Source organism: Podarcis cretensis (genome assembly GCF_951804945.1).
Source record: "Podarcis cretensis genome assembly, chromosome: 6".
NCBI classification, from domain to species: Eukaryota; Metazoa; Chordata; class Lepidosauria; order Squamata; family Lacertidae; genus Podarcis; species Podarcis cretensis.
In genome coordinates this window covers 17,615,361-17,687,449 of record NC_137175.1, presented here as the reverse complement: position 1 = coordinate 17,687,449, position 72,089 = coordinate 17,615,361, and the positions used below count along the sequence as shown (strand labels likewise).

Genomic DNA, 72,089 nt, shown 5'->3' with positions numbered 1-72,089 from the left:
TTTTTTAATAAAAGAGTTTGCTTTTGTTCAAAACAGATATTTTTTTATTTAAGAAGTGAGATCCAACACAGTTGTAATAACCTCTTCTCCTTTAATCTTGTTTGAAAATATTTACAAATAGAAGATTCTGTCTTGTGACATTCATCATTTCTGCTCAGCGAAAATAAATTGCTCATCTCGCAGCAGGATGCCAAATGAACAACTTTACGGAACTGCATATTCATTCCATAGAACTTAGGGGAGAATATGAGGGATCTCCAGGTGATTTCTCACCCAGACACTGAGCAGACCCAGTCCTAATCTACAGTTCCTTCAGATCATATCCTGATGCCATAAACATGTATGTGTGCTGACACACCTCACAGACATTAAGAATGGCTGTGGAGCTTCAAAACAGTCACATGTCTATGCATTGAAAAGTTCTTGTTTATCAGGTAGACTGCTCCTGCTCAAAGGGAATTGTGTGTGTGTGTTTTAACAAAAATCCTGCTGCTATTAGATCAGCAGCTGGCTATACTTCTAATCTCTGTGTCCCCCTCCTACAGCAGCTGCAGAATTCAGTGTCTGAAGGTGTTTTGTACTATGTTAGATGACAGGCACGGGGCAGGTCTCTGGCCTGCTGCCCTCACTTAGCCTCTGAGGAAGCAGCTCTGTATGCCTTTTAACTTGAAAACGTGCCTAATTATTGCATCCAAAAAGCCACATATTAGTTACATTATTCTTTCCTAAAAACGGAAGAGCACAACTGTTTCTATATTACAGGAGTCTGGGTGTTCATTTTGTGCCCTTGTCCAGGTTGCACCTGGCACAGGTGCTCTGCCGAATAGCTCTGCCTAGTTACCTTCATCTCAGGTGTGCAGCCCAGCATTTAGCTGCAGCACCTGCCTGTTTCTCTTGTGGAGACTGGCTGTTCTCTGAGTTCACCTGATCCCCTAGATTACGGCCATATGGATGATGCCTTGAGAAAAGGGAACACAAGCCTAATTGTGGGGGGGGGGGAGAGGTGTGTTGGTGTGTGTGTGGTGGGGAGGATCACAGCTTAAGCACCTGCGTGTGAGAGAGTGACATAAAATATGGGGAGCCTAACGAAAACCTTAAGGAAACTAGAAACCTGTCTGCCGAGCCAGATACAGGGACTTTGGTAAATGGCTTTTCTGTAACCTATTAAGGAACTAAGGAAGTTAGAATAGGAGGAATAGGAGAGGAAGGGAGGAAGAAACCCCCCCATTAGATATTAAAGATTGCTTAAGGCCTTCCGGAAGTGCTGTGAAAATTCACACACAGTCTGGATTTCTCCAGGATGCAGGGCTAATCTCATTTCCTAGCTGGTTTCACATCTCATAGGTTGAAAACAGCAGTTTTCGTCCCTCCTTGTAGCATCAGGCAGGGGCGCTTTCAAGTCCACAGATCTCTTGCTCCAGCAGGCTCTGAATCCCATTTGTTTATTTTATCCACTTCATCTGCTGCTAGTTCTGACTGCAGGGGCCCCTTCCAGACTGGTGGGGGTTTGTTGGCAGGTGTATTCTGCAACATATCATTGACACAATAATAGTGCACTAGTGGTAGATTTATACCAGTCCACACTTCCTTCCACTTTATTTGTTTAGTTTATTTTTATTTATTGCATTAACACCCAACCATTTTTCTCCAAGGCGTTCAAGGTGGCGTACATGGTTCTCCCCATCCTCATTTAATTCCCACAACAACTCTGTGAGGTAGGTAGAGAGTGATTAACTGGCCCAATGAGAACCAGTGAGCTTCATGACCGAGTCATGGCCTCTAGTCCAACATTCTAACCACTGTACTACACTGGAATTGTTCTGTAATCTTCCACAGTATAAACCACATTGGGATTTGATGATTAAGCAGTATATAGGTAAAGGTAAAGGGACCCCTGACCATTTGGTCCTGTCGTGACCGACTCTGGGGTTGTGGCGCTCATCTCACTTTACTGGCCGAGGGAGCCGGCGTACAGCTTCCGGGTCATGTGGCCAGCATGACTAAGCTGCTTCTGGCGAACCAGAGCAGCGCACGGAAACGCCATTTACCTTCCCACTGGAGCAGTACCTATTTATCTACTTGCACTTTGATGTGCTTTCGAACTGCTAGCTTGGCAGGAGCAGGGGCTGAGCAACGGGAGCTCACTCCGTCACGGGGATTCGAACCACCAACCATCTGATCAGCAAGTCCTAGGCTCTGTGGTTTAACACACAGCGCCACCCGTGTCCCTTTTAAGCAGTATATAAATCCTCTTAAATGAAAATATAGATGCATGTTTGCCTTCTGGAGGGACCCACTTGCACTATAACTCCCCTGCCCAGCACCTGAGGAACCCTGTCCTGCCACTCACCACCTGGCCCAGGGTGGGGCCTGACAGGCCTATAAGAACTGCTGCTGCGGCTACTACCCAGGAGGACTCCCCTGTTCAGCGCCTGAGGGCCCCAGTCCTGCCACTCACCACCTGGCCCAGGGCGGGGCCTGATGGGCTCCATAAAGGACTGCTGCCACTGCTGCTGCTGGGCAGAAAGGGCTCCGTTTTGTTTTGTTTTGTTTTTGTTTTAAATTGCTGTTATTTTTTTACCTATGTCATTTTAAACTGTGATATTAATGCTGTATTACAGTATTAGTTTTAGATTTTGATCTATGTGGAAATTGTTTCCCATTTGGTTGTGTATTTTTTTGATGTGGTTTATTTATTGTTTATGACTTCTGTAATTATGTAAAACTTGTTATGCTTTAAGCCGCCTTGAGCATTGTTTTTTTAACTGTGGAAAGGTGGCATACAAATAAAAATGATGGTGATGGTGATGATGAAAGCAGGACACACACACACAGAGAGAACATTTGTGGCATAGAATATTCAGCAGGTTGTTAAAGGATGTGCACTGATTGGAAACAAAGCAGTATGTCCATTTTGCAGTTGCTTATACTATCGTAAGCACAAATCATCAAATGTGGGATAAAAAGGATGTCTGGAGGTGTCCCAGGTAATTAAAGTACAGTAGTAAATCTGACCTCTAAAAAATATAAATGTAGAGAAGAGATTTTCTCCAGCCAAGCAGAGAAAAATTGGTGCATATGTAAGATGTTATATAGCTAGCCCAAGTCTATAAAGATAATTTATAATTTCTTTGCTCGTATTATTTTTAAAAAATGGTCTTTCAACCATTCTCTTCTTCTTTCCCTTCCCTTTAATGCCTCTTCCATGGATACATTTCTTTCATGGATTTCATTTTTAAACCTTTTAACTGAATTGTTGCATTTGATGAATATCAGGGGCTCTGGAAACATGAATCTAATGCACTAGACTCTCAGCTTGTGCAGGTGTTGCATTCCAGAAATAAGCACATAAAGCCAAAATCGTGGATAGTCAAAACGCATTGGGTGCAATGGTGCATGAGATTACCAACGTCTCTCCCCCTCCCCCCGACTTCTGCCTCCTTTTTAATTCTATTGCCAAGTGCATAAAGCTGAATGTGTACAAGTTAAATGTATAAATTGTGGCTCTACTGTGTATAACTAAACAATTCACTGGGAATGCTGGCAGCAGGAAGGAGCTTGCAACACTTTTGCAAAAAAAAACACTTGCAGCAAAAAAAGCAATTTTGGGAGGTGGAGTGGTTTTTCTTGTGACCATAGCACAGGGTAAAAGAAGAAGAGTTTGGATTTGATATCCCGCTTTATCACTACCTGAAGGAGTCTCAAAGCGGCTAACATTCTCCTTTCCCTTCCTCCCCCACAACAAATACTCTTTGAGGTGAGTTGGGCTGAGAGACTTCCGAGAAGTGTGACTGGCCCAAGGTCACCCAGCAGCTGCATGTGGAGGAGCGGAGACATGAACCCAGTTCCCCAGATTATGAGTCTACCGCTCTTAACCACTATACCACTCTGGCTCTCCAGAATTAATCCTCTCCTTCTCACCCACTGCAGTTCAAATCTCTCCTTCCCCCAACACAGATACTTATTTTAACAAAAGAAAGCAAAACAAACCCAGATATGTTAGATGTGACCAGGCATTGTGTAGTTTGGAGCTAAACTCATAGTGCAGGTGTCTAGGTAGCTCATGTTAGTAAAGGTAAAGGAAAAGGTACCCATGCCCATACGGGCCAGTCGTGACCGACTCTAGGGTTGCGCGCTCATCTCGCTCAAGAGGCCGGGAGCCCGCGCCGTCCGAAGACACTTCCGGGTCACGTGGCCAGAGTGACAAAGCTGTAACTGGCGAGCCAGCACCAGTGCCGCACATGGAAACGCCGTTTACCTTCCCGCTATAATGCGATACCTATTTATCTACTTGCACTTAGGGGTGCTTTTGAACTGCTAGGTGGGCAGGAGCTGGGACCGAACGACGGGAGCTCACCCCGCCGCAGGGATTCGAACCGTCGACCTTACGATCAGCAAGTCCTAGGCACTGAGGTTTTACCCACAGCGCCACCCGCGTCCATGTTAGTAAGGTTACTTAAATAACACAGACAGAGTCCAGGAGGAGGGGGCGGTATTTTCTGTCTTGTCACTAGTGGCGCTGCCTCAGTCTGTGTTAGCTGGGGCTGATGGGAGTTGTAGTCTAAAACATCTACATGGGACCAGATCAGAAAAAGCTGGTCTAAGTAACTGCAGTCAAGTAAATTCTTGGTCCTGGCAGGACTGTGTAACGAGCAGGATTTGAGCCAAGCATATTAATACTAGAATTAAAGCCTAATTCTGCTTCTTCTCAAATCTCTAGCAGGCATTTCCTCTGTGTATGTGTGTATATATATGATTTTCCTCCTAACACTCAATTAGCCTTTCGGTTGTGGCTGTTTCCAAATGTGCTGACACCATACCATTGTTCCTAAGTCCAGCTGCTTGGGCATGGAGGGGGTTCTTTTCATTATTAAAAACACATTAACTGCAGAATGGCCAGTCTTTTGAGAACCTTCACACACAAGAATGTTTGGATATTTGTCGCAAGGCAGCAATAGTGTGGAGGTATTTGCACTTTGGTCTTCATAAAAAGAAGTGCTTATGACAATTCCAAAACAAGCAGAGGGGAAACTGCTTGTAGGTGTGTGCTTGCTGCTGTTGCTTTGTTCTGGGCATATTTTTTTGCCAAGAGCATTTTTATAACTACCAAGTCAATAAGAAAGGGATTTTATAAAGGACATCATACGGGGTGGAGGGAATACATTCTGTTAAGGTAAGCAAGAGTATAAAGCAGGATATCAAATAATTTCCTGTTTTAAGAACTTAAGCGGATGGGTTGTACCTCAGTTGCAGATCAATGACTTCGTGTGCAGAAGGTCCCAGATTCAGTCCCCAGGATTTCCAGGTAGAGCTGGGAATGTCTCCTGTCTGAAAACCTGGAGAACCCCCCATAGGTTGTGAGATGCCAACTCACAGCATCCCTGACTACTGGCCATATTGGTTCAGGCTGGTAGGAGCTGGGAGTCCAACCACATCTGAAAAACACCATGTTGTCTAGCCCTGGAGTAGACAATTCCAAGGTAGATGGGCTAACAGTCTGACTCTGATTGCATACACATAAATTTAAAGTGCATTCAAAGTACACACACCCTAACCTATCATGGGAACCCTAGTTTACCCCTCAGAGAGTTGCAGTTCCTAGCACCCTTAACAAACTACATTTTCCAGAATTATTCAGGGTGTGTGTTTCAAATGTGCTTTAAATGTATGGCGCACACAAGGGATGCCAGCAGGACTTCCTGGGTCTGCTTCACTGTATATGGATTGGCCCCCTGCACCGCCCCCAATGTATTAGCGAAGGCCAGTTCCAGGTTTAAGGGGGCCCTTGGGCACAGGGTAGCATAGGTTGGGAGAGTTGGATGGGACCAAGGGTCATCTAGTCCAACCTCATCCAATGCAGGAATCAGTAGGACCCCTGGCTCCTTCCTTCTCAAATCACACCCCTCCAAGACATTTTGCCATCTAAGGAAGAGCAGCAAATGGTGTCCTGTTCCCTCACCATCTCAAGGTGCAAAATACCCAATACAGGCAGCTGAGGAAGAAAGTCCAGCAAGCACCTCTCCCTTTCTTTATCAGTTAGAAACAAATAATCATTTGCTACCTTTTCATGACACCCAAAATGTGCTGCCCGAGGCAGGTGCTTCACTTCGCCTAATGGTAGAGCTGCCCTTGCTTGATCAACTCTCAGGGTTTCAGTTTTCGGTGGACTTTATGCAACCGGTTTCCAAATAATCCGCCCACCTCTCCACCTCCACACCTGTCTTCAGCTTTAGACATCTCACTGATACTTTAAACCCTGAAACTTCTTGGATTCATAACAGCTTTGATATGACAGTATCTCTGCACAGTGGCATCAGGATGACAGGATGGTTAGTCATCCCGTACCCAGAGATCATCATCGATCTATTGTCCCGTGTTTCTCTGAGCCGCATTCCATTACCTCCCTCTGCCTTGCATTTGCTAAAATACAGTACTGTCTCATTAGAAAGCATTACTGTTTGCTGGACTGACAAAATGTGATGAGTCACCATTCCAGAAGCAGCAGCAGCAGCAGCAGCGAGCAAGCGCAAACAACACACTTGGCTCCATTCCTAGTTTTGAAAATGAAAGCAGGTTTTGCGGCCAAAAGCAAAGGGTCAGCTTCTCCGGAACTCAGTTTCTGCTAGGGGCCGAAATGATGCAGCACTTTGTGCACAAAGGGGGAAGTAATGAGTGGAAGAAATAAAAGAGACCCGAAGCCAAAGATTTGTTTTTGTTGTTGTTATAATTTGGCTATTATTGGGGGTATATTGGAAAACTAATTTTAAAAAAAATATTTAAAAACCCAAAGATTTGGCTCATAGGTTTGTTCGATTGAAAAGGTCAGATTCAGGCCCCATCTCCCTTTGATCTTGCGGCTGCAACCATGAATCATGGATCTACAGCTCTTTGCTTGCCTCATCCGCTCCTGCTGTCAACAACACAGTCCTCCTTTATATGGGGATTGCGAAACAAAAACGAACTGACTGTTCTTTCCAGAAGCTGCAGAGTTTGACACACATTCTGTTGTTGGCAGTTTCCTCGAATGGCTAAATGTTTGAGAAATGTTTTTGTTTATAATGTGAAGCCCAAATAAACAAGCTGTGTCTAGGAGTTCTGGTGACACAAGCCCTTTTTTTTTGAATTGTTAGCTTCAGCTCAAACTTGATCTGGTGTGTTGTAATGGCTAGAGTGCGGGACTAAGGTTGGGGAAGTCCTGAGTTCAAATTCTGGCCCTGCCATGAAGCTTCCTGAGTGACCTTGAGCCAGTCACTCTCTGAACCTAACCTACCTTTCAGGGTTGTTGTAACAGTAATGGAGCGAACCCTATGTGTTGTGTTCAACTCCTCGGAGGACCAGTGGGATAAATAACGTAAGAAATAATCTTACCACATATACTTTCCTTACTACCCCAAATTTCAAATTAAGATGTTGTATATGCGTATGTGTGTTCATTAATCTTGCTTTAAAAATACTAACATTTTCAAAGTTGAAGCTAGCAAAGCTCAGTTCTTAGGATAAGTGATACTTTGACATCCAAAGAGATTAAGGTGGAGATGATCCAGTGTTAAATACTAGTTTTTGCTCGCTATCCAGTCCATAGTAAGAAATAGGCATTGTCCCTCTTAAACATATGATGTAGTCATCTTAGGATAGATGTCCCTGTATTAAATTGCATATTTAAATTGCTATAATGGTCACAACTTTCCTGCAAGGGACTTACAATTCCACAGAACATAAGGATTTTCAACACCGTTTTCTTAATGTGTTTTATAACAAAGATTGCCATGATTCCTGGCAGCTGAACTGATGACTTAAGACTGCTTCAGGTTGATGCTGTGTGCTTCCTGCTGCTTTGCATAACTCAGTCAAATACTCTAGCAGGCAATCTGTCTTGTTCTGTTGAAGATTACATCTTAAAAACCAGTTCTAAGAGGTGTGGCAAGCTGTCATTAAGGAGTCATTTGTCAAGAGCTCAGCTGTGATGGACTTAATCTAAGCACATGCTAAAGGCTTATAAACCACAGTCACATGGACATGCCCATAGCCAACACTTTCCCCAGTGTGCCTCTGCCCCTTACATGGGAGGATCGGGAACATTACACAGAATGAGTAATAGTTAACACTGATCTTATGGTATCAGGTTACAAGGGATGTCACAACACCCAGACATTAAAAGTACAACATGCTTAAACTTTATACTTCAAGCATGGTGTTCTGTACTTTAAAGTGAGGATGAACCATATTCCTGTAGACTACTGGGTGACTACAAGTGATCATTAGCCAATTTTAAATGCTCTGTGTATAATCCATTCATATGAACCCATGAAGCTGTGATTGGATTACTGGGCCTAATCTAGCCCATCTTCTCTCATAGCTGCATCCTAAGATTTCAGGCAACATTCCCAGCCCTGTTACCTAAAGGTGTGTGTATTTAAAATTAGAATCATAGAACCATAGAATTGCAGAGTTGGAAGAGACACAAGGGTCATCTATTCCAGCCCCCTATAATACAGGAATCTCAGCTAAAGCATCCATGAAATTGAAGATGTGGAGAATTGATTTTGGGCCTTTCTTCATGCAGATCATATGTTCTACCATGTAAATAGATGTGGCCCCTCACCTATTTTGCTTCTGGAAGGAGAGGAAAATCTTACAGCACTTTTGCACTGGATTGGGAATCCAGAGAAGCTCATCACCACTTGGCAGGGTACTGTAGACCCTCCTTTTGCCAAGTGGATGTGGCTAGACACTGGATAAATGGCTGCTAGTCTTTCTTAAACATGGAAATGGCTGCATATACACTATGCATTTAAAGCACCTGCCCACCCCAAGAATGCTGGAAACTGTAGTTTACTCCTCACAGAACCACAGTTTCCAGAACCATTAACAAACCACAGTTCCCAGGATTCTTGGGGGGAGGGTGCGATTTAAATGTATGGTGTGTACACAGCCATTAAGGAAATGTAGGATAGCTGCAATGAATTAACACCATATGGGGTATCAGAACTTTATGCAGCCAAGTCTCTGGGCTGTTTTTTAAGGATGTACTACAAGAGATGAAGTGTATGTGGAAATCCTAGTTTGCAAACATGAATATCAAGTACCGTACATTAGAGGTGGGGGACTTTAGGCCCAGCTCAAATGTGGTTTCTACACCCTTCGGTCTGGTCCTTTTCCCAGGCCACACACTCTCATTGGCCATGCTTTGTTCCTTTCCCGGGTGTTTATGCCTGGCTGGAATGTGTCCTTGAGCTCCGATAACGTCTCTTGCTTCCCTGGATGGGAGGGTAAAGAAGGGTGTGTGTATAAGCAAGCCCAGTGTACAAAGGTGAAATTTACATTTGTTGCTCCACTCGCTTTTGCCTCTGACCTCACCCTTTTTCTCTGGTGGTGGTAATTCTACTACATTTAGAAAGTGGTAACATTTCAGGGAGCTTGAGTGAACCACTGCTCAAAATAAAATAAAATAAAAACATTTCCATTGCATTTTTGTTTGTATTCCAAATTTGGTTGATTTACACAGTTTTGGTTGCTCCATTTCTTCTGGGAGAAGAACAGATTCGCAGAAATTGGAAACACGCTGTCCCAATTTCTTATCAAAAGACATCCTTTTTGTGGTGCATTCATGACGATCATGATGCTATCAGAGTGATCACATGCAATCCCACTTTCAATACTCCTTGTGCCAGCAAGGGTCACACTACTCAGGGGTGAAGGAAGGCTCTCTGGCACCCGGTGCGGGGTGTTGAGGGGCGGGGCAAACTGCCCACAGGGGCGGGGCAAACCTCCTGGTGGCACATGTGCAGCGCTGCTACGTATGGTGCACACACTTGAGCACTGTACGGACGGTGGTGGGATCCTGCGCTTGTGGCCACAGCGGCAATGGTTGATTGGCAATGGCAGAGGCTGGGCAAGCCCCCCATGGGGTGCCTTCTTGTCACCCGCCTCAGAGATGGCACCCGGGGTGGACCGCCCCCCGCCCCCTTCCTCTGCCACTGACACTATTTCATCTCCAATCAGTGTGTATCCTGTAACTTTCTACCAAAATCTTGTTTGTTTTTTATACTACAAATGTTCTGGTTTGGTTTTGTCCTGCTTTTGTTGTGCTAAGCTGGACAGCAATAATGTGGTAGCATTGGGGAAGCAAGAGTCTGTTGCAGAAAACAGCTGCAATAAAACACCAGAAACAGACTGTTGTGAACTGACCTGTCTTTTTGCAGCAGAAGTGCAGAGGTGTGGAATGCAGCAGAGGGCACAGAATATAACTACTGGAGCATTTGGACTTGTATTTCAGAGAGGGGAAAATCCTTACGACTCTGAGCATATGACTGAAAGCACATGGCAATGGCTCTGCAAATCTAGGTATGAGGAAAGGGTCAGTATAAGATTATCAGTGGCTGGGAGCAGATGGTTTAGCATGCTCAGTCCTCGCACAATCAGCAAATCCATAGGAAATTAAGCTTATTTGTGTGTAGAATTTGGATACCAAATTCTTTTAAAATTCTTTTAAAAGCATACAGTATGCATAGCTTTGACTCTGGTGTTCTTCTGCACATGCATAAAAAGGCAGGAAAGGGGTTAATAAGACATTGTTGTGTTCTGCCATTGGTGATTTACTGCTTTGCATCTCATTTCAGACTCTGAGGCTATCCCGACATAACAAGTTGTGGAGGAGCTGAGAAAGAGTGGAGCTGCTGTACATGATGTAGAAGAGCATGGCAATGGGATGTGACGAGGAAGAAAGCTCAGTTGTCCTTCAAATAGCTTCTTGCTTTGGAAACACATCATTGAAATGCAGCCAGGGGGACAGCCTATGCACATTCTTCAGTCATGCCCCATCACAGACTAATCTAGACATTCTTGTGGAGGGGCCATGGTGGGATACAGCAGGAGTAGGGCAAGTGAACGTTGTCCCACTCCCCTCCCTTATGTGATTACCATCATCCCTTGTTTTCTGAATTGGGCAACAGCACATAATGTGAACCATCTTATCACGATAGATATCATGGCCAATCCCAACTTCAAGTCAAAATTGGATCCTGCAGCCACCACATGGTTACAGTGGTACCTCTGGATGCAAACGGGATCCGTTCCGGAGCCTCGTTCGCATCCTGAAGCAAACGTAACACGCGACTGTGCGTCTGTGCATGCGTGGCTCATGTTTTGCTGCTTCCGCGCACGCGTGACGTCATTTTAAGTGTCTGCGCATGTGCAAGCGGCAAAACCCAGAAGTAACGCGCTCCGTTACTTCCGGGTCGCCGCAGAGCGCAATCCGAAAATATTCATCCCGAAGCTACTTCAATCCGAGGTATGACTGTATTATGTTTTTCTCCTACCTTTGCTAAGGAGATCAAGGTAACAGTTCTCTGAGATAGGTTAGGCAGATCAAGGAGATAGGTTAGGCAGATCAAGGAGATCAAGGTAACAGTTCTCTGAGATAGGTTAGGCAGAGACAGAGAGAGAGATTAACTCAAAGTCACCCCATGACCTCTCTCTCTATTTTTTATATGCTGTGTGTGCCTTCTTGTGTGAGATGACCAGCTGTCATAAGGATTTGTTTTAGATGGTTAGATGCCATAGGAAATAACTAAGGTTTGATCCAGCCAAAATTAATTGCACAGCATGCCAAAGTCCTACTGTTTTCCATGTGTGAGAGGCAGAGCTATCCACCAAATCCATAAGAAGAGCCCTGCTGGGTCAGACCAGTGGCCCATCTCGTCCAGCATCCTGTTCTCACAATGCCTATGGGGAACGCGCCAGCAGGACCTGAGGTCAACAGCACTCTCCCCTCCTGTGGTTTCCAGCAACCGGTTTCCAGAAGCACACCACTACTATCAGTGGAGGTAGACCATAGCCATCAGTGGCCAAAGCCCTGTTAGCCTCATGCCAGCATATAAGGTACGTGGGAAGTGTTTTTGCTTTCCTGCTCTGTCTCTTCCATTGGTTTTTATTATTTCCCCTTCTGTTGATCACAGTGGGAAGGGAAAGTACATATATGTACTCCTCCTATCTCTCTTTGTGTTAGGGGAATATCTTTGGATCTAGTAAATCTTTGGATCCAGTAGATCTTTGGATCCAGTAGAGTGAGGTTTCCACAGCTGCAAACCTTCTTTTCCATCCTTCTGGTTTGCATCCATCTGTCTTGAGAGACAATGGAGTGTGCCTCCTGGGGTGAAGTCAAACTGCTGCATTATCAGCACCTAAGTGACCTCCATTGGGGGCGGGGTGGAATATGGAGTGTTTATGGAGGCCCTGGGCTGCCCAGACAACATGTCCTCACTCTCGGTCTCACTGATGTGGTCCAAAGGAAAGCAGAGCAATACACTTGTCACCAGCTTGGCTGTAGGAGTTGCTGGAAGGAGGCATACAAGTAGTGTTAGAAACTGAGATATGAAAGCTAGGAGCTAAATGGCACCTTCAACCTAGGTTATGGGTGCAACAATGAAATGTCTTGACGTGCTTTTTTATAACAAGAATACAAAGCTGAAAATGAATGAACTGCAATTAAAATATGAAGTTCATTTTTCACATAGTCTAGTCCAGGGGTCAGCAACCCGCGGCTCCGGAGCCGCATGTGGCTCTTTTACACCTTTGCCGTGGCTCCGGGGCGGATACTAGCGAGGGGAGGAGGCGCATTGTGCGCCCCGACACTCCCCACTGTGGCGGGCGCTGTACTGGCTGTGATGTCGCATGGGGGCGGTGCGTGCATTAGTCACGCACCATCCCGACATCACCTTCCTGCCCGCTATCAGATCGCGGCTCCGGAGATATATTTGTTTTAAATGTTGCAATGGTTTTGCGGCTCCCAGTTTTTTTTTTTTCCTTCGGAAACGGGTCCAAGTGGCTCTTTTTGTCTTAAAGGTTGCAGACCCCTGGTCTAGTCCTTTCCCTTCCCCTGCCCACTCCCCTAATATTCTTAAGAGGGCCTCTTCTCTAGTCTTCAGAGAGTAGCTGGAAGTGGGGAGGTAGAAAAAGGTCCTCCTTTCCTTCCACTCTGCACTCTGAAATCTTAGGTGCAGCACTGCTCTCAGAACTCAGAACCTGCTTGCACTAATGTTCCCCGTTGCAAAATGCGCCTAGAACAATGGAAGTTTCAAGCATTGCATACAAATCACCATCCAACCATCTTGTGGACTCCACTCTGGATTTGTGTAGGGTTTAGTCCTCAGCCTTTTCTTCTCCCAAGGCAGTGGAGGTTGATGATCAAAGTTTCCTTTCTCCCGGATAGGCTACCTTTCCAGGTTGACAAGCCCCATCACCCCCGCTTCCCTCCACAACACATGCAGAAACTGCCTTGTTGACCGTTGGACCCCCTATTGGTCTCATCTACTCAATCTGCTGGATACTGCCTTCACAGGCAGGGGATGTCCCTAATTCATTGAGGGTTTGAGACCCATCAGCTACCCTTCTCCATCCAGAGAGAAGGGAATTGGCTCTGTTCTATGGGCCTGGGATGCCCGCCCAAGGACCACCTTAAACATAGGGGAAAGGTTATAGATCAATATTAGGGCATCTGCTTTGCATGCAAAAGGTCCTGGGCTCGATCCCTGGTAGGGCTGGGAGAGACTCTGCCTGAGCCCCGGAGAGCTGCGCCAATCAGTGTAGACCAGTGATGGCCAAACTTGGCCCTCCAGCTGTTGTGGGACTACAATTCTCATCATCCCTGACCACTGGTCCTGTTAGCTAGGGATGATGGGAGTTGTAGTCCCAAAACAGCTGGAGGGCCAAGTTTGGCCATCACTGGTATAGACAGTAGTGAGCCAGATGGACCAATGGTCTGACTCTGTATAAGACAGCTGTCTATGTTCATATTCTGAACTCTTCCCCTATTAATATCAACAAGAGTTAGATGTGTTTAAACTTTGGCTGGATTGTGTCCCTCCTGTTTTCTTGCCACAAGCTTTTCCTGTTACTCTTTAATAAGCGTGCATTCATTACTCCACCCTCCATGGTGCTGCTTTTAATTTACTTTTGCTAAAAGCTTAGACAGTGCATAACTGTAATAAAACTAAGCTGAACGGAAGGCCTTTTATTGTGACATTTCATGCCAAGAGGAACTGCTTTAGATTAAAATATTTATGGATCTGGGAAATTTGGGCTGCGTTTCACTTTGTATCACCACATTTGTATGAATTTATTGAGGATGTAACCCGGCTGCTACTGATGCAGGGAAGGGTAAATGGAGGTCTTGAGGGGAGTCAAAGCATTTCAGGATGTTGTATGTTTGGGCTGCTGTCCTTCAGATTGTTTTTCACCTATACGGTCTGCTAGAAGCAATGGAACTTCTGCATGAGTAACAGCATGTAGGATTGTTGCCTTTGTTTAGACTGGCAAAAAGGGTCTCCAGTGCAACAGAAAGCCATGTGCAACTAATAAGGCTGATGAGTTTTGGGATAAGTAGATACATAAGTAGAATGAAACTTTCAATTTTGAGCTTCATGTTTCAAATGTTGCATTTGATTAGTGAACCCGGAAAAGCTACCAAACCAGGCCTGTGACCAAGTATCTTATGGTCAAGGTCCTAAGCCTATGGCCACGATCCTGCTGCAGTTAGTTTACATTGTGTTTACTGCTACATAGAGGGTTGGAAATTTAATTGGTCTGGTTTGTTTAATGGCATGATTGATTGACGTATGATGGTTGGGAAGTGATTGTCTATCATGGAAGGTTGAATTCTTTTTATTTGTGATATTTCACTTGCTAACTATGTTCATTATGAATTTTCCTTTTATTTTTGTGGCTAGTTTTTATGTCTAGTGTTTATTTTGGCATCAAAGAGGATGCCCTATTTAGTGGCTAATTGTGTTGTAGAATGTAGAATTTTTTTGGTGTTTTTTGTTTCATTTTGTTATTTATTTAAGATGTATTAACCTATGTTGTAAAGCTGCTTAAGAGTTTTGTTTAAATATAAGCAGCATATAAATTACCTAGGTAAATAAAAAATCAATTGGAACTCTTTTTTTGAATGGAGGATTTTTTTAAAAGCAGTTGGTCCTGATTTCTATTGGTTGCAAGTGGTTGTTTTGCTTATGTTGCAGATTGTGTGAAGTATTGTTTTGGAATTCCACAAAATTTGAATTTGACTTTGCTAGTTGGGATTCTCGAAACCATTTGCCTGCATTCTTGCAGTTAACAATACAGAATGCTAAAAACCCATATATATGTTCAGGCATTTCATTTTGTAACTTGTTTGAAAAAAGCAGGTTGATAAACTGCTGTAATCCTGTGTTAAGATTGCAAATTCAGCTTCAGATGGTTCTGGATCACCATTACGATACATGCAGCAATTCCAAGAATCCATCATTAACGCCACACATCTAACAGACCAAGTAATCCAGAGTCTAAAGGTCAGCACTGGTCATAGTAGTATCTAATGATTAGCCAATCACCATTTCATACAATTCTTGCCCCCATCATCCAGAAAAAACCTAGTATTGTATAAGTGACACTGTCTTGGATCCTAACCTGCCTCTTGAAGTTTTGTTTTATTTGTTAATACTTAAATCAGCAGCAGAAGCAATGTTATCAGATGATAGGGAGGAAGTGATTATACCAAACCCCACCCCCACCCCAAGGCATACCTTCAAGGGGCCAGTTTGGTATCCTGCCTTGTTTGTCCATTATTTTTTCTTCTGTGAGCTGGTTCAGATATTTTTGCATTTGTAGGCTGCCCTATGACAAGAAGTTTTCTGGGAAGTTAACGACATAAAAAATAAGAGTTTACTAATTTAGTGGCTCCGATGAAAGAAATAAAATATGGCCAGTTCCTGATTTGTTGGGATGCGGGTGGCGCTGTGGGTTAAACCAGAGCCTAGGACCTGCTGATCAGAAGGTCGGCAGTTCGAATCCCTGCGACGGGGAGCCCGTTGCTCGGTCCCTGCTCCTGCCAACCTAGCAGTTCGAAAGCACGTCAAAGTGCAAGTAGATAAATAGGTACCGCTCTGGCGGGAAGGTAAACGGCGTTTCTGTGCGCTGCTCTGGTTCACCAGAAGCGGCTTAGTCATGCTGGCTGCATGACCTGGAAGCTGTACGCCAGCTCCCTCGGCCAAGCGAGATGAGCGCCGCAACCCCAGAGTCAGCCACGACTGGACCTAATGGTCAGGTGTCCCTTTACCTTTACTTACTGTTACCCTACAAAGGAGGGTAGAATAAAAATGCTGAGGTCAAATGCAAGGTTTGGATATAAATCCCATAACAGCCTGAGCCTGTTTACTTGAGGAATCTTTTTACCCCGTGTATGCCCACTTTGATCTGTTGAAGTCACACTTTCACAAGTGCCAAGCAATATCCTGTTGTGAACACCCCAATGTCTGAGCAGTAAAACACTTCAGGTATGCCTGCGCCTATCCAGAGTTCAGTTTCCTTGGAATGAAAGCTAATGGAGAGTGTGGTGTGTTTAGAATACAGTGGTACCTTGGTTCTCAAACTTAATCCGTTCCAGAAGTCCGTTCCAAAACCAAAGCGTTCCAAAACCAAGGCACGCTTTCCCATGGAAAGTAATACAAAATGGATTAATCCATTCCAGACTTTTAAAAACAACTCCTAAAACAGCAATTTAACATTAATTTTACTATCTAGCGATACCATTGATCCATAAAATGAAAGCAATAATCAATGTACTGTACTATAAAATAAATAAGACAGTATTGTAGATGATAAAAAATAAAAATTACATTTTTCCCCTTACCTGAACTGATGATAGTCATTGTTTGGATGGAAGGCTTTTATCCATTTCAGCAGCCACACAATCAATCAATCAGTAGCTGAACTGGGTTCCACACAGTCACAAAAACAAATTAACCTCAAAAAGGAAAAACCTCAAAAACAAAAACACAAATTGAATAGCAAAAGTGCCAAACTTAATCCGTTCCGGAAGTCCGTTTGACTTCCGAAATGTTCAAAAACCAAGGAGCAGCTTCTGATTGGTGCCCCAGAAACAATAGCTGACAGCCGCATTGGACGTTTGGCTTCCGAAAACCATTCAAAAACTGGAACACTTCTGGGTTTTCGGCCTTTGCTAACCAAGGCGTTTGAGAACCAAGGTACCACTGTATATGGCACCACACAGAGCACCAAGGGGGGCACAAAACTGAGAAGATCCATACAGTAATTGAGAAGATCCATTTTGGGGTGCCAAATTTTGGCCTTGCAGGTCACCATATTACAAAAGATTGGGCAGTATGCTTCTGAATTCCAGTTGCCAGAAACAGCAGAAAGGGAGAATGCTCAGATTGCATCTGGAACGGCTGCATCAAGGGACAGACAATTGCTCAGAAGCCAAGCATATTTTAAAGCTGGGTTGGGTAGAAGTAGGTAGATCAGATGCTATGGTTGCTGGCTATAAGGCAAGACTTTTTGTTACCCAATTGCTTTATAACAATGACAATGAAGACCAGCACTAGCACTGTGTTTGTTCTGCCATGACTTGGGCAAACATTCACCAATGTAGGTTTCTAGGCATGTGTTCACATGGCAAAAGCATGTGCTCTTCACATAGCCTGTATCACTTTTTTAACTTGACAATAAAAAGATACTTTGATGACTGGCAATAAGATTATCCAATCTGAAGAGGAAATGGGTTGCTCAATTGTGGGTTTTTGTTTTGTTGTTTGGATCACTTACCTAAGCCCTCTGAAAATACATCACCATGTGTAATCAGGCCCATGTTTTGCAAGACATATTTTCTGCATAGACTCATTTCTCTCTGACACGTGCTGGTGAACATGGTCTGGATGAGGGTGCAATCCTAACCATGCCTACTCAGAAATCCCATTGAATTCAATGGGACTTACTCCCAGGTAAGTGGGATTCTTTACCCAGAAACCCCCTTGAACTCAATAAATTTACTTTTGAGTAGAGAGGTACAAGATTGTATTGTTAAGAACATGGGGAAATTATGCAGGTCTGTATACCCAAATCTTCTTTAAGGGAGTGAGACATAATTTGTATTTCTGAAGATTACCAGCTCTTTCCAACCCAGCTTTAAAATATGCTTGGCTTCTGAGCAATTGTCTGTCCCTTGATGCAGCCGTTCCAGATGCCTAGGAGAATGCAAAAGTATGTATTTGTTATAATTATAGCCCACTCTTCTCCCAAGCAGTTCAGAGTGGTTTACAAATGGTTGCATAAGAAGAGCACCGTTGGATCAGACTAAAGGTCAATATGAACTAATGATAAAAGCCTGTTTCCCACAGTGGCCTAGGAGATGCTTCTAGAAAAGGCCACAAGGAGAGCTTCACAGCAACAGCTTTCTCTTGTTGCAGCTCCCCAGAAACATTTTTGAAGTACAGACCCTCCCCATTCAGCTTGGGCAGATGAACAATGCATAGCAGCTTTCCTTTTACAAAATAAACTCAAAGCATCTTACAATAAAAATAAACACATTAAATGCAATAAAACCGCACAAGATTACTCAGGTCAGTTTCATACATCTTTCAATCACTAACCACCTGCTAAATTTTAGGTATAGCTGACAGCAGGATCTCTAGTCCTTCATAAGCAAGACTGGGAGGGAAGAGGTGGAGAACATTGCTGCTGGCAGAAGATAAAGAAGATGTAAGCCAAAGGGTGACTGTAGTTCAGGTGGCAAAATTTATTGTGCTGCTCTGGGTGACAGAATCATAGAGTTGGAAGGGACCCTGAGGATCATCTAGTCCAACCCCCCGCAATGCAGGAATATGCAGTTGTCCTATATGAGCATCAAACCTGCAACCTTGGTATTATCAGCACCATGCTCTAACCAACTGATCTATATATATATAGCTATATGATATTATTATCATATTAACGGCTCCCAGTACATTTCCGAGCACAATTCAAAGCCCTAAACGGCTTTCCGAGCACAATTTAAAGCCCTAAACGGCCTCGGTCCAGTATACCTGAAGGAGCGTCTCCACCCCCATCATTCTGCCCGGACGCTGAGGTCCAGCACCGAGGGCCTTCTGTCGGTTCCCTCATTGCGAGAAGCAAAGCTACAGTACAGGGAACCAGGCAGAGGGCCTTCTCGGTAGTGGCACCCGCCCTGTGGAACGCCCTTCCAGCAGATGTCAAAGTGATAAACAACTACCTGACATTCAGAAGACATCTTAAGGCAGCCCTGTTCAGGGAAGTTTTAAACGTGTGATACTTTACTGTATTTTTGGTTTCTATGGAAGCCACCCAGAGTGGCTGGGGAGGCCCAGCCAGATGGGTGGGGTATAAATAAATTATTATTATTATTATTATTATTATTATTATTATTGATATATACCTCACCCATCTGGCTGGGCTTCCCCAGCCACTCTGGGTGACTTACAGCATATCTAAAAACATAATAAAAGCATCAAGTTCTGATACAGGGCTGCCTTCAGCTGTCTTCTAAAAGTTGTGTAATTCTTTATCTCCTTGACATCTGAAGGCAGGGCTTTCCACAGGGAGGGCGCTCTTCCTGGTTCCCTGTAACTTTGCTTCTTGCAGTGAGGAAACCAGCAGAAGACCCTTGGAGGAGACAGACAGTCCCAAACACACCCAAAGCAGCACATGGTAAAACAGTAATATGTGGTGTGTGTGTGTGAGAGAGAGGGAGAGAGAGAGAGAGAGAGAGAGAGAGAGAGAGAGAGAGAGCGCAGCAGCAGCAACAACAACAACACACCCAGCAAAAGCATATGTATACATAAGAGTTTTAGCCAACTTTTGTAAGGCTGGTTAAAATCTAATCATCATGAATTGTCTGAGGGAGCCAAAGTGCTATCATCAAGAAGACCCTACCACCTACACTGTATACCAGGGGTGGGCAAACCATGGTCCGGGGGCCGGATGCGGCACACCGGGCTCATAAATCTGGCCAGTGGACTCTGCTGCCTGCTCAGTCAGTCCCCGTGCTAAACCGGTGCGGTGTTGTGACTTCTGCGATGCTAGCGTGGCTTCGAATTGGCTGCAGGAAGCTCCTGCAGCCAATCTGAAGCCATGGACACCTCTGGGCAACACCTCTTCTCACTGAGCCAGCCGGAAGGAAGTGGTGGGAAAGCTGCCTCCACTGCCAAGGCCAATGGCATGGGCTCTGCGCCCTGTGGACCCCTGCGTGAGTGGGGTGGGGTGGGGTGGGGGTCATTTCGGGAAAGGGGGGTCTGGCCCTCCACAAGGTCTGAGGGACAGTGGACCGGCCCCCTCCTGAAAAAGTTTTCTGACCCCTGCTATATACTCACCAAGTAGGTGCAGGATTTGGAGCATCCAGAAGATTTCCTGTAAGCAAGCAAAAAGAAGAGGAGGGATAAAGAACCTCCCATCCCATCTCTCTTTGACATATTCCTTCACTCAAGTCGATGAATTTCTAGGAGGAAAAAGTTGGGAGATGAAAGAGTATAGGGAGGTGATTTGTGGTCAGAGGAGAGTTTCATTCGTTTTGCTATTACAACATACAGATCTGCAGCAAAAATTCCTTCTAATTCTGAAATTCAGGGGTGAGTGTAGATGGTTAGGTATCCAGAACCAGATAGCTCACAGACAAGGAATGGAATGAAGGTGGAATGGAATGAAGTGTCCTGGTGGATGATAATAAATGTTGGAAATGTAAAGAAAATGAAGGAACATTCTTTCACCTCTGGTGGACTTGCCCTAGAGTGAAGGCTTTCTGGGAAATGATATATAATGAGCTGAAAAACGTATTTAAGTATACCTTCACTAAGAAACCAGAGGCCTTCCTTTTGGGTATTGTCGGCCAGAAGGTGTTAAGGAAGGACCGAACATTTTTTATGTATGCAACAACAGCAGCAAGGATACTTATCGCTAAGTACTGGAAAACCCAAGATCTACCCACACTGGAAGAGTGGCAGATGCAGCTGATAGACTATATGGAATTAGCCGAGATGACTGGCAGAATCCAAGACCTGGGAGAAGAGAAGGTTGAAGAAGACTGGAAGAAATTTAAGATTTATTTTAAAAAGCATTGTAATTTGGTTGAATGTTAAGAAGGATGCTAGATCATAAATAATTGACCACCACTAAATTAGATGGAATTAGGACGATAAGTAGATCGAGGAAAATATAAACCATTTGGAGAACGATTAGATTATGTTTAAAAGAATGGGACCTAGGAACATAAATAAGATGATAATTTGCTGGTTAAAACTTAAGACGATGTAAGTGGGAGCGGGAGATGTGAGGGAGTCCAAAGAGGTTTTGAAAATATGTTATGATATATGCTATATTGTTGATTATTTTTGCATTTGTATTTAAAAAACTTTAATAAACATTTATATATAAAAAAAGAAGTGTCCTGGTGGAGGGCATGGCTGGCTGAATAAGACACCCAATTGGAGCAGTCCGTGCTGCAACATTTTGTTGCAAGCCCCGCTTGTCAGGTCGAATTGTAATGCCTTCAGTTTTAGCCCTAAAAATACCCTCCAACATGATTAAGGACGAATAAGGTGCACACCCTGTTTTGCACTCTTTGAAAGAAAAGGCATGCTCACACAAAGCTTCAAAAGAAAGTTCCAAAATTTTAGTATTTGCACATAACTTGCAAATAAAACTACATGGTAATGTTGCTGGGGATTTAGAGGGCTTTTTGGTGTCCCCACCCCACCTCCATCATGCAATCTTTTATTGATTTTCATTTTCTGTATTTTTGGTATTCCAGGTCAGTTTGTTCTGTGCTACTGACTGACTGTCAGGCTGCCTAACACCCTCCCAAACAGGTTTGGCCACTTTTCCAGCTTTACTTCCGACCTTTGCTCTGCTTCCAGGGCTTCAGTTCTCTGAATCTGAACATTTCTTTCCTCTTCCAGTGTTGTAATGTCTCTTTCTTTCCAAAAAGGCCAGAAGTTGTGTCATACATTGTACTGTACAAGAATAACTTCTTCTTTCCTTTGGAGGTGGGGGGAAATGAAGGCTTATCCAAGAAAGATAAAATAGCTCCTGTTGTTTTGCAAAATAAGCAGCATATTCCTCATTTGTCCTAAAGAGAGTTCAGCCAAAAGCTTAGCCAACTGGGGTTAGCTCAATGTTTTCTTGCAGCTTTGCTGAGAGTGGGGACAACTCTGTACAACTTAGTTTTGAGGGCGTTGGAGGGGCAGGAATAGATAGCCAGGATTGTTCTTCACACATGTGTGAAGTTCATGTATGACACACCTGGGCATCTAAATTCTGTATCCAAAGGAGTGAGAATCAGGAGATTGCTGGCATTGGGGTTGATTTCATGTTGTTGTAACAAAATAAAAACAGGAATTTATATCTGCACATAATGCTTTCATAAACTTTTGTAGGATATTTATAGATTTACAAATATTTTCTATTATTCGCATCCGTCTGTCTTGGGAGACAATGAAGGAGCGCACCTTTGGGGGATGAAATTGATTATTTATTGGTATTCATCATACAAATACTGTGTAGTAGTATTTATAGGGTCTTACATAGTGGAGAATATATAGGGTTCTATCTAATCCTAATCCTATACAGAGTAAACACATTGAAATTAATGAACCTTAGCCATGTCTACAGTTTGTCTGTTCTGTGGAAGACTAGCAGTGGGTCCAACATTATGCATTTACATGGTGTCAGAGCTGCCTCTAGGTCCCAGCTCACAGAGGACCAACGCTAGGCTGTCGTATGTACAAAAGTCTTTATTGAGGTTTAGTTTCCATTTCAAAGCCGCAGCGCGCAGCTCTACGTCTTAACCCTAGACCGGCGAAGTACCGTCTGAGTCTCCTCCCCTATGACACCAGTTTAAGATCCTAGCCCTGCTCCACCTTTTACGCTGCTCTCTCCTCCTCTGGGTCCTCCTGCCCGCTGGGGCATTGCCCTTTCTGGACTCTTCCGACGCTGTGTCGCTTAGCTCCTCCCCCTCCCTCCGGCGGGCTTTAGGACCCGGTTCCCAATCCTCATTCTCTGCTGTCCCGCGCTCCTGTACATTTGAACTTGCCTCTCGCGCCAACCCAGTGACCTTCCTCCTCCTGACCGTTACACTACTTCTGTCACTGCTTCCCTCTTCCGGGATACTGGCCGGATCTGACCTCCCCTCCGTTGTCTGACTCCCCGATGGAGGTGTGGTCAGCCCTGCCTTATCTTCTCTCCCTGGTGGGGAATGCACTGGCCCTGATCCTTGGGACTCTTCCCCCCCACTCTGCTCTGGTGGGGAAGCTGGTCCTGATTTCCAACTACTGCTCTGGGAGTCCCTGCTGCCCCCTTGCTCCTGGGACATTCCCCTTGGGAACCCCCTACCCCTGGCCACTGGCGCCCCCTTCTGTGAATCTTCCGATTCGCTGGAGAGGCTCATGGAATCCCTCGGTCCACTGTCCTCTTCTCCTACGCTCCCCTTGGATTCTTCCCCTTCGCTCTCCATCTCCTCTCTTCCCTGTGCCTCTGCTCCTGAACCCCTGACACATGGTGTTTTTTTTAGAGAGCGTTTCCAGTACAGTGATATCTCGGGTTAATTCGTTCTGGAGTTCTGTTCTTAACCTGCAACTGTTCTTAACCTGAAGCACCACTTTAGCTAATGGGGCCTCCCGCTGCCGCCGCACCGCTGGAGCATGATTTCTGTTCTCATCCTGAAGCAAAGTTCTTAACCCAAGGTAATATTTCTGGGTTAGCAGAGTCTGTAACCTGAAGTGTATGTAACCTGAAGTGTATGTAACCCGAGGTACCACTGTATATATTTCAGGCATAACTAAAATCCAATTGAATACATCACTGTATATTTAAATAGCAGCTGGAGGAGGAGAAGTGGGTAGAACAGCTGTGATTGGAGGGGAAGAGCCATAGCTCACTGGTGGAGCATCTTCTTTGGATGCAGAAGGTTCCAGGTTCAATCATCGGCACTTCCAGGAGGGACTGGAAGAATGTCCTGCATACCCTGGAGACCTGCTGCTAGTCAGTGTGGACAGTACTGAGCTAGATGAGCCAGTAGAAGGTAGAAAGTCACTTCTTATGCCCTATCTGCCATCCTTGGGACCCCCTGGGAAACTTACCAGACCTACGTGTAGCCTGGAGCTGGGTGTGTGCCGGGTGGAGGATTGAGGGAGAGGCTAAGGTGATGCCAGCAGTTTCCAGGAACCCTCCTCTTTTGGGGATAGTCTGTAAGTTTGTAAGAACCAGGGTCCATGGGCAGAGTCTTGGGTGAGAGCCAGGAGGCGGAGAAGGGACAGTGAAAGAAAGAGAAGGAACTGATATTGGTTTATATTTATCAGTAATTGGTTTTCATTCAGCATTTGTGCATGTAACTGTATTTTTGTAACATTTGTTAAGCCGCCTGTTGTTGCTTTAGTTTTCTGTACAGTGCTTATATATTACATGGTAAGAAAGGGTCTAAATAACTTAATAATATGGAAATTATAAAAATATAGCATGGGGGGGGGGATTTCATGGGTGATGACTACCATGGGTCGTCCACACATCTTGTTTTGCTGAAAGACTTTCTGAATAAGATCAGAACAACTACATGCAATACTAATACTTCTACCAGTAATTATCTACTATTACTACCACCAATATTACTTCAACTACTGCGATTCAGCATCCTCTGAGTTCCAGGAAACGCCAGGCAAGATATTTTAACAAGTTGTGCTGAAATGCAAATCATGGCAGGTTTATGATTCAGGTTGTGTTTTCTTTAGTAGGGTGTTGCTGAGCTGAAATAGAGAAAAATAAGGGCAGACCAGCAGCTGTTAAATATCAAAACCTATACGTTTTAGAGGCCAAATAACCCACAAAGTTCAACCTTAACAGCTTGTTATTATGTGAGTGATTATTCATCAGCTCGACAAATCATTTATTGATCTCCCTCCCCCACCCTGTTCTTTTACTCCTCTGATGTTATCAAGTTCTAAAGAATAATTACTGGCATAATCGTTACCCGAGTTGTTATGAGGATTGTAAGGCCTTTGAGTTAATGCATGGCATATGTCCGTGGCATTCAGCTAATTCACATATCTGTCTGCACTATTAATAGAGAAGGTTACATGCCGATTATCTAGGGTTCAGTCAGCCTGCTTAGGGTACAATAGCTGCAGTGTTCACGTACTTGATGAGCAACATTCCACACAGACATTATAAGCAGCTGGTCTACATAAGATCCAAGTTTTAATACTTAGGCATTGATCTTCCCAACCTGGGCTGTGATCTTGATTGGATCACCTCCATCTCCTGCACCGCCCAAGTCTATAAATAATGACTCACAGGTAGCATGACCAAATTCAGTGGGATTTACTCCTTGGTAAACATGCATAGAATTGTAGCTAGGAATTGCATATATTTTAAAGTCTGGAACAATGGCACAATCTTCCCCACCCACCCTGCCCACCAAGGTAATGCATCATCTTTAAATGATGCTCAATATCCCCCACCCCACCACTGAATGAATGAATAAATAATAAAATGTTTGTTGAACCATGGTTTTCCCCTGCTTGTTGAAAGCACAAACTATTAAGGTTTGTTCAAAATCCAGGAGAAGATTATATACCAGGGAATAGGTATAGAAAGCCCTTGCTGTGTTCCTCCACCACACTTCATGTAGTAAACAAATTATAGGCAGGACTGTGGATTGTGACTGCTGAAAATGAGGCATGCATCTGTTCCCATGGAGATAGTCCCTCTCTGAGTCAATCAGTGATCATCACACAATATAGGCTGTCACTGCATTTCTCGAGGCAAAGCGCACACACATTGTTCTGATTTGTATATTTTTGGTAACATTTGCAAAGTTCAGACAAATTCCACAAATAAAGCAACAACATATAGAGAGGGGGTCAGCTCAGGTTTGCTACACCCCCACGAAACAGCTCGCAGATTTGCAAGTGTCCACTTTACCTATTCTCTGGAAAATAGAACCGCAACTTTGCAGCTTTCTGTGCAACTGGTTTTACTTGGCAGAACTGGTACAACTGTGGAAAAATGGCAAGTCTTGAGAAATATCTACCAAGAGTTTGGAGCATGAGGCATCAGTCGTTATTTGTTTATTATGCCCTTCCTCAAAGGAAATTAGAGCAGTTTAGCCTCACAATAACCCTTCAAGGTAGGTTAAGCTGAGAGAGAGAGAGAGAGAGACAGAGAGAGAGACAGAGAGAGATTTGCCCATAGCAAAGAGAGACTGATTTAATTAATGAAGGTTCAAGTATGTGCTATGCCAGAACAGGGATAGACATAATTTTGCATCATAAGAACCACATTTGCTTCTGGGGCCGCATGTTGGGTAAAGGTAGGGAGATACGAGCCAAAATGTGGATGAAGCATCTAAGCTGACCGTTGATTTAATCATCCCCAAGGAGATCATTTGCTTCTTGCTTTTTGGATCTTGTCATTTAAGAACTTCTGTGAAGTAACAAACTGTTCACCTTGACCTCTGGTATTAGGATAGCTTTTTTATTTTCCCCTATGTTGCTAAATTGTAGAGCATCTGTTTTTGAGGCACTCTAGTGGCTGGGGCAACCCAGTCAATGGGTTGCATATAAATTATTATTATTATTATTATTATTATTATTATTATTATTATTATTATCATTATTATTAAGGTCCTGCATTGAATCCCCAGCATTTCCAGGTAAGGTTGGGAATGTTCCCTTCCTGAAAGCCTGAAGAGTGGCTGCCAGTCAGTGTAGACAATATTGGCCAATACTGGATGGACCAGTGGTCTGTCTTGATATAAGAAAGCTTCCTCTGTTCCTAGGTTCTCTTCCAATTCAGCCTCATTTCAATCTGAAGCATAGACTGCTGGGGGATCAAAGAGACATAAATGGCAGGCAGAGCAATATCACTGTTTGGGAGGGAACGGGCTCAGCACTTTGAATAAAAGAGATGGCAGGAAGCTGAAAAGGACACTGACAGTATGGGTTGCGTGATTAAGTAACTACCTTCACTTAATGAAGTCACTCTAGTATAACCAGCAGCAGAGGAAAGCTGTAAAGTAAATAAAGCTAAACTCTCCAGGCTTGAAGCTGAAACCCGCCTGGCCTGTTTTACAACTTCTCACTAAATTGCATTTACATCCCTACATGGGGGAGGCCGTTTCACTTCTCTGAACTGTTGGGCTAGAACAAAGAAATCTGATCTCTCCGAATCTTCCTGGAGCCAGCGCAGCAGAAGGAATAACCTTTGAAAGGGCTAAGGAGAGAGAGAGAGAGAGACTACAGGGAAGAACACGGCAGCGTATAAAACTGGGCAGATGAGATGGTTCAATAACTAGATCTCGGCCTCGGTACATTGTGTGTCATTTAAAAAGAGCAAACCAGAAGTATCCCCGTGTGACTTTTTAAAGAATGGATGGTGCCTGAGTTTGTTTCCTCTCCCCATTCATTTTCTACTTTTGTTTCATGTCTTTTAGATCAGGATCTACTGGTACGTTTTGAAATAAATAGGTAACGGCATCTGACTCCCAAATGTTGAATATAAACTACTCAGACACGCACACATCCTGAAAAGTAATGGTGTGGGGGTGGATGGGAAGGATAAACCAGGAGGGGATATTCATGTAGGGAGTTTTGTTATGGTACTGATTGCAAATTCCTGGACTGGGCATGTGTACAAAAGTCCCTGGCCCCCTCATTCTTAGACGCTGGGCATGTGGGGGTTGTGTGCTTGGATTGTGTCATGTGAATGATTGTGGTGATACTACATGTGAGGCCTTTTTGTCAGGTGATGTTTATTCTTTTTCAAGATTGCATTTTGATGCTGTTATCTTGGTGTGTTTTGATGTTTCGCCCATGATTTTCTTTAGTGGCATCAGTTATTTTACTGAAATACCATTATTTTACTTTTGCATATTCTTTTAAGATACTATTGCTTAATTACATTACTTGAAATGTGGAAATAATAATAAACGTTAGTATAGCTTATTATTGACTGGAGGTGTGAACCACTTGGAGATTTCTGTTGAAATATAAAGTGAAACAACAACAACAACATCCACCCAAAATAAAAAAATCCTTAGTAGCACCTTAGAGACCAACTAAGTTTGTTATTGGTATGAGCTTTCACCCAGCCGAGACACTATTTGCACCTGGCACTGTCGGTGGACCTCAGGACCCTAGTAGAATAAGGTTACCAGATTTTTTTTCAATGAATCCGGGGACACTTTTCAACTTCAATGGATTTTGTATGGGGACTGATTTGTAAATCTGGGGACTGTGTCCCCGGGAAACGGGGACATCTGGTAACCTTATAGTAGAAGAAATAATGAAGTAGATCCCGCAAAGTGTGAAAGCTCCCCCCCCCCCTTTCAGACAGTAACCCTGAGGTGTAGGGACTGTTTTGTTTTTACTAATCACATGTCAGTCATTCTGTGAGCCTTTTGTGGTTAACCATCAGGGTCAAAAGGCTTTAAATAAAAGTGATAATAAATAGGACTTCTCAATCTGTCAATTTTGCTATGAAACATTGCAGGGAAAAGCATATCAGCTGGGTCGCTCTGCTCCATTGGAGGAAAATGGAACTAATTAGCCCCCCCCAAAAAAAAACACTTCAGTTTCCATATTCTAGAGGTGACCCATGAAAGCAGAAGCATATAATCTCATATTGTAACTATCGGCTTCCCCCACCCTTTCCCTAAGAGAAAGCGTTCTACAACAAAAAAAAAAGATACGGGAGAGAGAGGAGATGACGAAAAATGGCCTCCTTCATTCAAAAATGATCAGTGAGGCTCATGCCAAGGCCTCTGTACAGCATCCCACACCAGCTTATTAAAAGGGAAGACTTCATGAGTAATTCTCTGTCAACCGTGTCTTTCATTCCCAGCCTAAATTCTCATAATCGGATAGTGACTTCATCAGCTTGAGGTGTGGTATACGGCTTCCATATGTTTCTTGCTCAGAAGACAACCCCTTTAGGGATGCATTTGAGGAAAGGGGAACATTTGAGAGAAGGCAAGAACTGATATTCTATCTTGTACGGTGGAAATATTGATTAAACTGAAATAGCAAAATACTGAATATCTGTAATTCAGGAAACTTGGGAAGAGGGAGGCGTTATATTGGTCTGAATCCAGAGTTCCCTGGGAAGAGGGATTGGCAGTTAAACCCCTCTGGGAATTGTGGCTTTGTGAGGAGGGGACTGGAGGTCTCCTAACACCTCTCAGTATACTTAACCAACAACAGCTCCCAGAATTATTTGGGGGAAGCCATGACTGTTTAAAATGGTATCAAAGTGCCTTAAATGTGTGCAGATTCTGAAGTTCAGGTGCTCACCAACTCCAATTGCTACGCCTGCTCTAAGACTATCCAAAATGAAGTTTTGACTAGTGCTAACATAACAGTTTCAGCACCCATACCAGGTTTTCTCCTTGCTTTGCTTAAGGGTGCTGGGAACTGTAGCTCTGTGAGGGGTAAGCTACAGCTCCCAGGGTTATTTAGGGAAGTTGTGTGCTTTAAATGTATGATATGAATAGTAAAAGGTAAAGGGTCTCCTGACCATTAGGTTCAGTCGTGACCGACTCTGGGGTTGCGGCGCTCATCTCGCTTTATTGGCCAAGGGAGCTGGCGGACAGCTTCCGGGTCACGTGGCCAGCATGACTAAGCCGCTTCTGGTGAACCAGAGCAGTGCACAGAAACGCCATTTACCTTCCCTCTGGAGCGATACCTATTTATCTACTTGCACTTTGATGTGCTTTCGAACTGCTAGGTAGGCAGGAGCAGGGACCGAGCAATGGGAGCTCACCCAGTCGTGGGGATTCAAACTGCCGACCTTATGATTGGCAAGTCCTAGGCTCTGTGGTTTAACCTGCAGTGCCACCCGCGTCCCCTTATGATATGAATACAAAGTCCAAAATGTCCTAGCAGAGTGGGGATTCGAACTGGGGTTTTCACCACCCTCGACAAGCACTCTTGACTACAACACCAGATACTGCCTCTGTTGTATCACACTGGCAATGTTTATTAGGTTGACCCTTTATATAAAATATTGTAAGTGCACAGGGTAAAAGAAGATGTGAAAAGGGGGGGGGGAGGTTGGCTCTTAAAAAATGTTTTTTTAAGGTTGATGCTTTAAAAAATATCATTTAATTTGTCCTGCTCCTGTGTCTTTAGCAGCAGCCAGACCCAAATAAATAAGTGGGTGCAGGGAGCATTTTGTGGGTGCTTTTCTCCTGGAAGTAGGAAAATGCTACACAAAATCAATTTCTGTGTGCTAGATTGCTGTTAACAGCACAGGAGCAGGGTCAGTAAAAAAGGTGGCAAATCTAGCTGTTAATCAAAAGTTTAAAAGCAATAGCATGATTTGTCGAACAGAGGAAGGGCAATACAACTTGAAAGTGAATTTGAAACTGGATAGCTTTTCACTGATTTAAAAAGTGAAACGGGATCAGGTGTTATGCACATGATCACAAGTCAAACATTAACTAGAAGGGGTGAGGACATAGTGGGTGGGATAGGGTGAGTAACTCCCCCCCCCCATCTTAAAAAATAAAAATAAATAAAAAGGCCAATGCGTTGCCTTGCGGGCCATGTGCATTCAAGATGAGAGATAAAATCTGTGAGCAAAACAGTTATTGAAGTAGCACACAGACACAGAAATGCTTTAGTGGCTGAAGTTTCTTTAGCAATTCTATGACATCCGTGTGCCATCAAAGGAGGAAGTGGGAAAGAGAAGAAAGTCATTAGTCAACATTAAGAAAGAAACTACACTAAAAATCACCCTGAACTAGTACAGGAAAAGAACAGATCGGAACAGAACAAGCAAGTCAGGCATCTATTCCCTAGGGTGAATGTACTGATATCACAGTTGGAAATTTTCATAAAGGACAGCAAGTCTGGGTGGTATAGTGATTAAACTAGGCACAAGTAAACATACTGAGGAATGCACTGTTAATCTTTTAAATACTTGTACTAGTCACTATTGGCAAGTTGGGTTAAAAGTAACCCATGCAAAATGTTTTGGGTTATAGCCAGTGCTAGTCCTCCTGAGAGTAGGACATATTGAACCTAAGTTAGTAATGTCCATTATCTCTGAGTGGGACTAGTATTGGTGGCAACCTTTTCATTTCCAAACTAGCTATATTTGGTACAATACTTTCTTTTGCCTCTGCTAGGTTAAAAGGAAGCATGCAAATCAGTTTCATTGGAGAAGAAGGCACTAATACATATACTGTACACAGAAATACATATACACAGAGGCCATAAGGTTCCTTGCTCCCGTAACCTGGTTAGATTACTGTAATGCACTGTGATGGGGCTGCCCTTGAAGACTATTCAGAAGTTGCAGCTGGTGTAGTGGGCTTAGCCTACTACATAATAACTGTTTTTTATAATAATATAATAATTTATTATTTGTACTCTGCCCATCTGGCTGGGCTTCCCCAGCCACTCTGGGCGGCTTCCAGCAAAGATTAAAAATACATTAAAATACATTTTAAAGAGTGTTGAACTCAGGTTCTGCTTAAGGGAATTCCTTAAGCATCTGGTTGGCCAATGTGAGAACATTAAGCTGGACCTGGTGCTCCTTAGACCTGATCCAGCAAGATTCTTCTTACATTCTTAACACAATGTTCTTTGGTGTGAGTAATAGTGTGTAAGGCCCTGTATTATCCTGCCTGGGCTTTAAGTTCTTCTGTGATTCCATCCCTGGACAATGTCCATTGTTCAGCTACACAGGCAAAGGCCTTTCCATGGTGCTAGCCTGCCTTTGGAGTGCTCTCCACCCACAATCAAAACTGGTGCTGACTCTAGTAAGTTTACGGCACCTACTACAAAACTTAGCTCTTTGTCCAGGAGGTCTGTTGTAGGGAGGACTTGTGAGGAGGTGAGGTTAGGGTTGATGTATTATTGTGGGATGTAAAAGCTTTTTAAAATGTTAACATGTTACTATTTGCATCGCTTTGGGATTGTTTGTGAGGAAGGGTGGGATATGAATTCAGCAAACAAATGCATACATGGCTGGGATTTATGCGCAGGATCCTTCACACCCAAATGTCACCAGTGATTTTGGCACATGGAACTGCAGTGACAATCAGTGGAACTGACAATTCTGTTCGTCGTTCACTTTCAAGTCAGGTTGCTCTCCCTGTTTTAAATTGACAGATCCTTCTTGAACACCTAATGCTTTAAAACTTTTAATTACTGTACTTCTAGGGCTAGCAGGTGCTGTCTGTGCTCCTGTGCCATTAATCATAATGAATGCAGTAGATACTCCAGCTTCCTCTATTTGCCATGGACTCTCCTGATTTTATGTCATGAGACACTTTCCCTATATTCCTGATATTATGTCATGAGACACACTGTCCCAGCGTGTTGTTCAGACATGCAGCAGGATGCTGAAGCCAAATATTGGGCTTCTGCACCCTCTCTTAGTGTGGCAAGAGATTTAACTATGAAATGTCAGTGCAGGGAGGGCAGGGCCATAGTCAATGCGATGAATGCTCAATAAAGAGATCATCTAGAAGTGATGAGTGAGGGTTTTTTCCCCCTTTACCCCACCTTATAGTTTCACATCTTGACCCAGAAGTATAAGGGATTCTACATTGATAGTCTCTGCAGATGTGTGAAAAGGCTAAACGTGGGAGCTAGCAAGCGATACTGAAGAAGTAAGTCACTCCTATGAGGGATAGCTCAGTTGGTAGACTATGAGGCTCTTAATCTCAGGGTCATGGGTTCAAGCCATACTTCCAGCAAAACATTTCTGCATTGCAGAGGGTTGGTCTAGATGATCCTTGGGGCCATTTCCAACTCTAAAATTATGTGATTCTATGTGGCAGTGTAAGTGGGATGATGTACAGGTTGGCTTTCAGGAACGTACAGAACAATACCTGGAGGAGCTCAGATTTATAAACTATTTTTGGCAATGTGTTGTTGGAACAGAATTCTTCTTGGGTATTTCCAGTCTTAAAAAGCAGAGACATCACCTTGGCAACAAAGGTCCGTATAGTTAAAGCTATGGTTTTCCCAGTAGTGATGTATGGAAGTGAGAGCTGAATCATAAAGAAGGCTGATCCCCGAAGAATTGATGCTTTTGAATTATGGTGCTGGAGGAGACTCTTGAGAGTCCCATGGACTGCAAGAAGATCAAACCTCTCCATTCTGAAGGAAATCAGCCCTGAGTGCTCACTGGAAGGACAGATCGTGAAGCTGAGGCTCCAGTACTTTGGCCACCTCATGAGAAGAGAAGACTCCCTGGAAAAGACCCTGATGTTGGGAAAAATGGAGGGCACAAGGAGAAGGGGACGACAGAGGACGAGATGGTTGGACAGTGTTCTCGAAGCTACCAGCATGAGTTTGACCAAACTGCGGGATGCAGTGGAGTGCCTGGCGTGCTCTGGTCCATGGGGTCACGAAGAGTCGGACACGACTAAACGACTAAACGACTAAACAACAATTTCAAGTCAGTGTGCCTTTCTCTCCCCACCCTTCATTGAGGCATGTGCAGGAGGGCACACTTTTCTTCCTTTGCTCTTCCCATGTCTTTTTCACACATGCACACCATCTTACTTGCTTTTTTAAATGTACATTTATAGTGAGATCTTGGACACTTCCAGATGCCCAGTTTGTTGAGTGAACACTCTGAACACTCAGAACGAACACTCCGATTTGTTTGCGGGAGGTGTTGTGTCAAAGGAAGTGTTATCTTTCTAGAATCTAGCGTATCTTCCCATCACTTTCCTTATCTCACAAAGTCTGTGTCCTTTTTTGGGAAAGCAGGCTTGTTGCACAAGACCTCCTGATCAACTACAGCTGGAATTTAATTGAATCCTACATGAAAAGTGTAGGAAATGGATAAATGGCGACTGCTTTTAAGCATCCCTAGTGCCTAAAAAGACTGCCTTGTTTAAGGAGACCCAAGAAAAAGAAAGCCATGCTTAACGTTCCTTAAGCTGGATTTCCGCTGAGTGCTTCTCCCCAAAAGTGAAACCCCGTTTTTTGGCATGTGCATTCCAGGCTGTCACATCTCAAAAGGGCCCCTTGTGTGGCATCTGTGTGTGCATCACTCAAGTACGGCTTTTGTCACTGCCAAGCTTGGGCATTGTTGCACAGCAGTATGCAAATCCTGCTTAAAAATAGCTTTCAGGAAGAACCGATCAGTATTTCAGGCTTTGTCTAAGCTGCATTAAGATTTCCATATGATGAGGACTGAAAAAATAAATAATTACACACACACACACACACACACACACACACTTTAAAAATGCATCCCCTTTTCTCTTTTCATAGCAATCCCTGGAGAGTATTCCCTCTAGTGGGTTGTCAGGCTTATATAATGGCTGCATCCCATGTGTGTGTGTGTGGGGGGGGCTCCCCCCCCCAGCCTCTCCTGCAATGGCAGTATATTGCTAAGGAAGTCCCTCATTAGCTCTTTGATCATATTTATAGAGAAACATGATATGAATGCCTTTTTCTTTTGGGTTGAGAAGCGATCTTTTTCTCCTACAATGCAAGAAGCTGATTTGCTGAGGAGCAAATACAAATATTTTTCCTCACTCAACTGCTGAAGTTTGCTCTAAGTAACATATTAGATCAAAGAAAATACAACAAGTAGAGATGTACACAAAATCTCGTTTGTATTTTTAAATATAACTTAGTGGGGTTATTGTTGTTGTTGTAAAATCATGAATTAGCAACAAAAAAGCAGGTTATAGATAATTTCATTAAATCATCAACTGCTTATATAACAATTGCATGTTATTGTGTATACAGAAAGCATGGCCACCACTAGACATGAACCTATGTGTTCATTGTAGCTATGATTTATCTGCTGTGCAAGTGGAGACAAAAGATAAACAAAGATGAAAAGGGAGAGAAGGCAAAACCCCTTGTTTGAGATTTCTAGTACTTTGAATTGTAGTTGTGCTATTTTTGTTTTACATGCTTTTCAAATGGCAGTTGGGAAAACGATAAAACAACAACACCACCGTGGTAGACATTTATTCTTGCTGACATCCTTTGGAAGAAAAAGCAAAACCCAGATGTATGTGTTTCTTCTTCCGCATTTATTTCAAGATGTTGAAATATGTTTTTATATTTACATTTATTTATTTTTTTGTTTTATTTCGATAAAAAAAATCAATAAATATGCAAGTAATGCTCAGGCTGCTTCCATAAGGATAAGAATTGGATTTTGTGATACATTCCCTCCCTATGTACATAGCCAGCTCCCTGACATCTTCCTTCCAAAAAACAAAACAAATAAGAAACCCAGCCATTTCCGCATGACATTCTGCTTATATGTGCGTGTGTGTATATACACCCACACACCCCACATATAAAACCTTTTAATAAAATTCTCAGAGCAGTTTACAATTGTTTGTTTGTAACATGAAACAGGGTGAGATCTGAAGTTAGTCATGTCTAGAGTTTGGCCCATGGAAATCAAAGGCCTTAAATTACTTAAATCCATTTATTTCAATGAGTCTCCTTTTAGTATGATTAACCTTCGATCGCCTACAGTTTAGCTGCAAAATAATTATAATAAATCACCCAATATTAAGGTGGTAAAGCTAAAGCAGGCTAAAAGAGTAGCAAAGACCATTATGGTAATACAAGAGACTGCCCACCTATTTACTGTGTCTGGTAAATTGTTGTAATCTGACATTAGTCTGTGTGGCTGAGTTGTTGTTTTTAAAGCTAACTAGCCTGGTTGCCTTGAAAGAGTTCTTGCACTCTCAAACCTATTAAATAAGATGAGGGGAAGAGTAAATAGAATAGAATGGAACTGAATTGTTTAGTATTGATTAGCAGTGACAACATGAAAATGTGCTGAAAAGTGTAAACCAAAATTTAAAAAGGCAACTACGCAAATCAGACACTTCTGTTTCACTTTTATTCTTCTTACATTCTGTTTTACTTTCTGCAACTCAGCTGCCAGGTTCTAAGATTGCAACTATCTTTTCCAAGCTATTGATTCAATCAGAAATACTGACACAATCATGAAAAACATTAATTTTATTAGTGTCTCATGTGATAAAGTTTCACTGTACTTTTTATGGCTAGTTGCTTGGGGCGTTTTGGCCAAGTACCGAGAACTGAATAAATAAATATTTTTTTATTACTTGACCTCAAAAGCATCTTTTGATCAATCCAGTGTTTTATAAAGGTTTTGCTCCCACCCGCCCGTTTCCTAATCCATAATCATGGAAAATATCTAATTTCCATATAGAAGTGATATCTTGCTTGGGTCATACTCAGTGCTGAAGCTTCTCCAGTCTTGGGTAACAGGAATCTGAGAAAAGACTCTATTAGCATATCAATGGAACTGCCTCTCCAGGAGCTAAGATGGGAAGACAATATTTGCATCTCCATTTGTTAACAGTGCAAGCAAAGGCAGCTACTGCATCGCCAAAATTTGTGCTTCATCTTATGACCGCTATTATTATTTTTTTAAAAGAAAAACAAAACATCAAGCTTTACAGATTCTGAAAGCAAAAAGGGGTTATTCAGTAACTCTTAAATGGGCGAAGGAAACAAATTAACTGGTTCCTACAAGTTATCCCCCCTTAATAATGACCCCTGATTTGCTGCTGTCATTTAGATGACTATGGAGCTAAAAAGAAAAAAAATGGGTGGCATCTTATCATTGCTAGAAATGTCAGTATTGATTTTGGGTAATCTTTGCTTCCAGTACTTTTTTAGACCAGCCAACAGCCCAAACTGTACATGGCTCAGAGTTAATTTGTTTCATTGCATTTTCTTATGGTGCATGGTACAAATTTTAAGTGGAGGTGTTTATTTTGCCCACTTTTTAAAAGGCTCTTAAGACTGTAAAGTTCCAATCTTTGTACTGCTCCCAAGAGAGAATGTCTTTGATCATGTTTTTAACCTGCCGTTGTGGAACTGGTCTTTAATGATCCTGGAATTTCCCCCCTCTCCTTTCCTATTAAATTTAAAATTAATGAATTAAATTCAAAAATTGAAAATATACACAAATTATACTGAGCATAAACAAATCTTATCCGAAAAAAATCTACAATACTAATATAACACAATTTAACACAAAGTCCTTTAACCTATGAATAGAAGATCTTAAATCACTCTGAATTTTTGCTTGAAAAACCATATTGCATTTGTCAGAGGCGTCTAGTTTGTGATCAGTGTATCATTTTGCTGCCTCTTTTAATCTTACAAAATGTGTGAGTTTAGCCATTAAGACAAATCCCCACATTTTTTTCTTACTACACTTTTATCAAAAAACAACAGCAGGCTTGTGGCACCTTAGAGACAAACATCTCAACAGTGTCATAAAGTTTTGTGGAGTCCAGCCCACTTTGGATGCATGGAGGACAAAATTGTAAGCTTGTAGTAGAATGGCAATAGATTCAAAAATTAGAGCCAGTGAGAGTTTAAATGTATATTAAATAGACACACCTTTTGCAATAGCAGGTTAGTGATTAATTTGCTTAGCATTGCTGAAATGATTGCATTAACACCTGCAGATAGAACAGATCCTGGCAATGATAAGCTATTTAAGGCTGCTGCTGCTGCTTCCTTGGCGACTTAGCCAAGTACAGTAGTACCTTGGTTTAAGAACAGCTTAGTTTATGAACAACTTGGATTAAGAACGCTGCAAACCTGGAAGTAGGCGTTTTGGTTGGTGAGCTTTGTCTTGGAATAAGAACATGTTTCGCTTCCTGTTGAGTGTGTTCCATTTGTAAATCGAGTCTCCCGCTGTTATGGGAAAGCACACCTGGGTTTAAGAATGCTTTGGTTTAAGAACAGACTTCTGGAACAGATTAAGTTCGTAAACCAAGGTACCACTGTAATATTGTCTTCCATGAACGCGGTCTTAACACTGAGTCCTAACCCCATTTACCTAGGTACAAGCCCCACTGAATTGAATTGGATTTATTTCTGACTAGACATGGTAAAGTTTGTGCTGTTAACACTTGTAGCGTGATAAGAATCTTTTATCTCAAATTAGCCCCTGCCCACGTGGTGGTATGGATCAGGCATAGGCAAACTCGGCCCTCCAGATGTTTTGGGACTACAACTCCCATCATCCCTACCTAACAGGACTAGTGGTCAGGGATGATGGGAGTTGTAGTCCCAAAACATCTGGAGGGCTGAGTTTGCCTATGCCTGGCATGGATCTTGATTAATTGCAATTGGGATGTTTCAAATCGTATCCTTCTTTTGAATAACCCTTGTATCTAGCGGGATCAACCTGAGGAGTCCTGTCAGTAGAAGAGGAAGATTTTCCTCTTGCACAAAAGGACTTTCTTCCCTCTTCTTCCACTGCAAGTCCCACCAAAGCCTACGGGGGAAGCAGAGAGGGTGTAATTCCATCTGGCAACCTGAAATGCTTGCAGATACAATATCCACACACATAGCCCCGATGTGACCATATACAAGGCTATTCTGTATTCTAAATTTTTATCAAGCGATTCATGTAACTTTAGCAAGGAATTGAATATCTTTCCCAGGAACTGACACTAAAATCTTTCCCACTTGACACTTGATTCAATTCCAGTTCTTTAATTTTTTTGCTAGTTTATGGCCCCACCACATAAGACCGCTCCCCTTCCTGGGGGGGCGGAGTTGCAGGCCGGTCACGAGTTCTCCCTGTGTACAGCGGGGGGGGGGGGGGGGGCAAGGTGATGCCTCCCATGTCACTGGGAGTCCTGGCTGCGTCACGCCCCACGGCTGACCAATCGGGTCAACCGGGTGTGTGTGTGTGTGTGTGTGGCTTACCTGATTTGAACCCCGCGCGGCCGGGGCTCTGTCTCCTTTCTCCTCCTGTGTCATATCTGTCACTGTATTTTCATGCGTTGTCCATCTTGGCCTTGCTATGGACTACGGTTGGTCTCCTGTTGAGGGGGCCAGGTAGGAATTTTCCCACTTGGCAAATTGGCACCAGCCACGTGGTTTTCGTCTGCCTTGTAGCAATCATCACAACTTTGTAAGGTTTGGCGGTTAGGCATTGGTAAACCTGGTTTATGGGAGGGGAGGTTGTGGCCTTCACCTGCTCCTCCTCTCTAAGGGTATTCCGTTAAAGGGACCTGGGGGTGTGGATTCTGTCCGAAGCCTGGCTATGGGGTAAGGCCATGCCACGACCTCATCGGGGACCCTGGGGAAGCTCGCAGTGGGCTCTCCCTACTGGTGGTTGACCCTTATGAGACTACCTGCATGATGGGCAGGTGTCAGATATAGGTGGTTCCCTTCCAATGCCTAAGCCAGGGGTAGGCAACCTAAGGCCCGTGGGCCAGATGCGGCCCAATCGCCTTCTCAATCCGGCCCATGGACGGCCCAGGAATCAGCGTGTTTTTACATGAATAGAATGTGTTCTTTTATTTAAAATGCATCTCTGGGTTATTTGTGGGGCCTGGCTGGTGTTTTTACATGAGGAGGAGAAGAAGAAGAAGAAGAAGAAGAAGAAGAAGAAGAAGAAGAAGAAGAAGAAGAATAGTAGTAGTAGTAGTAGTAGTTTGGATTTGATATCCTGCCTTTCACTCCCCTTAAGGAGTCTCAAAGCAGCTAACATTCTCATTTCCCTTCCTCCCCCACAACAAACACTCTGTGAGGTGAGTGGGGCTGAGAGACTTCAGAGAAGTGTGACTAGCCCAAGGTCACCCAGCAGCTGCATGTGGAGGAGCAGGGAAGCGAACCTGGTTCACCAGATTACGAGACCACTCTTAACCACTACACCACAGTAGAATGTGTGCTTTTCTTTAAAATGCATCTCTGGGTTATTTGTGGGGCCTGCCTTGTGTTTTTACTCTGGGTTATTTGTGAAGCATAGGAATTCATTCATTTCCCCCAAAAAATATAGTCCGGCCCACCACGTGGTCTGAGGGATGGTGGACCAGCCCACGGCTGAAAAAGGCTGCTGACCCCTGGCCTAAGCCAATACATCTCACACTTGTAACCAATAAAGTTGTGGCCTTATTTATCCCATTAACCCAAAATATTGGTGTCCCTGTGTTTCATTATCTATGAAAGGGGGTTGGGTGCGGGGCCTCGCCATGCAACAATCTCTTCCTGTTTGGGGCATTTCCATCACGTGGTTACTTAGCTTCCATTTGCCTTATATAATGACACTGGTGAGATGTACCATTGTGACATAACTTTATAGGTTTTCTTTTATGCTAATGTTCATGATGCTTTTTTATTTTTACGTCTGCTTATTTTGTATTATTTTTATGGTTGTTTTTAATTTTGTATTTTTATTTGTAAGCCCCATCTGATTATGATTTTAATTATATAAGGGTGTGGTATAAATGTTGAAATGTGTACATATTTTACATTGCAAAAGCATTACTGTATTTGGAGTATATTGCTGCCCAAGTATGCATCATATGGTTAATGTTTTGTCTAGATTCCCTTCTGTTAGGTGATAGAGTTGTGCAAGTATTTTTGCCTGTCCCTCTTTCTCTTAGAATGGCAATGACACTTACCTGAGAGGTGAGTTCCTCCTGAAAAAAATCCCTGCATAGATGTGCATTTTTTATTAGGGAAATAAACATAGTTAATAATTATTTTAATGTGGACAGTTTATATTTAAACTTCATATTTAACAAAGGTCAAAACATCATAAATTTTAAAAAATACATGCACCCCTGAAAATGTTCACGTTTTATAAGACAATTAACAACCAAACAGACCATCATCTTTAGCTTCAATATAAAATACAAGAAAAATTCCATGTTGTAAAACATAGTAAACCACTAAACATAATTTCCTCTAAACCTCAAGAAATAAAATATTACAAATGAAAATTAACTACAAAGTATGCTAAAATATGCCACTACGTTTTAGAAGCTGTTAACCAAAGGATTTCAAAGAGTCACTGCCAGTTAAGAATAGAAACCGCTTCTTTTCAGGACTCTCTGTTTTAGGCTTTGATATCAATTTCAGCTGAGTTGAGATCTTATCCATTGTAACTTAGGCTGCCCCAAATTTTAATTTACCATCCTCTGATGGAAGGTGTTGTTGTTGTTGTTGTTGTTGTGCTTTTCCAGCTTCAAGCTATTTGAAATTTGTCTGCTGTTGCAAGTAAAATAATTAAACCACCTCAGAATAATGTGTGTGGAGTTGAGGATATTGTTTTGATGGAGGTGGTTTGGCAATCCTCTTTAAGGTTGGAAAGGAAGATGTGCCTCTTTAACTTTTTCAGAAAGCTTTCAAACGCTAATTTTTGACCTATTAGTGTAAGGTTGCCTTGACTCCTGATGCTGTTGCTTGCTGGCTTAGACAGCAGGGAGTTATAAAATTATTTGAAATGTACAGTGTACACAGCCAGTTGTTCTTTCCACAGTAAACAAATCTGAGGCTCAAAAGCTCAAAGGCAAGACTCAATAAGGTTAACCACATCTTGCTGTTAATTCCTGGCTGTGATTCAAAGAATGGCAAAAGCTGGGAGAGGCCCCAAGTGAGTGCAACGTGTCCCGTAGCAAAGAGTAAGAAAGGTGGTGCCAGTTCATTGGATGGGACGGTTCTTATCCAGGAATGCAGAAGGCAGCACACAAATACCATGTGCAATTTTTATAGCCTCTCATCATTTGTCTTCTTGCAATGATAGACTCTTTTAAACGGGCTAATGTCTTCATGGAAGGGAGGAATAGACCCACCCATTTCCAAATCCCCAGTAATAGTACCAAGAAATACAAATGCCTTCCGGTTTGCTGAGGCTTTCTTTTCGTTAGCTATGAATCCCACAAGGGCAACCTTTATAAATCTAAATAGGTTACGAGAGTAGAGTGCCCAGAATCCTGGCAAGGTGCCATTTGGCTAATAAATACTACACATTGATTCAGCTGCATGTAAGATTGTGGGTTTTGTTTCAGCAAATCTTCCACAGAGCTGGTGTTTGGTTTTTTGAGAGGTAAGTGGGAGAGATTAGCTATTACAAACACAGGATAGTAATCAGCTAAGTCCTTCACAGGGTAAACCTATCGAAATTAATGGCCCTAACTTGTTATGTTCGTTAATTTCAACAAGTCTACTCTCAGTAAAACTTAGTTGAATACCCCCCCCCCCCTTTCACTGTATAATCCCTTGTTACAGCTACAGATGACTCAGCTTCGGTGTCAGATATCAAGAATAAAGTTGAAGGATGAAATATTTTGCGTGAAATCCTTATCGTTTTAGGTAAAATTACATTTTGCTATGTATTGGGGGTGGGAGGAAAGGGGTGCTTATTGCAAATATAAATTGCCAGACCTGATTTATCAGACAAATGGAAATATAAATATGACCCATCTACTGCACATTGGACCCTAACACTATGACATAATCACTAGGTGGTAACAGGCTGTGTGCACATTACTGGCTTAAAATGCAGCTGAGATGTTCTTTTTCTCTATTTGGATCAAAACACAGCATTTCATAAGGAAATGACAGGGTAGATATGGATTGCAGCTAACATGTGTACACTACTTTCCCAAACCAACAGTGGGGAAATCACTGAATACAAAGTAAATGGGAGTGTGTACACAGTCTAGATTGGGATTTTCTGTTTTCATACAAAATCTTGGTATTTAGTTTGAAGAATTTAGGTTTTCTTTGTTTAAAAAAACACTTGCTTTTACAGCACCACCCTTTTAAAGCCACGGTTCTCTTTTTCATCTAAGCACTGAATCAGTTCCTTTCTTGCTTCCTCTCTAAAATGAGAGTATAATCAGCTTGCTTTAGATAAGGAGCCAACTAGTGGGCAAAATCAAGACAGTAGCAAGTCGGACAGCAGATCAACCTACACAGTAAAAGAGGAGCCAAACCCCTGAGCTTATGGGGTTTTTTTGACTACACTGTAGTGAGTAACAATTTGCTTTGAACTGTGGGCAGACATCCTTGCACACAGTAATTGCACGTCCTGGAAAGAATTCATTACAGATACAGCAAGTTTTGCCGCTAACAACAGGTATGGTTTAAAGAAATAAGGCAGAAGGTTTACAGACCACAGAGATCAAAGGTAAAGTTGTTCCTTGTGAATATGCATGTTTTGCATATTATTTAAGTCCATTAAAAGAGAAGTTTGTAGCAGGGTGTGGCTTCAGAGGAGAATAAAACAACCTAAATTAATCTTTAAGGTGAAACCAGGGCATTTTAGGCTATATTACTCACGCCTGCCAACATTTCAAAATCCTGTAATAGTAAATTTAAGCTGCTTCACTCTTCATAGTTTCCTGCCTACTGTCAGCACTCCGTAACCCAGCGGTCCACACCCTCATCCATGCGGAAAATTTAAGCCAAGAAATCTAGGTCAGGGATTTCAATACTTGCATTTGTTCAGATCCCACTCCTACAGGCATACGTCATAAAACTAAAACACACATAATACACACCCTAACTAATACTGGATGCTATTTCCTAGGGAGGGTGAGATATATTTTAGAATTTGTAAATCTTGATCCAGGCTAACTTTCAACTGGCCTCTTGCAAAGTTTATCTCACAGCAGGATAAGCTCTTGAGAAGAGGCCAGCACTAAATGGCCATGATTCCTTTTGCTCAAGGGTATGTGCACATTGGGACTCGGGTGGCGCTGTGGGTTAAACCACAAAGCCTAGGGCTTGCCGTTCAGAACATCGGTGGTTCGAATCCCCACGACGGGAGCTCCCGTTGTTCAGTCCCAGCTCCTGCCTACCTAGCAGTTCGAAAGCACATCAAAGTGCAAGTAGGTAAATAGGTACCGCTCTGGTGGGAAGGTAAACGGCATTTCCGTGCGCTGCTCTGGTTTTGCCAGAAGCGGCTTAGTCATGCTGGTCACATGACCAGCAAAGCGAGATGAGCGCCGCAACCCCATAGTCGTCCGCGACTAGACCTAACGGTCAGGGGTCCCTTTACCTTTACCTTTATGTGCACATTACCATTTATTCCATATCCAGTGTGCTCCCATTTTTAGTTTTGGAAGTGCATACAGATGCCACAAGGTGCATCAAACCAATCCTTTCTTGAGAAATATTGCTGTTTGGTGCATTTCCCCCAAATCAACTTCAATCCAACTAGAAAACTTAAGCTGAATTCATTTTATACTTAAGCCAGGAGTGCACATTTGGGACAGCTGCTGCACATGTGCAGATAAGCATGCAAGCACAGATGACAGCTTCATGAATAGGAGTTTGGGTGGGTGGGGAACAAAACTGGCCATGTGTGTTAGATGAAAGACATCCCCACCCCCTCTCTGATGTATGCCCACTGTGCAAATGCAACTTGAAAAGCAGCAGGGGGGAAATGACATCGCTGCATTTTAAGCCTCTAACGCATACAATTGTGCTTAACATTGCTTTATAAATTCTAGAGAAGAGCTAACTCTAAACAAAGCAAAACAAAAATCTGTGAAGTGACTAGAACAGAAACAAATGAATATGAAGAAGAAGAAGGGTTTGGATTTGATATCCCGCCTTTCACTCCCCTTCAGGAGTCTCAAAGCGGCTAACATTCTCCTTTCCCTTCCTCCCCCACAACAAACACTCTGTGAGGTGAGTGGGGCTGAGAGACTTCAAAGAAGTGTGACTAGCCCAAGGTCACCCAGCAGCTGCATGTGGAGGAGCGGAGACTCGAACCCGGTTCCCCGGATTACAAGACTACCACTCTTAACCACTACACCACACTGGCTCTCAAATATGGTGGAAGGTGGAGCTGGCAGGGCCGCATTTTTCCACCTCATTTGTTGAGGCTGCAAATATAACACACTTATTGGTGGGGCTGCCACCCAATCACAAATAAAGAAACATTGGAACTGCCTGGCTTGCTTTTGTGACTTTTTGAGCAGCATGAGATCTTGAGAGCAGCAAATGAATTTTTTCACAGCATGGAGGGGAACATAATCACATGCTCCTGGTTTCATATCAAGCTGCACTTAAGGGCAAGGCGATCAAATGATTGAGCTTTTTGCAATAAGGAAAGCGATTGAGAAATGCACCAAGAAGTGTGGAATAATGCATGCGTCGACAACGTCATCTAACCTCCCTGCAAATGGCTCAGAAGGAATTCTCATCAAATAGCTCACATCATTGAATCTCCCAGCTGACAAATCAGGATGAATGTTAAATAAACAGATCACCAGGATTCCGCCCTTAGGGTGGAATCGTACCCCTACCTGGAAATCAAATGAAAAGCCTAAGAGAACCTCCAGATTGGCAGTATTTTGCAGAAGCAATTCAAGCGCACTCTAGGAAATTTAGACTTCTGCTATAAAAGTGAATTAAAATAAGATGTCAACCTAGCACAACAAATCTACTTTTTAAAAAAGAAATGGACTTTTTGCAGTTATGAAAGTGTTGAAAAAATGAGGGTGGGTTTGGGGCAGGAGATGCAAGGCTCTGATTTGAAGGGAGGAGGAGAAAGCTGCTGGTACTGTGTAGTGGTGTGTATTTGTCCACAGACAGCTTTGCGGGTCATGTGATCAGCATGACTAAACCGTTTCTGGTGCAACAGAACACCGTGACAGAAGCCAGAACACACGGAAACACCATTTTCCTTCCCGCCGCAGCAGTGCCTATTTATCTACTTGCACTAGTGTGCTTTCAAACTGCTAGGTTGGCAGAAGCTGGGACAGAGCAATAGGAGCTCACCCCATTGCGCGGTTTTGAACTGCCGACCTTCCAGCCAGCAAGCCCAAGAGGTTCAGTGGTTTTGACCACAGCGCCACCCACCCTATAACTGGACTTAGCTAACTGTCCAGGAGGTCCTTTACCTTTTACCAGCACTGATTCTATGAAATATTTAGGTTGCAATTTTGTGCATGGATTAAACCCCACTGAACTCAATGGGACTTACCTCTGTGCACAGGCCGTGGCAGCATTGCTAGGAAATCATATCTCTGCATATCTGCCAACATACACAAACGAAAATAGGGCATGCGTTAAACATCTCAGTTGTCATCTCAAGGTTCAGCGCTGAAGCCCCATCTCTCCAAAGTTTTATGCATTACTGAAAGGTCTGCTGCAGTTGCTGTAATTGTTTACTCTGGAATGGCTTGCCTGCAGTGTTTTACTTGAGTTAAAGATAGGCTAGGAAAAAAATAATGGGTGCAATTCAGCTAAGGAGCCCCACCAGTGAACCCCAAGCAATGACTTCTGCTACCTCAGTATGGTGTAGTGCTTAAGAGTGGTAGTCTCGTAATCTGGGGAACCGGGTTCGCGTCTCCGCTCCTCCACATGCAGCTGCTGGGTGACTTTGGGCCAGTCACACGTCTTTGAAGTCTCTCAGCCTCACATACCTCACAGAGTGTTTGCTGTGGGGGAGGAAGGGAAAGGAAAATGTTAGCCGCTTTGAGACTCCTTCGTGTAGTGATAAAGTGGGATATCAAATCCAAACTCTTCTTCTTCTCAATAGATTCTTTCCTTCCTCTCCCCACCCCCACACTCCCCAAATTGGCGGGTGTGGGGTAGAAGAACCCCCCCCCCCCAAAAAAACAGCATGCAGTGGGAGGAGAGGGCAATCCATCAGTGAAGCAGTATTGCTTGTCTTGACAGCGCAACCTGCTTAGCGCTATGTTGATTTCCTCCTAATTGTCATACAATCCCATTGATCAGAAGTTCAAAACGAGCCTCACCAGCATGTGAAATAGGTGTGTTTTGCAGGGGTCTATCTGTTGTGTATTGAGTCAAAGGATTTTATATCTGTATTATTATTGTCTGTATTTGCATTAGGGTAAAGTAACTGCCTTTTGGTTCCAGAGGGTACAGCTACTATTGGTTCATTTAAGCTGCTGTATTTGGATCCTCTGTCTTATTGGTTTCCTCCAAAAGGCAGGACTGTGATTGCCTGATATTGTTCCCTCCAAAATGTATCCTTTCTAGCTAGTTCCCTGTCCCTATAAATGTAGCTCTCCCCTCCTCAGGTCTCAGTCTTGTTGCTTTAATAAAGAAGTGTTACTAGAGAACTGTCTCCAGCATATTATGTCAAGAGAGCTGAAATCACAAACCCCACGTCACAACACTATCATGTTCGAGTGTTTGCATTTGCCTGCTTGTGTCTTCACCACCACCCTTCACAGATTTAATAAAGCAAGCCAAACCCTCTTTGCTCTGCCCTGGGGGGCTTGGATTGGGCAGAGCTCAGTGGAGCCTGGGGCCAGCTAGGTCTGGTGGCATGGAAGGCACGGAGGTCAAGTGTAGGTGGAGCCAGAGTCATTGGCAGCCAAAGCTGGCTATTCTGTAGTATTATCCACATCTTCCTGGCAATTACTGAGGCTAAGGAGCAGGAAGAAGCTGACAGCCATCACCCCTTGATCTGGCTGTAAGAAGGCTGGCAGGTTGAGTGATGGCTGAGAACAGACTGGAGTTTGCCCCACTGGTAGAAGTGTCCCTCCACCCAGCCCTGCTGGATCAACCCGTCACCTGTGGAGAAATCAGCATGATAGAGTGATGCTGTTGGCCCTTCTGACTGCCAAACAGGTGGGTGGGTCCCCCAAAAGAAAACACAACTCCTGAGACTTGTGGAGAGAAGATAGATTGTCACGATGGAAGGCATGGATCAGGAAACCTGTCATGTTGTTTTCCTTAGCGGTACAGATTTTGAGGTGATAAATATCTTATTTGGCCTAATGGGATACTCAGTATGTTTCTGGTAGGGCTAGTGGCCATAAATGGGAAATTCAGCAAATGAGAAGGCATTCCTCACAAAACATCTAGTATACATGAATTATTTGAAGAAACTGGATGAACTGGATGCTTATGCTAACAGTTATCAAAATTGCTCATGTGTGTTTTGCAGAAACGCCCAAGAAAGATTGTTACCTCTGTTCATTAACTCACTCTCTTTCTCTCCACCCCCTGCCAGTTATTCAATATCATGTTGAGTAATGAAAGGTCTCAGAGGATGTAGCACATACTGCATAATCTTGCATTCAAGGGGGGAAAAGAAACCCACATTTTCATTCTCCTACCCGCTCACTTTCCCCCACCCCACCCCCAAAATGGATAGAATAAAATCCTTTTTGCATTCTTCATGAAGTGTAAATGTCTCCAATATAGCTTGATAAACTGCGATTTAAAACCGGTATCTGTTGATCAAAGAGATAAGCTGTCTCCAGTCTGTCTGGTAAATTTCTTAAGTCCTATACCTGCAATTATTTCTTTCTCTCATTCTTACCTAATGCATGCATATGAATTTATAGGAAAGTCAGGTTTTAGCATTTGTAGTACGATATGCATGTTTCATTTCGTTTTTTTCTTCTGTTTTTTTCCTGCTTTGGTCTACAGCCTTGGGAGAGATGGCTGTTCTGCCATTTGATTGGATTTTCTTTCTTTTTTTATGTACAACAACAGGAGAAATGCATGGAGGGGAAATCCGGAACAGAAAACGCGGTTGCTTTGACATTCAGGAAGTGCCTTAAAACCTGCAGCTTCATGCTTAAATGGAAGAAAGGAGTAGCTGGTAAACTAGGAAGGGACACCAGAAGCTGCCTCATACAGAATCAGCCATTGGTCTATCTAGGGGACCACTAGATTGGTGGGGGTTTTTATTTTAGTTCTGCAAGTCTTTTTCCCAGTTGCAGTATGACTTTGATGCAATAATAGTGGATTTATACTGGGCCACCCACACTGCATTCCATTTTATTAATTGTTATGCAATGCTTCCACAATGTTACCACATTATTGCCATCTACAAGGGAATTATTGTGCTGTAGCATGACAAAAGTGGAACAAAAAAACCCAGCCCAACATTTATGATATGACTCGGGATTTCAGCAGGAAGGTATGGGGCATGCAGTAACTGTAAATGAACTGGTGTACCTGCCCCAAACCTTTTGCAGGGGCAAATAGGATCACATACGTATATAGCCACCTTGATACAATCATCTGCACAAATCATAACGAATTCACTATAAAAGGGGCCCTAGCTCAGTGCTTCCACACCATGAATGAGGAATCTCTTTTCAGCCTAAGAATCATATTCCCTTCTGGTCAACGTTCTAATGGCCACATGTCAATGGTGGACAGGGTGTGGCCTGAGAAAAGGGTGTGTGGCCTGAGGAGGGTTCCACAGGCCAGGCAGAGGGATGCATTTGGTCCTTGGACCTGATGTTCTCTACCCTTGGTCTGCACCAGCAGGCAGTTGAGTCTCCAGGATTTTAGACATGGGATATTCCCAGCCAACCTGGAAATGGCAGAGAATGAACCTGGAAGATGCTAGATATGGCCCTCACTTAAAATGGCTCATTTTATTGTAAATGGAATTGTTTGTTTTTAATGTTCACGGCCTAGGACCCTCGTACCTACGGGACTGCCTCTCCCGGTATGCCCCACGGAGAGCCTCAAGGTCCATAAATAGCAACACCCTAGTGGTCCTGGGCACTAAGGAAGTTAGATTAGCTTCAACCAGAGCCAGGGCCTTTTCAACACTGGCTCCGGCCTGGTGGAATGCTCTGCCTCATGAGACCAGGGCCCTGCAGGATCTGATTTTTTCCGCAGGGCCTGTAAGACAGAGTTGTTCCGCCTGGCCTTTGGCTTGGAGCCAATTTGATTCCCTCCCCCTCTTTCTTTTTCCTTTCTCCTCCTGTGATGAGGCTGCATTTTAATATTTTAATGTTTCAATATTTTAATGTTGTATTTTAATCTTGTTTTTAAGTTGTATTCATTCAACCTGTTTTTATTATTGCTTGTTAGCCGCCCTGAGCCCGGCCTTGGCTGGGGAGGGCGGGGTATAAATAAAAATTCTTATTATTTATTATTATTAATGTTGGATATTGATAAAACTCTGGATTTGTTAGTCATGCAAACTGTTTTGGGAAAGCTAGGGTGCTGAAGAGCGGCTTAGGAATAGTAGTAAATGGAAGGAATTAAAGCTTTGTTCTCAGCCCTGAAGTGTTGCAGTACAAGAAATACCTGCTGCATTTTCTTAACACTAGTTTGCAGAACTGGAGAAACCAAGAGACCTTTAACCTGACTTCCTTTTTGCGTTTTTAGGTACACACACACAAATACACACACCCCAAACCTGAAAGAGTCTCTCTAGACGACGGCCCACTTCCTGAATGAAGAAGCAGAAATCTGCACTGCTGCAAGCTGATCTGGGGTTACAAAGAGCTGATAACAACCTGAGTTTAGTGAAGAACATGCGGGATCTATAACACAGTGCTGCAGCCAGCCAGCCAGCCAGTCAGCTATGCCATCTGCCAAGATATACTATTCCATTATTCCCTTACTGCCTTACTGCTCACAAGGATTTGCCAAGAATTATAATATTGGCTTGAAACTAGTCAATCATTCTGCAATCGCTTGCAAACTTTTGCATGAAAATAATTAAACTCAATGGCAGCTACTTCTTGCACAAACATGTATAGGATCAGGCTTAGCTGAAATGACCTAAGGGCTTGCTTCTTTCTCAGACCTGCAGAAATACAGTGGTACCTCGGGTTACATATGCTTCAAGTTACAGACGCTTCAGGTTACAGACTCTACTAACCCAGAAATATTACCTCGGGTTAAGAACTTTGCTTCAGGATGAGAACAGAAATCGTGCAGCAGCGGTGCAGTGGCAGCGGGAGGTCTCATTAGCTAAAGTGGTGCTTCAGGTTAAGAACAGTTTCAGGTTAAGAACGGACCTCCGGAACAAATTAAGTTCTTAACCTGAGGTACCACTCTACCAAAACTAATTCAGTAAGATTCCTTACTTTCTTTTAGAGAGGAATAGGTAGCATGTTCTTATACATGCTGAATCTGAAAGCATTGTTCCCCGCTTACTACTTATAAATAAGCTCCAAATGATGTCATTTGTTTATCTCGATTTTCTTTTTTTTATTATTTAAAAGATTACGGTTGCCATCGTTTTATTCAGTGCTGGACGGAGACAGATTGGAACAACCACAATACTCCCTCTGCATAAACTGCACAGAGATTATGAAGAGCTCAATGCTCATTTAAGCATCCGAAACCTCTTGCACACAAGTGAGGTACATTTGAAAGCCTCTCAGCCAGCAGCAGGTGACAGCAGCTTATTTTACCAAATGTTGTTAATGAAATTTGAAACTCCAGTTCTAAGGGGCTCAACACAGATAGTCTAAATAATCAGGTGGAAGCACAAACCATAGATTTTATCTAAGGAGAAAGATTATAATTGGATACTTCAGTTTTGCATTTGTGCTTACTCTCACTGCGTTGAGAAAGGTGGAGAGTTTATCCCTTTCCCTCTGGATACAGCAGGGGTAGTTAACCCTTTTATACCTAAAAGGTAAAGGTAAAGGACCCCTGACAGTTAAGTCCAGTCGCAGACGACTCTGGGGTTGCGGTGCTCATCTCTTTACAGGCCGAGGGAGCCAGCGTTTGTTTTTCCGGGTCATGTGGCCAGCATGACTAAGCTGCTTCTGGCACAATGGAACACCGAAACCAGAGCAGCGCACGTTAACACCATTTACCTTCCCACCGGAGTGGTACTTATTTATCTACTTGCAGTTTTTGTCATGCTTTCGAACTGCTAGGTTGGCAGGAGCAGGGACCGAGCAACGGGAGCTAACCCCACTGCAGGGATTCGAACCACCGATCTTCTGATCAGCAAGCCCAAGAGGCTCAGTGGTTTAGACCACAGCGCCATGCGCGTCCCTCTAATTTATACCTACCACCCACTAATACATCTTTCTTGATGGTAAAATTTCCTTACTGCACACCAGCGCTCGATGGAGGGAGGATTTAGCTTGTGTTGTAGAACCCCCTACCGCCCACCTAGAATCCTGAAATGTCCGCTAGTGGGCGGTAGGGACCAGGCTGACAACCCCTGGGATACAGCATCAGTTGGAGCACAGAATCCTATGTTCCCTGCTAGCACAGCTAGGTGATTATATGTTCTGGTCTTAATGGTCTTCCATGTCTTGCTCTCTTTTGATGGTACTTATGCAACAAGTTTTATATTCCACTTGATTGCAATAAAGCTTCAAAGCTGTCAGGGACTCAGCGGGAGCGCAGGGAGGAGAGGAGATGGAGAGCGAGGGGGAGCAATCCGAGGGCAGCGTAGGAGAGGATGACAGCAGCCCAATAGATTCCGTGAGCCTCTCCAGCGAATCGGAAGATTCACAGAAGGGGGCGCCAATGGGCAGGGCAAGGGGGGACCCAAGGGGGACACCCCAGAAGCAAGGGGCCAGCGGGGACTCCCAGAGCAGCAGTTGGAAATCAGGACCAGCTTCCCCACCAGAGCGTAGTGGGGGGGAGGAGTCCCAGGTATCAGAGCCCACATATGCACCACCAGCGAGAGAAGATGAGTCAGGGTTGGCCACGCCTCCATCGGAGAGCGAGGGAACGGTCAAGAGGAAAGTTGCAGGCTGGGCGCGCGCGCCAAGTTCAAATGTACAGGCGAGTGGCACAGAAGGTAGCCCGGATAGGGAACCAGGTCCTAAAGCCCGCCGGAGGGAGGGGGAAGAATCATCAGGGTCAGCGTCAGAGGAGTCCAGAAAGGATGAAACCCTAGCGGGCAGGAGGGCCCAGAGGAGAAAGGAACTTAGGAAGAGGTGGAGCAAAGCGAGAGTGTTAAACTGGTGTGGAAGGGGCGGAGACTCAGACGGGACTTCGCCGGTCTAGGGTTGAGACGTAGAGCTGCGCGCTGCGGCTTTAAAATGGAAACTGAACCTCAATAAAGACTTTTGTACATAACTACAGCCTAGCGTTGGTCCTCTGTGAGCTGGGACCTGGAGGCAGCTCTGACAAAAGCGCTTTACAATTTTTTAAAAAAAATATTAATAAGGTTCTTAACCCGTGGTACTATTTCTGGGTTAGCGGAGTGTGTAACCTGAAGCGTATGTAATCTGAAGCGTATGTAACCCAAGGTACCACAGTATACAACTTTTAGAAGACATCTGAAGGCAGCCCTGTATAGGGAAGTTTTTTTTTAATGTTTAATGTTTTATTATGTTTTTTATATGCATATGTTGGAAGATGCTCAGAGTGTCTGTCCCTATTTTATCAGAGAAATGTTGGAGGGTATGAAACTGGCCCCAAACTGTTAAGGGCCTACAGTAGTACCTCAGGTTACATACGTTTCAGGTTACATACGTTTCGGGTTACATACGTTTCAGGTTACAGACTCCGCTAACCCAGAAATAGTACCTCGGTTTAAGAACTTTGCTTCAGGATGAGAACAGAAATCGTGCTCTGGCGGCGTGACGGCAGTAGGAGGCCCCATTAGCTAAAGTGGTGCTTCAGGTTAAGAACAATTTCAGGTTAAGAACGGACCTCCGGAACGAATTAAGTACTTAACCCGAGGTACCACTGTACTTGCAAATTAGCATCCAGTGTAGATTTCTGAGCACAGGTGTTCTGACATGGTTTTACTCAGTGACCAGCAATGCTTCAAAATGGAGCAAGCCAGTCCTCTTGCATTGAGGCCACTCCTGCCCATTCTTCTCTGTGTTGTTCTGGACATCTGGCCTACAGTATGGAACACCACTGTCTTCTGTAACAATATCCAGCAGACACCCCTGCAATCAGGGCGCAGCTGCAAAACACAAAGAGATATTTTGACGGGCTGGGGGTGAGAAAGCATCCATGTAATATTTCACCGCACTGAAGTTTTTACAAATTGCTGCTGATCTTTAAGGCACCTTAGATGCAAATCAAAAGTATGTTTGTAGACTTCGAGCTTAGCTGTTACACCAAGTGAACTCACTGGAATAATCCTCTTGAACACAACCACAGCTTCCTCCTTTGTGTGAAGTTACTCAAGTGTAATTATCTGCAGCTTAAGAGCTTCTTTTTCCCTTAATTAGACTATGCATTCAATGGCTAATTACATTCATGAAAAAACCCTCCTTATTTATTATTATTTTAAAAAAACCAACACACTGGAACGCTCATATTTTAAAGGGCATCCAAATAAAAAAATGACACTACCTCTTTTTCCAGTATTTACTAGATCAATAAAAAACCTTTATCTACTTCCATCTATTGTAAGTTGCTTTGAGACTTTTTAAAAAGCGAAAAAAATGAGTAAGTAATAAATGTTTTAACTCTTTTGTAGTCGTTCCTATTTTAGTCATATGCAGCACTATCCTAAGCTTGTTTACTCGTGAGTAAGTGCCAGTAAAGTAGGCATATGTATCACTGCAGTCTTTTAGAGCATGATGCAAATAAAGTTAAGCACTAAGTCTTGTTGATTTAAATGAGAGAGCGTGCTATGCATGGGTTTAATACAAACATTAGAATAGACAGCAATCAAAACTAAATTTTGTGTTGGATCTAGATGTGGCTTCTGCCAGTGGGGAGCAGAGTTCTGTTCAGGGGATGTTTCTTCCTTGGAGAGAGGAACGTGACTGTTGCCACTTAAGGAATACTCCAGATCAGTGTGTGAGATGGTGTTGGGGTCTGCAGGGATTGGGGGGGAGGGGGGAAATGGGAAAACCTCCTAGTCTTCCAACAGGGTTCTTCTGCTGGATCAAAAGCCTTATGGGGACATACGGAGCCCATCTGCCTACGGAAAGTGAAATCTGGATCCAGCCCTTTGTCTTGGTCATGGCTTAGTGGATAATATTATTATCATTTTTAGACTTGTTTATTTCATTTATGTATTGCTTCCTATGATGCATCTCAAAGCGATTTCGCCATTCAATAACAACATATATAAAACAACTGCATACATAACTTGCAGTTCGCAATTCAGACCAGGTTTTACAGTGTGAAGTTATTTTTACCGGCTGGTGTTCATTGATGCTTTACTGCCATTTTATTGCTGTTACTGTAATATTATTTTTAAAATGAAAGTGTGGTTTATAAATATCTAAATAAATAAGAATCGTTAAAACAGTCACATATACATGTATTAGGAAGTCAGAATATATTATGCTGAAAGAAAATTACCTCTATTTTAAAAAAATAACTATTTAAAATAAAATGCCAGGCCTCCAGTGTACCAGCTTTATTTCATATATTTAATATGACATAGTCTTTTGTGTTTGTGTGCTTGATCTGCATATCAATTTGCACTGAAAATACTTAGCATGTACAGTCCAAAAATGATAAATTGTGCTTTTCATATTTTCATTAATCTACAAATGTTTTGACCTTTCATTAAAATGTCAGTCTCGAGCTGTTGGTAGTAACATTGATTTACCTTTGCAAAAATTGGCCTAGTTATTAAGCATCCAACTACATGTTACATTGGCATCTATACTTTGCTGAAATACAGTCTGGAAAATATCGTACCATGCAATCAATATAAGGATTTTGGTATTATAATCATTTCAGTGTAGGCTGTTCCATAAAACTGGATTTAAAAGTACTTGTCTCTGGGCTTACCCGCTCTTACTTTTCTCCACAGAAAAGTGAAAAACCCACTCTTTTAAGCTGAATCAGAGCAAACAGAAATCCTTGGAAAAAAGGTAAGTGAAGATAAGCCCATACCATATTTGTAATTGTCACACTGCTGCTGGAGAGGGTGCCAGGGTGCCAGCACACTCAAATCAAAGTAGGGTGAGGGAAGCAAACAAGGAGGGGAAATGGAGATGCAAGCAGGCAAGTGAGTGGCTCACCCTGGCAAATGAGTATGTGGCTGGGCAAACCAGGCTTGTGGGCAGCTAAGGTGAGCTGCAGAGGTCAAGGACTAGGGGGAGGAGGTGCCTTTGGCGAGGTATAAAGGAAAGGGACGCGGGTGGCGCTGTGGGTTAAACCACAGAGCCTAGGACTTGCCAATCACAAGGTCGGCGGTTCGAATCCCCATGACGGGGTGAGCTCCCGTTGCTCGCTCCCTGCTCCTGCCAACCTAGCAGTTCAAAATCACGTCAAAGTGCAAGTAGATAAATAGGTACCGCTCCGGCGGGAAGGTAAACGGCATTTCCGTGCACTGCTCTGGTTTGCCAGAAGTGGCTTAGTCATGCTGGCCACATGACCTGGAAGCTGTACACCGGCTCCCTTGGCCAGTAAAGCGAGATGAGCACCGCAACCCCAGAGTCGGTCACGACTGGACCTAATGGTCAGGGGTCCCTTTACCTTTTAAAGGAAAGGGGTGGGTGGCTTTGGCAAGAAAGATGGCTTTGGTGAGGAGTGAAAGAAGAGGGTTTCTTTGTTGAAGGGCATTGTGGGAGGGAAGGTGTGTTTGGTGAGTAATACTTTGTTGAATACTTCCCCATCTCTTTCCTGGTGCTGCCCATTCTGTCCCTCACACTCTGAGAAGCCCCACTCTGTGCCAACAGATGCCCATTCTGTGGCGTTTAACAGCTTAATACCTTTCATCCCCACTCTCCAACTCAACCAGGCTCTGCCCCTGAGAGGCAAGAATTGTTTCCCACAAACATCCACAGAAAGAGCTTCCTGCACCCTTTTCCACAGCAGCAACAAAGTGCGTTGTTCCCTCACTTTTTATGAGGCATCCTGATAACATTGTCATCCAGTCATCAGCACCCAGAATTTTCCTTGTAGTTCTTCTGTTTTTCTTAGACTGCAGAAAGTTCCTTCCCCCTGCCAAGAAAAATAGTAGTGAAACCAGCACAGTTGTAAATGCTTTAGCGCTACACTTTCATCTTTTTAAAAGAGTGGGGTTTTGACACGGACAGTGACAAATTCAAATTGTGAGCCTTAAAACAATGTTACCACAGTCTTATGATGCACACTCTCTCTGTGTCTCTCTGCCATGTGTGTGTGTTGCATCACTGCTAATTAAAAGAAATTGAGTCAGAAAATGGTACCCATCACAAGAATTATAACAAATGTGTTCTCAGCTTCAAATGGCTCCATCCACAGCAGCTACATCACACCCACTGGTGTGAATTGCACACAGAGTACACAAAGAAGTGTAAAAGCCTGTTAGAATGGAAAGTCAGTTGCATTTTTCTTGTAGTTTACAATGCAAGAGTAACAACCGCATAGCACCATGGACCTGTTGAAAAGATGAACATTGATGGAAGATGCCTTGAGGCACATTGATGGGGCCGAAGATTAGCTGGGATCTTCTTAATTTCTTTCAGCCCCAGTTGGGATGTATGCTCTGACATATCCTAAGAAAGAGACGACAATTTCCCCCCACACACTCACCTTTTCAAAAAGAGATGCAATCTACCACTTTGAGTGGAAATAAGTGTGTAATGTGTTTGCATATAAATTTTCCCCCTTGTATCAGGATGATTCAGTAGTAATGCAGAGTCTGGTTGACTCATTGTCAGTGATAGCATTATGTAACCACAGAATTCAGAGCCGGGTAGAATCCTCCATACCTCAGTCCAGACCACAGTCTGGACAGAACACAGCAGCATCATTCATTCATTCCTTTCCTCCAAGGAGCTCAAGTCAGTGTGGGCAGATGGGAGTTGTAGTCCAAAACCTCTGGAGGAAACCAAGTTGGAGATGGCCTATAAATTGCTAAAAGATTCAAATGTTGCTTTTGCTGTACAAACAGACTAACATAACCAGTGCTTTTCTTTTTCTGGAGGGGCACAGGGGTACGCATACCCCTAAACATTTTATGAATCTAAGTTTGGTCTCATTGAGGGGCAGTATTTCAATATGAGTAGGAAAATGAGAATACCACTAAACATTTTTTTATATATAGAAAAAAAGCACTAAACATAGCTATTCCTCTGAGAATAATCTGCATTTTTATAACTGGGAGGAGGAAGTGATTTGATTCCCATTTCTAAGTCCTATCAGAGCCACAATGCACAACCTCATTACAAGGTTAATGTGTGCATTTTTGTCATAAGATGTAGGGGCTAGATATTTTAAAACACTAGTGTTAATTAGCAGTGCACTAATTGTTTTGCCGTTCCCGGTGATTGCAGAGAAGCTTCATTTGTGCAGTAATTGCTGGCTACCATTTCTGATCTGATTTCAATCAAAGCATCACACCACCGCATTTCCAGAGGTACCCCTGCTGTACATAACAGATCTGTGTTCTCCTGGACATAAACATGCATACAGTCATCTGTTTAAACTGGAAACCTGTAGCCAAAATGTGGCTAGTAGTTGTTCAAATCTATGTATGATATTTAAGCTGTCTGCTCTATGTTCTAATGCAGTTGTTCCCAACCTCCCATCGGTTCATCGTCCTCTGGAGTAGTATACAGGGCCGACCTGAGACGTTTTGCTGCTTGAGGCAAATCCGAAAATGGTGCCACCTGATTCCTTCTTTGCCGCTGCTGCCCCCTTTCCACTGGGGAAACCCTGGTGTGCTGAAGGTGGGAGAGAAAACGTGAAGCTGGAGAGGAGCAGGTGGTGGCAGCAGTGGTTGCTGGTGGCAGTGGACAACGAGCGCAAGAAATGACGAGTGGCGCATTCCTTGGGCCCCAGATCTGCTGCCCTTTCCAGCCTGCCGCCTGAGGCGACTGTCTTACCAAAGCCTCATGGCCATGTTGGCCCTGGCAGTATATATTAATAGACGGTAAAGGTAAAGGTAAAGGGACCCCTGACCGTTAGGTCCAGTCGTGGCCGACTCTGGGGTTGCGGCGCTCATCTTGCTTTACTGGCCGAGGGAGCTGGCGTACAGCTTCCGGGTCATGTGGTCAGCATGACTAAGCTGCTTCTGGCGAACCAGAGCAGCGCACGGAAATGCCATTTACCTTCCCGCCGGAGCGGTACCTATTTATCTACTTGCACTTTGATGTGCTTTCGAACTGCTAGGTTGGCCGGAGCAGGGACTGAGCAACGGGAGCTCACCCCGTTGCGGGGATTCGAACCGCCAACCTTCTGATCAGCAAGTCCTAGGCTCTGTGGTTTAACCCACAGCGCCACCCGTGTCCCTAATAGACGGTACCACTAGCAAATAAAAAATAAGGATGCAGCATTCTGCTGCCCTATAACATGACAAGTCACTAATAGGTGAAATATGAAAACCTTTGTAGGGATGCTGAGGAATAAGCTTACCCTTGCCTGCTGTTGAATTTAACAAGATAGCATTTACCTTCCACCTTTTGAGCCTGAGGTAGAACAGATGTTCATGGAAAGCCTGTTAATTTCCTGCCATTTGGAAATCTATTAGAAACTCTCTAAAACTTCAGTGCACTGGTTCTCCTTTGCATTTCCTCTTCTGTGCTGCACACTGCAGCCGACAATGGCTGTATTTTCGAGAGAGGGACCACTGTACATTTCTGTTCCTGTCTCCAGCCAAACTATTAGATTGGGGAAATCTGAAACAAAGCAACCAACTTGCCACAATCCCCTTATAATGTATTGCACTACAGAGACTCTCACATGGGGGAACTGGAGCTAAACACAAGTAATTTAAATCTGTGGTGCTCTACTGAAGCCAACTGTTTAAGTATACCAGCCAGCCCTGCCTATGCCAAGAAGTATAGAATTACCCCCCCTCCACCTCCTGGGGGTGCGCATCTTTGGTATGGTCTGAATTTCCACCTGCTTCTGCAGGTAGTTTCATGTGTTAGAAGGAAGCAGTTGCTGAGGAAATGCATGTGCTTCTAGATGAGAGCTCAGTCTTGCAAATGGGTTCCTGGCAACAGATACTGAAAAAACAAGAGCAACAACACCTTACCAGATTTGTCCCTGAAAGGGTAAATTCTGGTAACTCAAAACTAGATATTTTCTGCAAGTTCCCCTGTGTTCTCTGTTGCCCTTCTCTCTACCGTAAGTGAAGCACCAACCATCTGTTACTTCGGGCATCTCTTTTTGTCCATGCTTTCCACGACCCATAAGACTAGACTAAAAGTAAAGGTAAAGGGACCCCTGACCATTAGGTCCAGTTGTGACCGACTCTGGGGTTGCGGCGCTCATCTCGCTTTACTGGCCGAGGGAGCCGGCATACAGCTTCCGGGTCATGTGGCCAGCATGACTAAGCCACTTGTGGCGAACCAGAGCAGCGCATGGAAACACCGTTTACCTTCCCGCCGGAGTGGTACCTATTTATCTACTTGCACTTGGACGTGCTTTTGAACTGCTAGCTTGGCAGGAGCAGGGACCGAGCAGCAGGAGCTCACCCCGTCGCGGGGATTCGAACTGCCAAACTTCTGATCAGCAAGTCCTAGGCTCTGTGGTTTAACCCACAGCGCCACCCGTGTCTCTAAGACTAGACTACTATCCTTGAATTCATATTTTTATAACGCAAGTTTAACTGATGTTGTATCTATGTTTTTTAAAAAACTGGTGTTTAGGACACTATTTTATTGTGTTTATGTTGCATTTTTGTATACCTATTAGAGTTTTGGTTTGTTTGTTTTTAAAAGCAGTTTACCAATGCTTTAAAATATTTAGATTAAATCAGAGTGGAGGGATGCAGGCTGGAATTTTGATCCTGATACTATTTGCATGCATGAGCAGGCATCCATCAATAAACATGGTCTGGAAACATCCAATGAGTATGCTTAGAAGAGGCGAGATAGAGAGAGAAGCGGGGGGAGTTTCAGCTCTTGTGTATTGTTCAAAGGGCAGAATTGCAAATGGGGAGATGCACAGGATCTATACATTTAGACATATCCCTGGGGTGTGTGGGGTGTGTGCATCCCATCCTTTTTTGCATTGCACAGCTGATCCTGCTTTCTCCCTTCCCACTTTTTTGCTAATCCACCCAACATTCCTATTTAGTTAGCACAATATTTTGATCCTTGCAAACCATTAATCTCATTAACATTGATAGAGCTGTCCCTCTCTTGAAATATTACGCATGGAGCGGATTGCAGTGCTGGCTGCACATCACGTATACAAGGACAATGTGGGAATGCACACAATCCATAAGAACGGACAGGAGAATATGCAAGAAGACTCTCTGTTTTATCACTTTTCTCACAAGTAGAACAGCGACTTGGGACGAAGCAAATTAGCTTTAAATCTTTCAAAGCAGAAGGTCAGACAGGCAGAGAACACCAATTATTAACTGAAAAGTAGTGAGCTGCACGGAGGAAGGAGGAAACAGGAACTTTCCAATGATGGTTTTCAGAATTGTAGGTTTGTGACTGATCCTCTCTCTCTCTCTCTCTCTCTCTCTCTCTCTCTCTCTGTGTGTGTGTGTGTGTGTGTGTGAGAGAGAGAGAGAGAGATGGGGGGGGGGGTGGAACTGCATGGCAGTTCCAACCCAAATCTAGACTTCCTGTAAACCGGCTTGGTAATATTCAAACCTCTTTTAAGGCCCTGGGGCCCTCCCGACAAAGCACTACTATTTCTGCTAAACCGTGAGAGAGTAATCAGTAATTTATAGACTCACAGTCTGGGAAAGATACCAGGCTTTCTTGTAATTGTGGTCAATAGCGGTGATGCAATATTTTTTAAAAGTAGACCAGTAATTAACAAGCAATTGCCCTGATCTAGCAGGGGTGATAATTACAGGGAAATAAGCTCCCCCTGATCCACTGGATCAGGTCTTGAATATACTACAGAGAAAAACAGCTGCATCCAGACTTTGGGTTTGTAATTTGTTTCTGTTGTTATTGATGTAACCAATCCCACGACCTTAGGAAGAAGGCTGGTATATGCATTATAACAGCAAATAAATAACCCAGAGACATGCACTTATCATTTCTGTACTACAGACAGTGTGGTGTACTGGTTAGAGCAGTGGGCTGAGCTGAGGAAACTCAAGTTCAAATCCCCCCCCTGTTGTGAACCTCACTGGGTGACCTTTCGGCCTATCCTTCATCACATAGATGTTCAGAGAATAAAATGGAGGCGTGGGAGACCTTTGTACCCCGCCTCACTGGAGAAAAAGATGGAATAGAAGTGTAACTAAATAGATGAATGCATTGTGAGAATGAGGACTTCTCTTTTCATGTTGTTGGTTGAGGTCAGCATTGAATCTTTACGCTACATATTAGAAGAAGAAGAGTTTGGATTTGATATCCTGCCTTTCACTCCCTTTAAGGAGTCTCAAAGTGGCTAACATTCTCCTTTCCCTTCCTTCCCCACAACAAACACTCTGTGAGGTGAGTGGGGCTGAGAGACTTCAGAGAAGTGTGACTGGCCCAAGGTCACCCAGCAGCTGCATGTGGAGGAGCGGAGACGCGAACCCGGTTCCCCAGATTACGTGACTACTGCTCTTAACCACTACACCACACTGCCAAAGCTGATTCTCACATGCATCTAACCACCGGCAGTCAGCTGCGGTGAGATAAGTAAGCCACAATGTCATAGCTACAGAGTGGGTTGGTTCAGAGAGAGAGGAGGTATCGTAAGAAAAGCAGCCATTTGAGGAACTCTCTCTTTTTAGGGGAATGGCCCTTCGAGACAGGGATTGATGGGGTGGCGAAGTTTCCTGCTTTACAGAGGGCAGCCCTCTGTTTAAAGGCTGCCTGTTCCAAGTCTTGTTGAAAGGTAGAGAATCCTAAGAAAGGGAAGCGAGGAGCTTGAGGTTGCACATCTTCCTCATTATTCATTAGTCACTTTACTCATAAAAAATGACTTACAGACACAATAGAAATACTTAATGCACTCAAGGCAATAGAAACATAAGATGATTAGAGCCCCACTGAACTTGAAACATGGGAAGCCCCAACAAAAATTTATAATTTGGCAGAATACTTGGACTATATGATATGTATTTATATAATTTGGAATACTTAATGTGATCTGATTGGATTGTTAAAATGGAAAACTTAATAAAAATTATTTAATAATAATAAAAAAAGAAATACTTAATGCAATTACAATAAAATCTATCAAAAAACTGAAAACATACAGTAGTCTATCAATAGTTGGAACCATAACAGCAGACTGGTTAGGCACACACAATATGTTCCCCACTGTGGCCACACTGCTAGGCCGCAAACCCTGTCCTCAGGCCACACCCCTTACTGGTCCTGTGTTTGCCTGGCAGGAATGTGTCTTTAAATAGTAATACTACCTCGTTTTCCTGGAGACCTGTGTGGGTGAGTGTATAGAAACCTCTAACTCAGTGTTTCCCAACCTTGGGTCTCCAGCTGCTTTTGGACTACAACTCCCATCATCCCTTGCTAGCAAGACCAATGGTCAGGGATGATGGGAATTATAGTCCAACAGCAGCTGGAGACCCAAGGTTGGGAAACACTGCTCTAACTTATGCATGGCCGGAATGTAGCAAGAACCTTTGCTCCACCCTCTTTTGACTTTAGCCCTGCCCACTTTTGCATTTGGCCCCACCCACCACTGACATGCAGCTTGTGGGCGGTTGCCCATGAGGGGATGTGGACTTCATGCTGCAAAAGCTTCCCCATGTTTGCTCTGATCTTCCTGCCCATTCACCAAAATGCATTTACTTGCCTTACAGGACCAGAAAACCAAATGCCTCTACTGGTAAACAGAGTGGTGGTGGATGATTTGGAAAGCAGAAGCAAATTTATACCTCTGGGATTTGATTTTCAAGCAAAGAGGCTGGAATTGGGGTCATATAAACTGATGACAGTGACTAAGAGAGGATATGAGGACTATCCAGAAGTATTTAGGGTATAAGCATTCAGGAGGGGAGATGAGTAATGCAAATGGAGAGGAAACGAAGCAAAGTATAAAGTGGGTCGAGCTTGTGCTGTGTAAGTGTTTGGTAACAGAAGTGGAAGAAATCTGAGTCACGTAAGACTTGTTTTGCTGCAGCAGTAGAAGCACGCCAGCTGACCACTTGCTAACACTGCATGCATGCATGCATGCACACACTTGGGAACACTGTCTTTGAACTGTAGAGAATCTGCTTTCATGCAGAAGGTCCAAGGCTCAATGGGCTGGAAGAGACCTCTGTCTGAAATCCTGAAAAGCCACTCTCAGTCGGTGGAGATGATGCTGAGCTGGATGAAGCAATGGTCCGATTCCTTATAAGGCAGCTTCCTTTTCGAGGAGGTGACCTTGGCTGCACCCTAACATGTGTTATTGGAGGCAGGATAGTGGTAAAATTCTTCTCTTCCACGTAGGTGAGCAGACGATTAGCTCAGCACTTCTCTGTATGTTTGTTTACCAAGCTAAGTCACCAATGGATAAGTGCCTGCATCCATCCTCATTGCATGAGGCAAGTACATTTGGATACACCATCCCAGCAGCCAAATTGGATCAACTGCGCTCAAATGCCAGCTCACAAGTTCTACTTGCGTAACCTCTGCAAATGATGTAGCAAACCCTTTAACAGCTTATCAGGTAGTGGCAGCGATACTTGCCGCAAATTTAGCAATGGTAAATAAAAACCACAGGTGTGGTACAAACAGCTAAAACCAGTGAACTTACCCGGGGTGACTCATGGCAAGAAACAACCCATAAAATGTCATGTTGGAAGGATCGCCCGTGTCTGCCTCTATGCATTTAGGCGTGTGCTGGTAATGGAATGCTTTCAAGGTGATACTTCAACAATAGAGGAATACCTCCCTCGGCAGGGAGAAAGGCTCTGATTGTTCTTCTGGCTTTTGTTTCAAGACCCTTTTGATATCTATTGTCAACATTTCCACTCCTTTTCCTTTTCATCTTCTCCTGTCTTTCATGACACAAAGCATGTTGCACACGTCCTCGGATCTATACACTAAACACACCAAGAAGGCTTCAGCCTGAAACAATGGCTGTAATTTTCTAGCATTATACCAGGCCTCAGCTGGCTGGCTTATTTCTTTACGGATACATTTCTGAGTCACCTTTCCACCAGGTCTTCAAAACGATTGCCTGGAATCAAAGCTAATTCTAAAGCATCAATGACACATACAAAGGTAAAAATCAATAAAACTCTCTCTCTCTCTCTCTCTCTCTCTCTCTCTCTCTCTCTCTGTGTGTGTGTGTGTGTACATAGCACTAGCACAGCATGTGAGAACTTCCTCTACAGAGGGCATTCCAGAGCCTAGGTGCTGCCACACAGTATAACTTCTTCTGATCCACCACCCTGTGAACTTCTGAGGGTGGCAGGACCACCCAGAGAGCCCCCTCTGCTGATCTTAGTACTCAGAAGGGTCTGTAGGAAAGGATGTGGTCTTTCAGGGAGGGCTAAGCTGTTGGCGCTGTGGGTTAAACCACAGAGTCTAGGGCTTGCCGATCAGAAGGTCGGCGGTTCGAATCCCTGCAACAGGGTGAGCTCCCGTTGCTCGGTCCCTGCTCCTGCCAACCTAGCAGTTCGAAAGCACAGAAATAGATAAATAGGTACCGCTCCAGCGGGAAGGTAAATGGCGTTTCCGTGGGCTGCTCTGGTTCGCCAGAAGCGGCTTAGTCATGCTGGCCACATGACCTGGAAGTTGTACGCCAGCTCCCTTGACCAATAAAGCGAGATGAGCACTGCAACCCCAGAGTCGGTCACGACTGGACCTAATGGTCAGGGGTCCCTTTACCTTTACCTTTTAAGCTGTTTAGGGTTTTAAACACTCATGTGAGTTCCTTGAATCTCTGGAAGCAAACTGACAATACCTGTGTCTTAACACTTCTACAGGTGGTGAGAGACACAGTAGGGCCCAGTTCATGGACTGAATGGTGAAGGGCGAAAGCTTGGTCCATGTAAGGCTTTACATGTATGAAACAGCACCTTGGCTAGGTCCCACAAGATTAGAAGGAAGAAAGCTGGAAGGGAACAGCTAGAATTGGCATTTTACGCTCTCAGTAAGCACCTGAACTGTAGGAATTCCACACTAACCAGAAACCCTATAGACTATTTTTAGCAAGAGAACTACATTATGTGAACATAACAGACACCGACCTTCATGTGCACATTTCCAAATATCTGTAAAAGTGTGTGGGTAGGAAAATTCAGAGGTCTGCATGGGAAAATGGTGGGTGAAAGGAGGTGTGCTGAACCCTTCCTTCATCCTCCATTTCCTCTCCCTGGCCATCAGGCCATCTCCATCCCCTCTCAACTAAGTCTCAGAGCCCAGGGTGAGAGAAAGGGGGTGTGGGAACAATATGCAGAATAAAAAGTTTGTTTATTCTATGGATACAAGGGGACCTGTATGAAAACGTAACAGTGCAGGATGCTTCCCTTCCAGCTTCCAGAGATGTCACCTTCAGGGATGCTCCAGGGTTGTTGTTTTTTGCTGCACTTAAGGATTTTATGTCTAAAGCTTTGTTCTACTGCATTTCAGGCCCCTTTTGCCCCTTCAAACTCTACACTTCTATGATTCTTTAAATCTTGGAATTCAGCTTGGTAACACCTCTCTTGCATGTCGGTAGAGTGTCTCCACCCCCATCGTTCAGCCCGGACACTGAGGTCCAGTTCCGAGGGCCTTCTGGCAGTTCCCTCACTGTGAGAAGTGAAGCTACAGGGAACCAGACAGAGGGCCTTCTCGGTAGTGGCGCCTGCCCTGTGGAACACCCTCCCATCAGATCTCAAGGAAATAAGTAACTATCTAACTTTTTGAAGACATCTGAAGGCAGCCCTGTTTAGGGAAGGGTTTTTTATGTTTTGTCACATTATTATTATTATTATTATTAAGTTGGGAGCCACCCAGAGTGGCTAGGGAAACCCAGCCAGATGGGCAGGGTATAAATAATGAATTATTGTTGTTATTACTACTACTACTACTACTACTACTACTACTACAAATGGATCCACACTTGAGGAATTTGAGTTTACTATTAGTATATAGAGTTTGGATTTGATATCCCGCCTTTCACTCCCCTTCAGGAGTCTCAAAGCGGCTAACATTCTCCTTTCCCTTCCTCCCCCACAACAAACACTCTGTGAGGTGAGTGGGGCTGAGCGACTTCAAAAAAATGTGACTGGCCCACGGTCACCCAACAGCTGCATGTGGAGGAGCGGAGACGCGAACCCGGTTCCCCAGATTACGAGACTACCGCTCTTAACCACTACACCACACTGGCTCTCCAGTATATAGTATATAGGTTGCCTCCTTTCTTTTCCAAAATTGAATACAAGCAATGCAACTAAGTCAAAGCAGGCCAGTGGAATGGTCTTCCATTATTCCTTCTTGTACAGCATGGCTGGCTGCTGCTTTGGAAGGAGCCCTGAAAAGGGCTGTGTTTGAAGAACTGCCAAGTCCAAGGCCACACCCGTTCTACATTTAAAGTGCCATTATGTCACTTTCACACTCATGGCTCCCCCCCCAAAAAAAAAATCCCGGGAAGTGTGGTTTGTAAAGGGTGCTGAGAGTTGTTAGGAGACCCCCTTCACAGAACTACAATTCCCAGCAACCTTAACAAACTACAGTTCCCAGGATTCTTTGCAGAGGGGAGCCATGAGTGTGAAAAGTGGTATAAGAGTGCTTCAAATGTGTTGTGTGGATGAGGCACGTGTCTGTTTTTAAAGACAAAGAACCCTAAGAAACAAGAACAGGAAGGGCCTTGGAGTTGGCCTTCAGCTGTTATCACCTGGTTAGCAGACTGAGCAGGCACACAGCACACCTGGCCACAGTCTTTTCCACTATTGTATTTCTGTTTGAATTTTAGTGATGGCTTCTAATTCTGCACCTGTACATTATCAACTGCTAATTTTAGGCAAGCCCGCATTCTCTTTTTTGTGTGTGATGCATTTCCTCATTTTTGTGTAACTTGCCACCGTACCAATGGGGGGGCGGGGAAGAGTTTATCAGCTGGAGGAAATTGCCCAGGAGAATTTTTTTTTCCATTGGGCAACTTCCGTGAAAATAGTACATAGTCATGTAACTACTTGCAACAAAACCTAAACTGATTTCCAGGAAAGGCATCATAGTGAAAGTCTCTCTGTTGTAATTTTTCAAAAACGGTGTGGCAAAACCCATAAACAAATAAAGGCTGGTATTTCCTGCCTCCACAGATAGGACTTCCTTTCCCCACTCCCTCTCATCTCTTCCCCCTTTACTTTTATCGGGATCAAAGGATTTGGCAACATTACATTGTAACCCAAATAGTCTTTCCAAGGCCTTAGCAGTAACATTTAAGCAGCTGGAGAATCCTGTAGCTATGGAGGCTGCAGCTAATGTTTGTTCTTGGCTACAGTTCATGGTTAAGAAGGAAAGAACTTAACCACGATCCCCGCTTTGGACGACACACTAACCTTGGCTTAGCTAGTGAGCTAAAAGGAAGGAGCAAAGTCGGTGAGAGCTCCTCTCTGAGAGGCAGCACATTTGCACTGTCCCACTAAGCCATAGTTTGGCCCACAATGAGGTGCAAACCATAGAGTGCTTTATTGTAAAGTGAGAAACCGACTGGGGAAAACAGACAACAAGGGACTTTGTGTTTTTCCTTTCAGAGAACAAGCCCAGCTGCACCCAACTTTACTCTGAGAGACAGACGTAAATACCAACCAATGAGATTGTGATTTGGTCATCCACCATGTTTTAGGTTAGCCTCCCCTTGTTCCTTGCTTTTCAGTTTAAAGCACCTTACTCATGGCACTTAAAGCGTTAAGTAACCTGCCCATCTCTATATTTATTCCATTAAATGTACATTCATCCCGTGATTCTTGTAAGATAATAAAGTTGTAAAGGCATTCTGGGGGTGGAGGTGGTAGGACTGGTTCTAAAATGGGGGGGTTGGGGGTTGGCATAGGCCACTCTAACAAACTGCATCAGCCTGTTTCCTCCAAGTCAGCTAGTAGACTCCATATATTGGATTTTTGCAATGGGGACTGCTCAGCACTCCTTGGGATTACCAGCAAAGGGGGTCCAAGCCAGTTGGTTCCACAGGGGTGGACTCACAGAAGCCAGCCAAGGATAGATTGGCCACATAAAAGGTAAAGGGACCCCTGACCATTAGGTCCAGTCGTGGCCAACTCTGGGGTTGCGGCGTTCATCTCGCTTTACTGGCCGAGGGAGCCGGCGTACAGCTTCCAGGTCATGTGGCCAGCCTGACTAAGCCGCTTCTGGCGAACCAGAGCAGTGCACGGAAACGCTGTTTACCTTCACGCTAGAGCGGTACCTATTTATTTACATGCACTTTTTGGCGTGCTTTCGAACTGCTAGGTTGGCAGGAGCAGGGACCAAGCAATGGGAGCTCACCCCGCCACGGGGATTCGAATCGCCAACCTTCTGATCGGCAAGTTCTAGGCCCTGTGGTTTAACCCACAGCGCCACCTGCGTCCACATAGGCATCGCCAAAAGAAGTAGGAAATGCATTCTCCAACAAAGAAGAGAAAAAGAAGATACTGGTTTGCATAAAATCTATGTGTGTTAATAAGTTTGTCTAGATTATAACTAATTGCTATGATTTAAGCAGAAGACAGAGTACATCGCAATATAGCACAGTGGTTCTCGGCATGGCAGGAGAGAATGGCAAGTGTGGCAGGAAGATTCAAGGACAATCATAGAAACATTTAAATGTTTCGGTATAGTATAGTATAGTATCGTATCAGGGTATTTATTTGCAGGAAATGGATAGATATTCAAGAGCACTGGCTATTCTTCTACAGTTTTCCACGACTTATTGTAGTGAATGGGGATTTTCTACTGTGACAAATATGAAAGATCAGAAAAGAGAAAGGCTTCTTTGTGTTGATGAGGAGATGGGAGTTTGTTCTCAAATTAAACCTAATATAAACGAGGGGACCCAGCAAAAGCCAACTCACCTCTCACTGAGTTTGTATACATATTTAAGGGACATATGTAAGAGGCTCGTTTATAATTATGTTTTGGAAATGATTCATGTTCTTATGTAGCTGCATTGTTATATACTTTCTGGATGTCTCATGATGATATTATAAAGTAGTTATGTTCTATATTATAAATCAAACACTGATGAGAATTGTTTCTTTTTGTTTTCTAATATATTTCCAATGTATTTCTTATCAATAATAAAAAAATTCAGTGTGATGCAAGCAAATGTTTATTCTGAAAGTATGGCCCAGAGAAAAAAGTTTGAGAACCTCTACTAAAGCTGGTGAAACTAATCAGGTGACCTGTGTGCTGCTTATCTGCGGTCAGGGACTCACTGCTGATAGGGCTCCCTCAGCTCTCTCGTCTTATGGTTCTTTGCCTCTGCTGCAAATTGGCCAAAAAGAAAGAAGAAAAGGTTGTGTGCTGGCTTTTGTAGCAAACGGACCAAAAAAAGAAGTTGCATTGAGCTTGTTTCTGGAAGGGAAACTATCTGACGAAGACACAATGAGGGCATTTCCACAGCGTTCCTGCATGCTTTCTGGAAAAGAGAGAGAGAAAAAGAGCTATTATTGATCAAGGTCTCCAGAAGTTAGAGCAAGGCCCCCTCTACTGGTCATGGAAAGTTAAAACTCTGGAAGGGAGTCTCTGTGTGGGGGGAAAGCAGGAAGAAACTGAAGGGTGGAAGTGATGTGAAGCCATTGTTGAAGGATCTTTGTTAATGAAACCGGGCAAAACCTGGCAACTTATAATCGCAGTATTAGTGAGGACTATTGTTAGCAGGCCTTGTGCTAACACCTCTCTCTTTCTCTCTGTACATTTAAAGGTGGTGAGACAGAAGTTACTAAAAAAATGGAACTGAGATATCGTCCAAGTTGTTTTCTTTTCCTCCGCACAAAGCAGAAGGTCTTTACAGTTTTGGCAGCTCACTCTGAAACCTATTTAAATGGAAACACTAAGCACCAGCTGGTTTACAATGCCCTTGTCAGCCACTCCTTGAGCCAAAACAATGAGAGAGAGAGGCGTGTACAATTGATGTATTATAGTTTAAAGTTCATAGAGCAGGAGTAGGTTTTTTTTTTTAAAATCAAAGGAAAGAGGAGAAAATGTGCTTTGTCGCAAGACATTGTGAGATAGTCATAGGCGGCCCATGCATATTTTATGGATGCTGGCTCTTATATATCAGGATCCATGACTGTAATGAGGAGGAAAATGCTATTATGGGCAGAGTTTTATAACACTTTGGTTGGGCTAATAATTGTTTCCCCCTAATGTGGAGTTAGGGATGCGGGTGGCGCTGTGAGATGGGCGCACAACCCTAGAGTCTGTCAATACTGGCCCGTACAGGCAGGGGTACCTTTACCTTTACCTTTAATGTGGAGTTAAGACATTTTTCTTATGAGCAACATGACTATCTTTCCTTTTTGTGTTTATCTTTCTGTGTCATGAAGACATAATTGTATGTCTGGACAAAGTTTTCAAAAATCTGCGTCTGCAGATGAAAAAGGATTCCTGCAAGCAGCAGAAAGCAACAGTGTATTCCTCAAAATTCCACCAATTTATTTTATTTGTTTATAAGAGCATACAAAAGATTCAAGTTGCTGCACAATAAAATCATTAAATACCATAAGCTTCTAAAAAATCATGAAATTATCAAATCATAAAATACAGAACAAAAGACCAATATGGAATCAGGCCAATGCTTGGTGAAACAAATACATTTTCAGCAAGTGGTGAAATATCAGGATTGTAGGTAGATTTCCATAGGAACAGTGCTCCAAATTTTGTTGTTCTGTTTATTTTTACCCCACCTTTCCCCCTGTTGGGACCCCAAATTACTGGTGTCATTGTGCTAAAAGGAAGTAAATTAATATGACATAACTGAGATTGTCAGGAAGGCTTCTCCAGATGGTTGCAGTGCTTTGGCTTTGGGATGCAGGTGGTGCTGTGGTCTAAACCACCAAGTCTCTTGGGCTTGCCAACCGGAAGGTCAGCGGTTCGAATCCCCACGACAGGGTAAGCTCCCGTTGCTCTGTCCCAGCTTCTGCCAACCTAGCAGTTCGAAAGCACACTAGTGTAAGTAGATAAATAGGTGCCACTGCGGCATGAAGGTAAATGGCGTTTCCATGCACTCTGGCATTCGTCACGGTGTTCTGTTGCACCAGAAGTGGTTTAATCATGCTGGCCTCATAACCTGGAAAGCTGTCTGCGGACAAACTGCAGCTCCCTCGGATGAGCACCGCACTCCATAGTCGTCTTTGACTGGACTTAACCATCACGGGTCCTTAACCATCTTTTTTAGTTCTTTGGCCAGTATGCAAGCAGCATGTGCATAAGGGACAAGATGAAAATAAGGATACTGTTGTATACTTGTGGCACACCTGTTCTCACACGAAGCATCACCCCCCCATCCCATACATGCTGAGTATCACTCATTGCTTCACTAAGTAAATAATGTTTAAATCTCATTATTCCACATTTGTAGTCTGACTGGCCTACATAAACAATACATTAAATATAATCATAAAAATATAATTAAACACAATGGAGTGAAAATACAATTGAAACCTCTTATCCACCTACTGGGTGCTGAATTAATTTCCTCTGCAACAGCCTGCCCTGCTTTGATTTAAAGTCAAAAAGGGTGCTTGCTCTTCTGGGCAGAAATTTACTAGGGAAATAGAATTTATGTTACCAACAGTGTGCAATATACCACACTGGAGAAAAGGATCTCAGGTGGCCAGTGCTTTTGGGGTGTGTGTATGTAAAAAAAGAGGTGCCAGTACTCCTATATTAATAAGAGGATGAGGGGCACAACATGGTTGCTCTGGAAATAAAGAAAGAGGTGCTGGCACTCTGCGTTGGTGAGTACTGTTGGAGGGGGGAAAACCTACAGGTTGCAGTTGATGGGAAAATCCTCTTCCTTCCTGAAAAGAAACCATCTAGGATAGATGGACCAATTGTCTGATCCTGCAGGCGAACGGAATGG

At 43.6% G+C, this 72,089-nt stretch overlaps 1 long non-coding RNA gene across 1 annotated transcript; it reads left to right on the top strand.

The window, feature by feature from the left end:
- The first annotated feature begins 21,637 nt into the window (after positions 1-21,637).
- Positions 21,638-69,352, top strand: LOC307218169. Its single transcript, XR_013839847.1, has 3 exons — positions 21,638-21,656; positions 67,762-67,853; positions 69,315-69,352. It is a non-coding gene; the product is annotated as an uncharacterized lncRNA (long non-coding RNA).
- The last annotated feature ends 2,737 nt before the right edge of the window (positions 69,353-72,089 follow it).